A 72,089-nucleotide genomic window follows, 5' to 3' on the forward strand; every position below is an offset into this window, starting at 1 on the left:
AACTATTATTCACATTTAGCTCCAAAATGTCATAAAAATATAGTGTGAATTTTTAAAAGTCACTTTTTTAAAAAAATCACATTTAGATCAATATTTGTGATCTTTTTCATATTTAATTTTGTTGTGAAAAATGTATTGAAATTAAAGTAACTGTTAAATCCAAATGCTAAATCTAAATGTTAAATGTAAATATAAATGTTAAATATAAAGCTCAATGTTAAATCTGAATGTTGAATTTAAATCTAAATGTTAAATCTTAATGTAAAATATAAATATAAATGTCAAATATAAATCTAAATGTTAAATCTACATTTAAATGTTAAATCTAAATGTTAAATATAAATATAAATATGAAATATAAATGTTAAAGATGAATCTAAATGTTAAATGTAAATGTTGCTTAGTGATCCTTAATATTTAGCTAATATGCAAATTCACACTGCAGCCTAGTGGAAATGCCAAAATAAAAGCTTCATAAAGTGATACAGACTTAGAAACAGCAACTTAGCTTGTCTAGACTGGGTCAGTGCTCTCTCTGAGCATTATGATATCTCTTTATGTCCTCCAAAACTGTCTCTTCTAACATTTAACGGCAGGCAGTCTGATGAGCAACCCGTAGGAGTCAGCACTGACAGACTATGGTTGGGAGTCCAACTGCACTTGCATATAAATCAGCATGATCAAAACTTGCTTAAAGCTGGGGTTGGTAGTCTCGGAAAACCAGCATGAATTTGACTGTAGCTTTTCCTCATGACTCCGTCTAACCCCTCCCCTCCTCCCTCGGAGCTCCTCCAAAACGACGCCCCCCCGCTCACATGCACGAGCGCCGCTGATTCTCGACCATATGATCGTGACTGATTCAAAACCGGTCCTCACCAAAACATTCTCATAGTGAAAGTTAAAAACACAAACAAACATGGCTGCTGTTAGCACTCACAACTATCATGCTAGCATTATCCAGTTGTACTGGTGACACGATATCAGGAGAAAAGTTATAACACATATATAATACTGTAACAGCTCTACTGTTTGTTAAACGTGTTCAGTGTAGATGTTCTTAATTCCTACAGTGTTGACGGTCAGTGAAGGCCTCAGGAGAGGTGTAGAGTGTGCGAGTGGGAGAGAGGAGAGACAAGAGGATAAGTTCTTCATTCATTCAAACATTGATTGTTGCTTTGTTGGTTGGCGTGATCACGGCCGACAGTGACCGGTTATTAAAACTCAACGTGTTCACGAATCGGCTCGTCATCACTACAGCGTCCGGACGGACGCTACAATAAATATATATTTTCTGTAGGACTTACTGAACGTCATTAATTATTCTGCTTGTTGGTGAGAGCTTTTTAGACTCTGATCCGGACTACAGTCCTGAGCAAAGCACCTCATCAGGTCAGAGGGGACAGGCCCGAGGACGAGCGAGAGGGGCAGTAAATAGAGTCAGGGGAAGCAGAGGCAGGAGACGGGGACTCAGAGGAGTGCACGCCGGGGAAATGTACGCGCAGGAGGAGGGCAGAACGGCTGGATGGGATTTGATTGGTTTAAAATTTGGGGAGCCAAAAAACGGTGATTGGTTAGTGTTTTCCCAGGTTTACTCCGGCTGTAGATAGCAGTTCTTTTTCACTCTTTTTTAAGAACACATTATGTAATGATTACCATCAGGACATAAAGATCATTTTAACCAGTATGACAAAAAGTGTATCTAAATCTGATTACCAACCCCAGCTTTAAATAACATAAACCAGAAAAATGTTTTTGACATGTATTTCGATTTCATAGTTTGACCCAGGTCCCATCTGTTGACATGGAGGAGGCGGGCTTTATGACCCAACTGCAGCTAGTCAATAGAATGAGCGCCAAATAATGTTGCTTCACTTGTGGGGAGCTTTAATGCCGTCCATCATTTCACACAAGCAGTGATTTAAACTAACTGTTCAGGCTGTGATGCTACAGCAGCAAGTAAGTTTGGTTGCATTCCACTTCTGCACAGTTCTGCAGTTTTATAATTAGTGCACAGTTTGATTTATACAGGCTGCAGAGCAATCTGTCCTCCCTTGATTACATTGTAAGAAACTGGAGACAGATCCAATCCTTGGACATGCAAAAGTACATACAGTCCAATTTAGAGTGAAGCTGCTGCAGTCTGAGGTGGTTAGTTGGTAATTATGTAAATGTGATGCTAGAGCTAGTGCAGCTCAAACAATGAGAACACTGTGATTGTTATTTTAAAGTAATTATGATATATTATAATACGTAAAGTAACAAGAAATAACAATTTATTGTACTATAGAATATTTAAATATATTTATCTAAATTATTTTATTTGAAAAAAAAAAGGAAAATATTTTTTTGCACTGTTCTTATTCTTTAGATGCACTTTTCCCACTAAAATAAGGCTTAAAATAATAAAAAATAGAGTGGTGCATAGAGCAATATAATAAAAATCATGCACAACCTATGATGCTACAACCAGATATGATACATTGCATGATAAAAACATCAAAGTGAGCATGATAACTCATATGCCTTTCTATAAAGATATGTTTTTTTACAGTTTTCTGAAGCCTCAATAAAATCAGAGGAATGCAGGGAGAGAGTTTCGTGCCATTGCCTGAAAAGCTCAATCACTGTGCTTCTCATGCCGTGATTCTTGGACAGCAGCAGGTGTAGAGAGCTGGACCTTATCAGTGAGGTAGATATAGCTGTCAGATGTCTGTCAGGTTTTAGTCTTACCCACTGAGACTATCTCTGGATCTTTATTTTACAATGTTGCCTCACTAAGTGGGCCAGGAGGGGCCCTACAACCTTGTAAGTTGCATTACGTAAGCTGTCCTACCCGCAGCTACTACTATAAAGTCTGAACCCCTTTGATGAAGGTAGCAACATCTCTCCTCAAGGCTGTCTTCAGGGGAAACACTTCCTGTCAACAGTCTGGTTAGAATTTAAGAGCAATTGAGTCGTGCCGTAATTTCTCATGGATCCTCTTTTGTGGTTTCTTCTTTCGCCCATTTTTGTCTGAGAGAATATCACCTATCGTACCATCCAGGCATCAACAGAGCAGTTTCTTTAATATCTTGGAATTCTTTCCTGGTTTTCTTTCCCTCTTCCTTGTCTCCCCTCCCTCTCTCTGTATCTGACAGCCTGAACAATTCCCATCCGTCAGTCAGATCCTCAGTAGCAGACTGAGCTCTGTTCCACCCCTCTCTTACCACCTCTAATTGGAGTGTGGACAGGGCTATTAGCGTGTTGGCGCTCCCATCTGATAAAGGTCAAACCCCCTTTTTCCCGAAGCAGGCAGCCATGAGAGAGTGTGTTTGTTGATGTGTGTGTGTGTGTGTGTGTGTGTGTTCCTTCACTTATCAGGCTTCACCTTTAGGCTTCAGAGAGAGGAGAGGCGGCCTCCTTCTGATGACTGCTAAATGCCTCTTCGGCCCACTGTACTCTGGGAGTCGACCCTCTCTACTGCGAGTGCAAACCTCTCCAAACACACACCCCGCACACACGCACACACACCGACCCCGCACACACACACATACATGGACTTTTGCGCTGTGATTATGAAGGTGCTGTGCAGGTGCCTGGCTGCTGTCAGATTACAGTAATTTACTCTCCAGGATGATTTAGTGTCCGCTGTGCTCCCGCTCATTATGGCCACAGAGATGCAGAGAACGCAGAGGGGGAGGCGATTTATACAAATTTAAGGGGCCCGCAATTGAATTTAATGCAAATCAGATTTGAATTTAAACAAGGTTACGAGGGAGGAACAGAGCATAACTGCATAGTGCTGCGAAAAGTTTGTCTGGAAGCGAAAGTGAAGTGATTTATGTGTTAACACGTGGAAATAAATGAATGAAACAGCCTTTTGGGTAACGGAGTTAGCATTTCACATTTATTGAAGTATTTTTCAGATTCGTCAAAGAGGTCCTGAATATCTGAGACTACGTTTATCACACAGAATAGGATTTACTCACCACTTTATGGTAGTCAGTTGGATTATAGTTGTGTGATTTTATGATTTTTAAACTTTTTACACAGGATCATGTTAAGTTTTGTATGTCTGTTTGTGATAAGATCATCCTTGTGTTTTTAATTTTTTAGTTATATATCAGTCCCTCCAGGATTTTGCGGGATTTTTTTGTGATTGCTGCGGCCCAAAAAGCCTGATTTTGCGGCAGCTTTTTGAAAAAATTGCGGTGAAAGTTGCGATTTTTTTTTTGTGCTTTTTTCCCCCAATAACATCTCAGGGGCAAGTAAATACGCTAAATTACAGTTGTTTTTAGAAAACATTCTTGATGTGACCACTGTGACTGTATTTTCATTCTCTTGATTCACAGAAAAATGCCATGAAAGGGCTGTATTTCACATTTACGACGGTCCCTGAATGCACCTCGTAGTGGCGGGCACTTGACAGGCAGTTCAAGGCACTGAAATTAATCTACATCTTTGACTACAAGTTGATCAAAACTTACTAAATGTGTCTGATGTTTCACCAAACTAGAATAAATCAAGCTGTAGACGCAGAGCTTTTTACGGTAATGGCGGCAACAACGTCAAACATCAAATAGCAGTACCTTACCGTGGATGTGTCTGTGTCACTAACACACACCGGGGGTAAAATCATCAATGAAGATGAGACAGATGCATGGAGGTGAGGAGAGCTGGTTCATAAAGCACACCTGCTGCAGGTAGGTGACCAAGCGAACACTGAGCTCCTCAATCTATAAATAATAACGTTGTCATCATCACTTGTCCCGCCTGCTGTCCCCTCTCTTCACCCGTTCTCTGTGCGCGTTTTGCTTTTCAAAAGTGCCGATCAAGTGAGGACTTACGTTTAAGGAAGTGAAATTGATGACAAAACCGATGGCGCACAGGGGCTGAGGTTAAGGTAATTGGTCAAATTTGCGGGAAAGTTGCGGTGATTGTATAAAATTGCAAGGCCGCGAAAAAATCGCGCTGATTGGTTGAATTTGCGTTGATAGTTGCGATCGCGAAATCGCAACTTCCTGGAGGGACTGATATATATATTTTGACTAGTGATGTTACGAGATGTGCCGAGGCTTCGAAGCGTGTCGAGTAATGGAGGGGGCGTTTCCGTGAAGCGCGTATCGAGGCTTGTTTCATTGAGGGGAGGAGCCGAAAATGATGACGTCCGAAGCCTCGTTGCCCGGCTGTACCACGTGACTGCTTCGGCAAGTGGTTTGAAGATTTAGGCGTGAAGAGAGGAGGACAGGTAAGACGGAGCCAGCTAGAAAGAGGGGAATGAGGTGCGGACCTATTGTGACTCTGGTGCGGTCTTGGCCTAATGGTGAAGTGCACGCCCATGAAACATTAGGCCCAGGTTTGAGTCCAACTTGTGGCTTTTTAATTGCATTTTTTTTCCTCACTCTCTCCCAGTTTCTACACTGTCCTCTCCTCTATAAATAAAAGGTGTCAAAGCCCAAAAAATATAACTTAAAAAAGAAAAGAAAGAGGAGGATTTCCCCTGTGTGGTTACATTTTGATTTGATAACACAAGCATATAGTTCCACAATCACTTTTACTGTCCTCTGCCTGCTTATGCCAATGCCATTTTCCTAAAGTGACAGAAAAATATAATTACACAACCTGCCATATCATATGATACTAACATTTTGGGAAAATTTACACACACTGAACACATTCAAAACTATTTTAGCATACACATACAGTGCTGCTCAAAAGTTTGTGAACCTCTTGAACATTTTGGAATTTTCTATTGTTTCAACCTGATTTCCTTATTAAATCAGAGCCGTTCTTTTTATATGAAATAACAGGTATAGGTTTATCAATTCAATATACTTTTTTTTTTGTAAATCAATTGTGTTGTCAAGACTAAATTAAAGAGTTTTTGATCAACTGATGTAGGTGCAAAAGTTAGTGAACCCTGAGCTGCATTGCTTCAAACAAGCAGTTAAGTAGAACCAGGTGGGACAAATTAGTGGCTTAAATTAACCACTGAAATGGACCAATGAAGTGAGAGATGTTTAGGGAAGAAATTGCACATCACTGATTGAAACAGAGATAAAACCAGGTCTTACCAGGTGAACCCATACAGGTCAATCATGCCGAGAGGAAGAGGGATCTCTGAGGACCTAGGGAAGAGGGTAGTGACAGCACATTTGTCTAGAGAAAGCTATAAAGTCATCTCAAAAAAAGTTGGTTGAGGTTATCTCTGCGAAAGGAGGTGCAATATCCTTTAAACTGAAGGGGTTCACATACTTTTGCACCCGTGATTTCTGAGTTTTTCTTAGATCAACCACTTTTGTCAAATAAAGAATGACAGTATAACCATTTATTTTGTTTGAGTCCATTATTTGGAATGTCAGTATTGTGGATTGAGGTATTACTTAACATTTAATAAGGCTATTTCGGTATTTTTTTACAAAAAATCTGACCATCGCTGTAGGGTTCACAAACTTTTGAGCAGCACTGTATATGATCATTTATGTAAAGAAATTATTTGGTCATAGATTTTTTGTAATTCATAGTCATTCCCATAGCAGACACAAAAATTCAATGCATCACATTATGTGGATTAGATCCAGCTGCCTGTGATTATACACCTGGCCAGTGGGTGGTTTCGTGTGCACATGAAGCTTCGAGAAATGAACCCTTTCTCGAACCAAGTGGCTCAAGTGGTTCGATGCCTCATGAGGCTTCATCTCACCATCACTAATTTTGACTTTTTGCATTAATTAGATAGGACATGTCACAGTCTGCTCACCTCCTCCCCTCTGTCAGTAATTTTCCACTCTCCTTGCCTCTGCTCCACTCTGCCGGCCAGCCACGCCCCCTCATCAGGCAACCCAGTTCACCTGCACACTCACCTGCTCCTCATCTGCAATCAAGCTGGTTTATAAGCAGCAGCCACTCTCCACTCCTTGCCAGATTGTTCTTTGACCTCATGCAAGACTTTCCAGCGTTCTTCTCCCTGATCTCCCATTGCAGACCCTGCCTGCCCGTGACCATCCCTCCTCGCCGCTTCCTAGGAAAACACCTACGCCTTCTGTCCCTGACTACGAGTTCTGCCTTCGCCCTTCCGGGGTTCTGCCTGTCCGTCCTCGTGGCCGTTTGGCGTCCTGTCCTCCTGCGGAGTACGAGTGAGTCTGTTCTTCAACAAATCTGTCTGTCACCTGTGCTTGATTCGTCAGGCTGTCATCGAGCCCCGAGAGACTCGATTCCCTACCTGTGTTCGAGGTAGAGAGACTATTCACCTGTTGCTCGTGTCTATTGAACTGTTCAATAAAGGTCATTACCAACTGATCTCTTGGCTTCCGATACTGCTTGTGGGTCCTAACTCAACCCGTTACAGGACAGCTGTAGAGTGACAGGAAAGTAGAGAGTGGGGGAGGACATGCAGTAACTGATCGCGGCCGGGTGTCGAACTGGCAATCTCAGAAACGAGGACTATAGCCTGTGAACGTGGGATGCCAAGACCGCAAGGCCATCAGAGCACTGTGTTTTTTATTTAAGCTAATTTCAAGAAAACTGAAAAAAGAGACTTTTTTTGGGGTCAAAACTGAAACACTTGAAAACAAACTTTAAAAATCAGTGGAAATTTGTTTCAGTCCATTTCTTCTTTGAAATATACCGAGGCAAGGAATAGTGACGTGACACAGAAGTCAAAGTAAAAACTTTCAGTCCCTGAATATGCAACTATATCAAGCAGCAACTTGCGGTCTGGAGAAATTAAGCTAATGCCGAAGTTGCAATGCTTTGACACTTTTCAGTTGGACCCAGAAGCAGATCAACAGACAAGGGAAGCGGGTTAAAAGGGGGGTTTATTGTCAAACAAGGAGGAAGCTGGCTGGCTTGAGGTGGAAGGTGGCTGAGGCTGGTAGAAGAGGCTTTGGGAAGAGGCACTGAAGAGGGGAAGGCAAGGTGAAGGCACAGGCAGGCTGGTGGAATTGTGAGGGAAGCTTGAAGGATGGCTAAAGGCTCGGTTGGTGAGAGGCTGGGCAGAGAGGCGCTGGAGCTCAGTGGCTGGAGGCACTGGAAGCACAGGGGAAAAAAGGAGAATAAAAAACACTAGTATTTCACAAAAAAACTGCTGCTTGAGGATGACTATACCAAGATTAAAGAGGAAGTAATCTGGCAGTGTGGATGAAAGGAGTCAGGGTTGAAGCACTAGTAGGTGATTTATAGGTGAGAACCAGGTGTGCATGCAGGTAGCTCCAGTACCTAGCAGTCACACCCAGCCTCTGAAAGAAAACAGACTGTGTAATAAATGGATGTTGTATCCGTGACGTCACCCATCTGTTCCCTTAAGCTCGATTTTGAAGCAGATCATCCGTGGGTGCCATATTGGAAATGCTGAACTCAACCTAACTTCGTCAGAGTTAGTGTGAGGTAAAGAGGCAGGCCTTTAGCTTTTATTGCTAACAGCTACAGGGTGCCCGCCTGTCAATAAAGTCAGCCATGCCCTTATTTGGGCAACACTTGTAAGTTTAATATCTTCAAAAATACAGAGTTCTAAAAAAATTCACCTAAACTGTTTTTTGAACCAGGATGTAAACATGTTTATTTCTGCTGTAAAGATCGTCTTCTTTGAATGTGGCTTCTGGTGTTTCTGCAGCCAGCCTCTAGTGGACGCTCGATGAACTGCAGTTTTTAGCACTTCTGTCTGCATGGGCTTCATATCTTGAGAGCGGATGTTAGTGCTAGTTCAATCCAATTGTGCTGTCCTTTTGTGCTTGGCTCTAAATACTCTGAGGTAGGAGGTAGAGCCCCTCTAAAGGCTGATTTATACTTCTGTGTCTCCCCTACGCAGCAGGGGCTGACGCGGACATGAGCCCCACATACTTGTGCGTCGGTGTGTCCGTGTCGCGCAGCAATTCTCCGCCGAAACGCCTGAGGGCAGTGCGGTCTCTCTGATAGCCGGCCGCCTGCTTCCGGTCCCGCTACGATCTCTGTTTACTTTTCCACAGTGATTCAGAGCGTGTTATGTTAATCTACAGCTGATACATGTTGCTGTTTATCATACAGACATGATTACATGAAGAATAGAGAGGAGGAGATGAAATACACGGCCGATGTGCGGCCGATGTCCGGGATCCCGGAAGTGCTGTAAATGCGGGAAAGACAAAGCCGCCGAGCGGACCAATCACAGAGCGGCTCTACGGGGAGTTACATTTTGGAGGAGGTGCACGTCAGCTACGTGAGTAGGCCTCGGCGTAGGTACGGGAGCTACGCGGACCCCCGGCGTAGTGTACGCCGTCGATTCAACGCAGAAGTATAAATCAGCCTTTAGGTCTTACATTTTTCCCAGCAGAGAAAGCTCCTTCAGTCCTAAACATGCCCGATGAGCCCATTCCTCACCACTGAAGCAGTACTTCGTAACTCCAGGATCCTTTCAGTAGCTGTTCTGCAGCTTTCCATCCTGTATCTATCTTTATCATGGCTGATTTGCAATTAAGAGCATGAAACTGAAGATGCTTGATATATTATAGATTTTCCAGCTCCTTATGGACTGCATCCCTAACTTTTGAAGCACCAGTTAAACAGATCCAAAGTAATTTAATGGAACTTGAGGTGAGATTGTGTTGTCAACTTTTCCTTCCAAGGACGCGTGTGAACTTTTTTAAAACCATCTGTTCAGCCGAAATGAACAAACGCTCTGTTTGTGGCTTAATTTGAGGAAGGATGCCTTCGTCTACCATCCGTCTCTTGAGATTAAATTTAAGCACAGACTGTAAAAAGTCCAGATTCTTATCTGGGACACTATTGACGGTGAAGGACGCTGCTTCTGAAGTTTCACAAAACACTTCAGGTTGGTCTCTGTGTTTGTTCGCATCACTTCACAGTCCCTAAAGTAGCCTGTACTTGCACTGCCTTTAAACTGACACCTAGTTTGCTTCCAATTTGTATTATTTGACACGTTACCGCGCCGAGGAACGACTTGCACTGTGTTTGCCCCACAGGAGATGAGACAGACTGTCAGGAGGTGACAAGAGCAATGCTGTAAAGATATTTGCACTTATATGAGAGAGGCATTGTTATCTCCCCTCTAGTGGAAAAAAAAAAAGAAAAAAAACCTTTGGAGTTACATTTTCTCCAGCTATGAGTTGTTTGTGTGTATAATGAGATCGACTGGGAATCTCTGCGCAAGTCCCAGAAGCAGAAAAGAGAGGGGAGAATGAGAAGCATGAAAACCGCTGATTGCTGTACCAAGAGACGAGATGATGCCCAGGTATAACGGAGGAGTTTGACATCTCAGAGAGGCAAGGAAAAACAGGACAGAGAGAGATGTGGAATACTTTGAAGAAGGGGCCTGAGGATTTAGTGTGAAGGCAGGAGCTCTGAAGCTTGTTTTACTGCTTCAGTGCAAAGTGTGGGAGCTTGTATTGAAGATGGAGGTAGGGGTGTACGAAGCTCGGAATGTCACAGGTGCTTCATCCTGGTACACTTTTTTTCTGTTGGAGCTCTTGTCAGAAACGTTCATTATATGTCGGGTTTAGCGCCCCCATGTGGACAAAGAGGTCTTATCTCTGTGCAGATCACATCCTGAACATGCATAGGCCCTTTTTTTCTGACAGATAAGTCTCCTCCCACTCTCTTTTGATGGTTAAATGTATCACTCCTATGCAAAATGCATTCAAAGTTGCAAATTGCCTCATCTGAAACCAACCCCATAATTATGGGCATCAAACATGAATAGTCAGTCTTGTCGCTAATGCAATGTTTTGCTTTTAAATGTCATAATAATGTCTTCCTGTCAGTGTCAGAACCAGTTAAAGCTCCTCAAAGGGGGTATGAGGTTTGGAGAATTGCTTGATATCATAGTTAAGTGATGGGAATTTTAAATGAAATGTATAACTTTGTACAACCGACTCTCCTCCCCTTTGGTTCTCACATTCCTTACCTCTTATGCCCAACATTTTCCCTCCATTACTTCCTTTCCTCCCAGTTGTAGGACACTAATAAGCAAAACAACAACTGCAAGAAATTCAAAGTCAAATTCAGAATCCCTTTTGCAATTAATCAAATTATTGTTCAGTAGAGGGGAGGTAGAGCCTAGACTGGCATCTCATCTTGGCTCTACCTCCCCTATATTCTAATATCTAGCTGCAGACTCTTCTTGTTGTGTGTTGAGTGGTCGGGGCTGCAAGGGTCCTGGTGCTAGAGTAGGTAGTATCAGTGTTGTCACTACCTGGAGCTTGCATGTACAGAGCTTGAATTGGGGTGTTCTTGTGGTGGATATGATGGACGGTGGGAGCTGGCATGGAAGGGGGGTTGCTCTGGGACGCCTGAGCTAACTGTTTAGCCTCTCTGAGGTGTTGTGTGCCGAACTAAAGGAAACATCAGTGAAGGGAGGAGTTCACTTGATAAACCCAGTGATGTGCTGGCTCTCGCTGCCCATCTGTCCTTTCTATCTCAGGCTTTGGGGGACATCAGGAGCCATGGGTTAGGCTACTAAACTTATCAGTAGAGGGCATAGAGGGGTGGGTTTCAGCACAAGTACCTTGAGTATATCTCAACTTGATTGTGTGGACCTTGCTAGCTTACTGGTATCAACTGACTGCAGGCCAGTCAACACATTGAAGTCCTTATTCCTTATTTTACAGAATGAGCATTTAGAAGCTGTGTGCTACCTCATACTGCAGGTTTTGCTGTTGCTCACATACTACATACTGAATTTTGGCCAAATCAGTACATACTACTAGTGTAGACGGTTACGAGAATACTACAACAATAAAACAGGAGTAAAAGAAAAAAGGTAAGAATTACAAAATAAAACACAGGAGGTGGAGACCAAATACAGAGCAAAACAAAAGCCAATCATGACAGGAAGTATTGTAAACCATAGTGTCAAAGTATGCCATGACACAATGCTTAAATAGGTCTGACAGAGTTTTTTAGGCAGTATATGTTGCATCAGAAAATTTCCATCTTGGTTCATAGTGTTGTAACATATAGATCAATACTGATAGCAGTGATTACCAGAAGGCCTGTATGTATCTGATTTCCTGTTTTCACACATGGGCAAACTCACAGCTCTACTGTATCAGTCATGTTCACTCCTCTAAATCCCACAGGTTTGATCTCAGAGGAACCCGCTCTGATTAACACATTTTGGAACGAACCTTGACGTTGGCTATTGATTATATGAGTTTGTACAATACAAGAGAAATTATACAGCTGTCAGTAAGTGAAGGATTTAGCACTCCTGCGTTGCGTTCACAGTTCTACAAAGACTGGGAATAAATCATCTTTTGGTCCATTTGTACAAAATGATGGTGGAAGAAATATTTCCCAAGTTGGAGTCTTTAGTCCAAAAACTTGTCAGATTGGGTGATCCATTCAGAGGCCTGGAGAAGTAAAAAAAAAAAAAAAAAGAGAGAAAAGTTGGAGATCCTGGGGTCTAATTGATCATCAGTCACTGCAGGGTCCGTCCCCTGTAGTCGCTGTTCAGCTTTCACTTCATCTCTCAGTATCTCCGTGTGCCAGCAGGCCCAGGATAGAGTCATTACAGGCAGACAGAGAGGCTCGGAAATGACTGGTCTAAATCACCAACTCACCTGGAGCACTTAGTGATAAGCTGTAAAGGGGGAGACCTGTGTGTGTGTGTGAGTGTGAGTGTGTGTGGGCTTGACAGAGAGAGAGAGAGAGAGAGAGAGAGAGAGCAGTGACACATTTCCACAAATGACTTGCTTTTTTACTTCTCTCTGTAACCTCTGTCGCTTCTTTTTCCTGCCTTCAAAAACAAACCCTGCAGTTTAAAGTCGGTGCTTCATCTTCAGATTTTCTCCTCAAACAGAAAACAAATCAACAAAACTGACAAATGTACTCCAGAGCTTTTTATATTCAGCAGGTTCTTCTGCTTTTCTTTTCCTCCTATGGGAGGCCCCAGAACATAAATTCATTTTCACTCCCCATAGTGTCTTCTGCACACTCGCTGCATATATATTCAGGGGCATACAGGAACATTCATTATCTAGAAACTTCCCTATGCTACTGGTAATTTATCACAAGTATAGCTGCATAAATATTTAAACATTTTTAATCACTGTATAGCTTACTTTTGCAAAATAAATTCCCTCTTTGCTCCTGAATAGTGCACCATATTTAACGAGAAAATATAACCCTGTCGTGGCGTCTCAAAGCGTGCACACGGGCGGCTAGTGGAGGAGTTTGAAAGCATTTTGCTGCTGTTAACAAACTTCTGTCCTATATAAGAATTTCAACAAAGCATCAAATATGCATCCATAACTTTGTCAAACCTTGTTAGAGGTTGAATAATATATGGGTTTATATATTATGAAAAAAGTGGTAAAAAAGATAGCAGGCTGTAGTTATGTTTTATGCAGGACTGACACCGAAACAAAGCGATCATCTTCAATGTTGAGTTCACTCAACGCCATAAGGTGTCTCTATGAAGAAAACAACAATCCATAAAATCAGATAGAACACCTTAAAACAGTCAAATACATGAGGTTTATTTGTAAATACACAAAATCAAATCATTCAATACAAAATTCTAGTCTGAGAGAGAGAAAAAAGCTGGAACTTTTGAGAAAGGGTTGGAAAGAAAAGCTTCACATTATGCAAAATCCCAACAAATATTATCTGAAGACTCTTTCCAAACAGAGCAGGTCTAGACCGTACTCTATGTTCCATTATTAACAAAAACCCAACATCAAGACAGGATAAGATCCAGTCCCATGTTACAGACAGGACTCAGATGCTGCATTGACTGCAGTTCAAACTGCTATTAGACACGTATACAGGTTTTTTGAAGGCGGCTATTTTTGGACTTGACTGGAGGAAGTTTGAAAGGTGAACTCAAAGGCTGGGATCAGACCGGCTCTGCTGATGGGTGCTGGATTCAAAAAGGACAAGTCACAACTTCTGTAGCTTTGTCACTGATTTGCATTGTGAATATTTTGTCTAGTATTGTTGCATGGCTTAGATTTGCAAACACAAACACATTCTAACCAACCAAATGGCATCATGGAACTAGATTAACAAAGTGTATTGCAAACCTCAACCCTGCACATAATCATTCATCATTTGAGAAAACCTGGTGTACTTTCTGACGTACAGCTTCACCACGAAGGCTTGAAGTGTTCCTAGTTTCAGAGAGTTATATGATTGATTGACATTCTATCAATCAATCTTTATTTATATAGCGCCAAATCACAACAAGTGGAATCTGAAGACTCTTTCCAAACAGAGCAGGTCTAGACCGTACTCTATGTTCTATTATTAACAAAGACCCAACATCAAGACAGGATAAGATCCAGTCCCATCTTACAGACAGGACTCAGTCTGATCTCATCTTAATCCACCATGAGCAGAGCACTTTGCAGCATTTAGCAAGTTACAGTGGCAAGGACAAACTTCCTTTAACAGGCAGAAACCTCCAGCAGGACCAGACTCATGTTAGACACACATCTGCTGAGATCATGTTGGAGAGAGGGATAGAGGGAGATGAAGAGAGAGAGAGACGAATAGTAGTATTTGTAGTAGCAGGAGTCTGGCACGTCCACAGCATCAGCAACTCAAAGGAACCTATGAGACAAGGGAGTTCAGGGACTCCAGAAAGGGCAGTCTAAGCATATAACAGCATAACTAAAAGCTGGACACTGATTGTTACATATGCAGGAGTGCATGTACAAAATGTCCAGTGTTATTCTTATAAAGAAGTATACGCTGTGTTTCACAGAATTAGCACTTTGATGCTGAGTCATATTTTCAGACCACACTGGTGCAGCCGTCCAGCCTTTATGTGAATAATACATCTAAAATTCACGATCATGAGATGCATTCTTTTGCTTCTCAAATAAAAAAGTTGCTGGTAATAATGACTTTACATTGTTGTTATTTAACAGCCTTATTGAACATAATTTAATATTTACAGCTATAATAGATGATACAGTATTTACCCCCCTCCCCCTGCTGCCATAGATGGCCTGCTCCTGTGGACGTTCCTGTCTCCAGCTGCTACAGACGTTCCAGACTCCAGCGGCAACAGCTACTACTACTATCCATCTCATCACTATCACCTATAACTACAGTCTCTCTCTTCATCTCCCTCTATCCCTCTCTCCAACTCGGTCTCCTCAGATGTGTGTCTAACATGAGTCTGGTCCTGCTGGAGGTTTCTGCCTGTTAAAGGAAGTTTGTCCTTGCCACTGTAACTTGCTAAATGCTGCAAAGTGCTCTGCTCATGGTGGATTAAGATGAGATCAGACTGAGTCCTGTCTGTAAGATGGGACTGGATCTGATCCTGTCTTGATGTTGGGTCTTGGTTAATAATAGAACATAGAGTACGGTCTAGACCTGGTCTGTTTTTGAAGAGTCTTGAGATAACGTTTGTTGGGATTTGGGGCCCTGCATGCATTAAGCTATTGTTCCAAGGCATGGCAAATAACTGTAATTTAAAAAGCACACATATTAAAATATGAATGCATTAATTCTGGACCTTCAAAACATAGCTATTGGCATGTTGATACTGACATCCCTGATATTTGATAGCTTGATGCTGTATTTTCTTTTGAGTAAGACATCAGCAAACCTCTGTGGATTTAGAAGTGCTTGCAAATCATGACCTTCACAGTTTGGCAGTCTACCACATACCACTGCTAGCTGCAAACCACAAACACACACATACACACAAACCCACTTATAAGAAAGGTCAGCTTATAGGTCAATAAGAGATGTCTGTCAACTTTCACTTCTTTGACTTCCCATTGTAGGGCAAGATTTGAATACTGATGTGTGTGTCTGTGTGTCTGCTCTTTGAAATCTACTGGATTATCTGAAGAAAACTCCCTTTGTGTTGATGTGTGTGTGTGTGTGTGTGTGTGTGTGTGTGTGTGTGTGTGTTCATGCATGGTCTGTTAGCTGCTGTCTTGTCAGAAAATACTTTCAATGGTGTGTTTGTGTGTCTCTATGTGTGTGTGTGTCTGTGCCTCCTTGTTCTGCCTAATCCGCCACAGTTTTCTCCTGACAGGCTGTCAGCTCATACACCAAACTAGAAGATGTGTGGACCTCCTCGTCAGCCTCTCTGTGCTCCTCTTCTGGTGCTCCTCTGAAGTAGTTTCAAGGTTTTCAAAGCACATAGATAGTTCTTTAAAAAGAAGATTTGTTGGAGGGGTAAGACGTTGGGAAGGGACCAGAGAAAGAGCTTTAGTTCATTGCCTCCATGTGAGAAAGATTCTGCCTGATTGTGCATGAAGCATTGACAAAAGAGGAATTTAAAGGCAGGCGAGCATGACAAGAGGCCCGGAGCACCTCTGGCTGCATCACACAAAAACAAGAGCAGCTACAAATAGTGGGGGGACTAGATGATAATCATAATACAAAGTAATACAAAATAATACTACTACTACTACTACTACTACTACTACTACTACTACTACTTATAATATTAATAATATATATAATAATTATAATAATATATATAATAATATATAATAATAATAATAATAATAATAATAATAATAATAATAATAATAATAAAATATATAATAATAATAATAATAATAATAATAATAAAATATATAATAACAATAATAATTATAATTATAATAATATATAATATATATAATAATACATAATAATAATAATAATAAATGCATATTAATAATATATATAACAATAACAATGAGTATTATGAATATTGTTATTATTGTAATTCTAATTATTATTGTGATAAATGATGATGATAATGATTATAGTGATAATAATCATAATATTAATTATAATGATAATAATATGAATGATAATAACAACAATAATAATAACAGTAACAATAATAATGATAATAATAATTTTAATGTTATATTAATAAATGCATATTAATAATATCCATAATAATAACAATGATTATAATGATAATTAGGATTATAATAATTATTGTTATTATTATTACTATTCTTTAATTATTATTCTGAATATTATTGTTTATTTTATTGTAAAAAAAATGATGATAATGATTATAGTAATAATGATAATAATATTATTATTATGTTAAATATTAATGAAAATGATAACAACAATAATAGCTATATCAATAACAGTAATAATAATAATAATAATAATAATAATAATAATAATAATAATAATAATAATAATAATAATAATAATAATCTTATTCAAATAATAATAATATAAACTATGCGACCAAATTTCAAGGAGCCAGTAATATAAAACATTATATAAACAGTATTTAATAGTATTTTTTAGCTGTTCATAATATGTCCCAGTGGTCCTTCGAGCAAGGTTTTGTATTTACTGACAAAAAAAATCCCAAATTTGTGTTCAACTGAGGATCTGCAGCCTCTCAGTTTCAAATCCCATCATTGTTTTAAACCTCGGATGCTGCAGTAATGACGCACTAGGCTGATTGGCTGCCTGGATGTCAAGGTTGAGGGTGCAGAATGCTGCAGACAAATGCAGCAGACTAATGCAGAGGCGGAAAAACACCAAAACAAACACGGCGAGCGCTCCAGGAGAACCTAAATGTCATACAGAATCTGACCCCGAAGAGGACTGTTGAAGGGTTACAACAGTACAGTATGTCTCATGAGTGATATGCTAACATTCAAGTGTTATTCCTCTTTCTCTTGCCTTGTGTGTGCCCTCATTGCTGAAGCAGTCTGAGTTGAGTGAAGAATTGGAGTGAGTGGTTCCGCATGCATGCCTATGCAAATCACTCCTGTTATTATCGCACCACAGGAGCAAATTCGAATCACCTCGTAGCACCTTTGTTTTCCCAGTAGGTGGGACTGGTGTGTGTTTCTGTGTGAACCTGTGAGCTCTCAGAGATCTACTGGATTATCAGGAGAAACCTCCCTTTATATTGGTGTGTGTGCTCATGCGTGGTCTGGAAATATTTTTAATGGTGTGTTTGTGAGTCTGTGTGTGTGTGTGTGTGTGTGTTATTTTTCTGTCTAATCAGCTGCAGTTTTCCAGTCTACAGGTGGGCTACAGAAACAAAGCAGAGGCTCTTTCACATCCACAGCCTCAGGGTTGACAGGCTGGAGGATTACTTAAGTACATACAGTATGTATGAGCAGGGAAAATGTGTTTTTCATGAACCTTGAGGGACCTTTAAAGAGCAAAGACAGAGGTGATGTGAGGTTGATGCGCCACTTTTCTCAAGTGAGGGCTTTGAAACGTATAACTGAGAGGCTGTTCAGAGGAAACCCACAGTGTCGGTCACAGATTGACAGCAGCCTACCATCAGCAGGAAGTTGAAATGCTTCCGGACAATGTTAGAGGGAGATGGCAACAACTGCCGTCTGACCCAGTGGAGTCAACTTGGGTCAACACTGTTGGAATGCAAGGTTCAATACAGAGGTGTAGCTTGGCTGGACCGCAGGAAGCGAAAACAGGTGATAGATAATAACACAGGTCAGAAAGAGAAGCAGCGGTCAGACAGCGTCACCGTCCTCTCCAAGTGTCCCAGGTTGTTTGCAACTGAGCTTATTTTTCCCTAAAGTTCAGACATAGTTTTGGGTGAAATGGCATGGTAATTGACATTGAAGAACATGGATGAGTAATGATAATTGGAAGTGTGCTGCAGAAGAAAATCTCTGGATTAGAAACCAATCTAATTTCCCACACTCAGACTTCCAGTTTGAGACAAATCAAGGCAGTGTGACGAGGTTAGAAGAGGTAAAGAATGGTTTAATCCATTGTAGGAGGAGCGGTAAGATTCAGATATGTTCAAAGGAAGGCCTGTTAATGATGCTGAGGTGGGACACATGGATGGAATTATGTACAGGAGGGCTTTAAAGTTGAATGTTACAGCTGAAAATCAAGAGACCAGGTTAGAGTTCTGTAATAACATCGACCAAAGGAGTAGTAAGATGGAAGTGAATCAGTGTCAGAACTCTACTAACCAGAGGTGTGAAAGCTGAATGAGAAGGTTCAGGAGTAATGGGGTTTGATACCCATCAATAGTTGTATCTATTGATTTTCTTGAACTTGAATTGGAAGTTAGGACTTCTGCTCGTTGATGAGTATTGATTTCTTTGATTGTCTATAATTATGGTTACAGGGAGTGTTTTTACATGAAGGCCCAGTTTTAAAAGAGATCAGTTGGACTCGAGAGCTCCATTTCATAGAGACATTTATAGTAAAAGGAGCACCACAAAAACCACCAGGAGGAGAAAATGGTGTAAAACAATGGGTGACATTCAGATGAAGAAGTGTAGTTCTGGGATGCCTGAACTACACTTCAGGCACGTCTGCAGATTTGAAGATCTAGTGGATGATTTTTATTTTTCATGGAAAAGTGCTAGCGCTAGTTAGCATAGCCACATAGCTACATGTTCGTAGCTGTGTACCAAGACACACGTCAATATACTGATAAATAAAACAACAAGAAACAATAAATCTGTGACCAGTGGTTCAGAAAGGTCCTGCTGCAGGCAGCCTCTCTGTCAGGATCAGATTCTGGATCAGATTCAGAGGGTTGAAGTAACGCAGGTCTGTGAGCAGCCGTGTATATTCAGCCAACATGTAAACATTAGATCAACGTGGTGGAGAGACGAGGGCACATCCACTTCCTGAGGGGGCGTGGTCAGAGAGAAAACAGAGTGTTCTGAGGAGGACTGAAGAAGAGGGTTTTTCAGGCAGACCAAAATCTGATTTCAAAGTGTTTTTTTGAGCATCAACTTTAAAGACATGTTTTGGGGACCTCTTAGACCAATATATATTGATGAAAAAAGCGTGATATGTCACCTTTAAGCAGTGATGGCCATGGTCATAATGGAAATGCTGACTCAACCTTAGTGTCGTCAACCTAGCAAGTGGCAGAGGAGTGGGGCTGAGGCGGGCCTTTAGTCTTGTGGCTAACAACTTCAATGTGCCTGCCTGACATTCATGTTAGCTTCACCCCAAATTGTGCAAAACTCATGACCCCATTATCTTCCAAAAAATAAACATCCTTTAATGGTTAGTTCACATAAAGAAATGGGTTATTCAGGCCCAAACCATTCAACATCTGAGGTTGCTGCTTGGAAATATCATGATTAAACTAAGGAGGGAGAAAGTCTTGTGCTAAGTGATCTTTCAGAAATGAAAAGTGGGAGGGATATTGATCACTCAGGTGAAAAATGGAAAGGTTTGTGTCATGATTACACAGCTCGTCTTAAGAGAGGGTATATTGATGTTAGTTCATGGAGACAAAGTGAAGTGGAGTGCAGTCCTGGCAGAACTTTAAGTACTCGCCGGGTCCAAGGTAAAAGGGAAGCAGTTTTGATGTGTGAAAGCTCAGGCAACACTCAGAGCCGTGGTCTTCAGGGTCACTCATGAAAGCTATAAGCTCCAAGAACTTAAACCGCTACTGGACCTTTTAATACTTCAAGGCTTCACAGACATGTCAAAGACTTGCTTTGATGGAAGAGAAGACGAAACAGGTCAGAAGGTTTGACTTTGTTGGTTCCTGAAGGGCCAAATACCATCAAAGTATTCAGTTTTCTATTTCTTTATGGCGCCCTGGAGCTTCTGAACATAAGGGAGTTCATACGTGAACTTTTACTTAGTTTTTAGTCAGGAGTTTCATCCTGTGATGGGGAGAGCTGCTGGAAGGACCTGATAAACTCTGAGTTCCTCCCTGTGGAAATATACTTGGCATGTCCATTGGGAAGGAAGCCTGGCACAGACCTTCAACACAGCTTATCACATCTGGTCTGAGAACACAGAGGGATCCCCCAAGGATGAGGTTGAGCCAGGTATTGAAGAGTAGGATGTTTGGACCGCCTCACGTGCCCTAGTGTTACACGAATGCAGGAATGACATTTGAGACTGAAGGACCGATTTTGAGCTCTGGCTGAAAAATGGCATACATGATTCAAGTTGAGGTCAAATATCAGGCTTATCCTTTACTAAAGATACATCTGGTCTATCATTATTTTCACATGGTTACACATCTTTAATGTTGCCTCCATGTGGGGTCAACATAATTGGAAGAAAAGTTACAGATTTGGAAAAAAATGGGGGAAAAACTCATTAAAATTGAGTCAACTTACCAAATTCAAGCCCTTAACATCAGAGTACACAGAGCCATGGTGGCACCAAGTGAACATTGGCTTGCAGGTTGAAAACATTGGATTAAATCGAAGCATAAACAAGAAGCAACATTTGGTGTTAGAATGCAGAAGGGTAAAAAAAAACTGCAGTTCCTCGAGTGTCCACTGGAGGCTGACTCCAAAGCCAAAGAACTCCATTAGGTCCCATGTTAAAATCCAACTTTCACAGCAGAAGTAAACATGTTTACAGCTCAGTGCACAAACAACTTTGGTCTCAGTGGCTCATTTCTTAATTCAGTCAGACTGTACAGAGGAATTTATTTTTATATCTCATGCATATTGACAATATAAAGCCTAAAAGTTCTGCAAAAAGTTGCATAATTTGCAGCATGGCGAGTCAACAGTGACCGCTTGGTGTGTCTTAGCTATTTACTTAGAGTGCAGCAATAGACTGTATAATTAATAGATAGTATCCCTGACATCACCCATCTGTTCCTGAAGCCCAGTTTCAAGCCAATCGTCGGCGGGTGCCATACTGGAAAAAACTGAACACAACAAAACGTCGTCCTGAGCTAGTGTGAGGTAAAGAGGCGGGCCCCTAGCCTTTTTTGCTAACAGCTACAGGGTGCCCACCTGTCAAACAAGTCAGCCATGCCCTTATTTGGGCAAAACTTGGAAGTTTAATATCTTCAAAAATAACAAGTTATAAAAAAATTCACCCCCTGTACGGTGTGTGCTGATAGCGAAGTTAGCTATTCAGACCTAAACATGTTTATTATTGCTGTAAAGATTGTCTTCTTTGAACGAGTGTGTATGTGGTTTCCTGTGTTTCTGCAGCCAGCCTCTAGTGGACGCTTGATGAACTGCAGTTTTTAGCACTTCTGCATGGGCTTCATATTTTAAGACTGCAGGTCGCCACTTGAGTGTGCCTCAGCTCCAGACCAGGTCTTTCCAGACCAATCAGTGTTAGATAAAGACAGTGTTTGTTTTCATTGGGCTTCATGATGACACTTCAGAAACCAATGGGTGACCTCACTGAGACTATATCCATGATTTATACTGTCAGTGATTGCAAACCACTTTTAGCTTGTAATTTTTGGCTCATTTTGAACTTGCTATTTCAAGACCTACATTTTTTTAACACTGAAATATAACTGATTCAATTTGTAGTGTCCATATTGTTCCCATAGTATGACTTAAAGGTGACATATCATGCAAAATGGACTTTTTAATGGTTCTCTACCTGAAATATGTTTCCCTGGCATGTCTACAAACCCCCCGAGAATGAGAAAAATCCATTCTGCCCCTGTTCTGATTTCTCCACCTTTCTGTAAATGTGTGTGAAACGAGCCGTTTCAGACTTCTGTGTTTTTGTTACGTAACAACAATATCCGGTCTGTCACGGAGTCAGAGCTCGGAGCTTGTTCAGCCCATAGACTGTATAAAATAATACTGAATCCCCCCTCCGTTTTTCATTACCTGCACAAATATGTGCTAACAAGGAGCTTAGGAGGGAGGCATGCTAGTTGTAGGCTGTCTTAATAAACACAGAGGTCAGTTTTACTCCCCACGTCTGCAGATTTGAAGATCTAGTGGATGATTTTTATTTATCATGGATAAGTGCTAGCGCTAGTTAGCATAGCTACATAGCTACATGTCGTAGCTGTAGCTGTGTACCAAGACACGTCGACATACTGACAAATAAAACAACAAGTAACACAGAATCTGTGACCAATCCTTCAGAAAAGGTCCCGCTGCCTCTCTGGCAGAGGTCGGTTTTACTCCCCACGTCTGCAGATTTGAAGATCTAGTGGATGATTTTTATTTGTCATGGATAAGTGCTAGCGCTAATTAGCATAGCCACATAGCTACATGTTCATAGCTGTAGCTGTAGCTGTGTACCAAGACACACGTCGACATACTGACAAATAAAACAACAAGAAACACTAAATCTGTGACCAATCCTTCAGAAAGGTCCTGCTACAGGCGCCTCTCCGTCAGGATCAGATTCTGGATCAGATTCAGAGGGTTGAAGTAACGTGATCTCTGAGCAGCCTTGTATATTCAGCCAACATGTAAACATTAGATCAACGTGCTGGAGAGCCGAGGCACATCCACTTCCTGAGGGGGCGTGGTCAGAGAGAAAACAGAGTGTTCTGAGGAGGACTGAAGAAGAGGGCTTTTCAGGCAGACCAAAATCTGATTTCAAAGTGTTTTTTTGAGCATAAACTTTAAAGACATGTTTTGGGGACCTCTTAGACCAATATATATTGATGAAAAAAGCGTGATATGTCACCTTTAAAAGACAACAGGATGAGGTTTTTGTTGAAAACACTAATTTTGCATGTAAAGGACAAAAGATAAGAGGTACCACTTTGTCCACAAGGGGGCGCCAGAACCTATACAAAACAAAAGTTCCTCACAGCAGCTTTAAGATACTGTCAAGACTCCAGTTTGGATCAAAGAAGGCACACAGGAAACTTACTTTTTCTCTAACATGTAGGATTTGGGAAAAAAACTGTCATCAATAAACACAAAGGTCGGTTTTACTCCTTACGTCTGCAGATTTGAAGATCTAGTGGATGATTTTTATTTATCATGGATAAGTGCTAGCGCTAGTTAGCATAGCCACATAGCTACATGTTCGTAGCTGTGTACCAAGACAAACGTCGACATACTGATAAATAAAACAACAAGAAACACTAAATCTGTGACCAATCCTTCAGAAAGGTCCTGCTGCAGGTGCCTCTCCGTCAGGATTAGATTCTGGATCAGATTCAGAGGGTTGAAGTAACGCGATCTATGAGCAGCCGTGTATATTCAGCCAACACGTTAGGCACATCCACTTCCTGAGGGGGCGTGGTCAGAGAGAAAACAGAGTGTTCTGAGGAGGACTGAAGAAGAGGGTTTTTCAGGCATTCCAAAATCTGATTTCAAAGTGTTTTTTTGAGCATAAACTTTAAAGACATGTTTTGGGGACCTCTTAGACCAATATATATTGATGAAAAAAGCTTGATATGTCACCTTTAAAGCTAAAGAAATAATCAAAGTCAGAAGAACAACTCAGACATGGGACCACTTGGCAATCATGTCAATGCACTTTAAATATAGAGGCTCAAATGATGCACTGCAGGCCAACATAAACCGTTTCAATGGTCTGTAAAAGACCCTAAATATGGAGGAAGACACAAGACAAAAAAAGAGAAGTCCAAAAGAGATAGACTGAAATGCTTTAACAGAAAGGAATAGAGAAAATTGGGTAAAAAGACATGAGCAATTTCCTCCGCTGCTGGTGTTTGAGTGATGAAACCAGCCTCAGGGCAGACCTGCTAAAGTGTTGCTTTATCCAATAACTCTCCATGGGCTACAAACACTGTCACTTTCTGTTTCACTGCAAGCTAACAATCAGAGTTAAACACACACCTGCTCCCTGCCACACACACACACTGGTCACATGTGCACACACACACTGTAAATACAGTCGACACAGAACTGCTGGTGTCTTCCTTAAAAACAAAAAACTCTGGGAAGAAGAGGATACGATTAGTGTTTACTGAGTCACGTGACGTTTTCTTGTTTTTGAGTGTTCAACACAGGATATCACTAAATAATGTCCATATATGGTGGTGTCCTCTTTGCATGGTACAGTTTTAACCTGCAAAAGTGGATTCAGTGTTCCCAAACAATGGCTTGGGACGGGATCTTGAGCTTGTGCAGTGAATTCCACTTCAGAGCCATGTCCGTTTTCAGTGCAGTGCAGATTCTCTGAGTCTTTGAATGATATTTTATACTGTTGGTAAAGGTAAAGGTAGAGGTAAAGGTACTTTATGAACCCCCATTGGGGTAATTCAATCATGCACAAACATGATATGGACATGCACTTAGGAGTGACGTCAAAGTGTGGAGGCTGCCATCAACCAGCAACACCTGAGCAGTTGGGGGTTCAGTGCCTTGCTCAAGGGCACCTCGGCAGTGCCCAGTCCACTTGCCAAACTTTGTCCATACTGGCGACCCTCCAGTTCCCAGGCCAAGTCCCTTCTTGCTATTGCCACCCCCAAAACAATCCTCCAGCCTCAGTCTCCCGGTAGCTTGGATTACAGGTGTGCGCCACCCATAGACTGTATAAAACATGGACGTAGTATCCGTGACGTCACCCATCTGTTTCTGAAGAGCTGTTTTGAGGCTAATCGGCGGCGGCGGCGGCCATATTGCTGCTGACGTAAAGAGGCGGGCTTTGAGCCTCCTAGCCAATAGCTACAGTGTTCCCGCCTGCCAATGAAGTCAGCTGTGCCTCTCATTGGAAGACTCGTTACCTCAATATCTTTGAAAGTGCCGCGTTAGAAAATAATGCACCCCCTGTACAGTGTGTGCCGATTGAGAACTGAGCCATCCATACTACACTAGTTTTTTGCACCAGGCTGTAAACATGTTTATCTCTGCTGTGAAGATCGGCTTTTTTGAATTGGTGTGTATGTGGTCTCCGGTACTTCCCGAGCCAGCCTCAAGTGGATCCTCGATGAAATGGAGCGCCGCCTGCAAGCTAGTTCAGGCAGACAACTCGAGCTGTGCTCATTAATACCGACACATCATCATCATCCTCCCTATCAGCTGATCTCCACATCCTCTCATTTGGCGGTCTATTTAAGCTGCAAGTCTCCCTTTCTTCTGTCTCTGCTTTGCAAGCGCTCCTGCTGTCCTGCTCAGCGCTGTGTGAAAACTTCGTACCCACCTCCTTCCCGGCATCCACCTGCAAGCTCTGAGGGGGGGTTAGTCCTATCTCATTACTCCTCAATGTCTGCATTTAAATAATCTAGGAGGAGTAATGAGGTTTGGAGCCCATACGCCAAACACAATACTGTATGCTGCAATAAACTTTATCTCAAGTAAACGTGAGTTGTCTGACTGAACTGCAGTTTTTGGCACTTCCACATTGGACTCGTATTTTTAGACCGGAGGTTGCTGCTTGGCGCCACTGCACCTGGCTAACCCGGCTGTTGCTGATGGAATCCCTAAATTCTTTGCAAGTTCACACTGAGGAACATTACTCTGAAATTGCTGAACCATTTGCTCACACAGTCTCTCACAAAGTGGTGAACCTCTTCCCATCTTTACCTCTGAGACACTCCGCTTCTCTGAAATTCCCTTTTCATACCCTGTCATGGTACTAATCTGTTGCAGATTAACCTCATTAGCTTGGAAATGTTCCTCCAGGTATTTCTTTTTAGCATTCCACATTTTTGTCCAAAGTTTTTATTTTCCTTGTCCCAACTTCTTTGAAATGTGGTGCCAGTATCAAATTTAAAAATGAGCACATACAGTATTTTTCATCAAACAATAAAATATTCCAGTTTCAACCAACATTTGAAATGTTGCCTTTGCTCTATCTTATATTAAAGATCAGCTTCGAATGACTTCCAACCCGTCAAAATCTGTTTTTATTGCCTTAAATGAGTTCTGTTGCCTGTTTACATTTTTGCAGGAGAAGATGAGAGAAGCTGGTTTTATCTGCATATGTTTGAAGTCCATAGTATCAGATCCCTTTGATCATGTCAGTTTTTTGATTTTGGGCTGTTTCTGCAGTTTTTTAAAGCCTCAGATAAAGCCGTCCTCATGTCAGTTCCTCTGCGTTTAAAGGACTTTGAGGTGGAAACCCTGACAGGCCGTGTATTGAAAAATCTGTAACGTCAGTCTCTGAGATTATGTGTTTGACACAGTTACCTCTCTTACACCCTTTTCCCATTGGGGGCTTCTAACAAGGGGGAGTTCGGATGGACCTTTAAATTCAGCTTGACAGTTTTTTTTCCCAAATCCTACATGTTAGAGAAAAAGTAAGTTTCCTGTGTGCCTTCTTTGATCCAAACTGGAGTCTTGACAGTATCTTAAAGCTGCTGTGAGGAACTTTTGTTTTGTATAGGTTCTGGCGCCCCCTTGTGGACAAAGTGGTACCTCTTATCTTTTGTCCTTTACATGCAAAATTAGTGTTTTCAACAAAAACCTCATCCTGTTGTCTTTTAACAGTCAACATTATCAGGGAATGTGATTATTTTCCATGAAAACAGTCAAATTAAAGCTGGGGTTGGTAATCAGATTTAGATACACTTTTTGTCATACTGGTTAAAATGATCTTTATGTCCTGATGGCAATCATTACATGATGTGTTCCTAAAAAAGAGTGAAAAAAAAATGCTATCTACAGCCGGAGTAAACCTGGGAAAACACCAACCAATCAGCGTGTTTTGGCTCCCCAAATTTTAAACCAATCAAATCCCGTCCAGCCGTTCTGCCCGCCTCCTGCGCGTACATTTCCCTGGCGTGCACTCCTCCGAGTCCCCGTCTCCTGCCTCTACTTCCCCTGACTCTACTGACTGCCCCTCACGCTCGTCCTCGGGCCTGTCCCCTCTGACCTGATGAGGTGCTTTGCTCAGGACTGTAGTCCGGATCAGAGTCTAAAAAGCTCTCACCAACAAGCAGAATAATTAATGACGTTCAGTAAGTCCTACAGAAAATATATATTTATTGTAGCGTCCGTCTGGACGCTGTAGTGACGACGAGCCGATTCATGAACACGTTGATCTTTAATAACCGGTCACTGTCGGCCGTGATCACGACAACCAACAAAACAACAATCAATGTTTGAATGAATGAAGAACTTCTCCTCTTGTCTCTCCTCTCTCCCGCTCACACACTCTACACCTCTCCTGATGCCTTCACTGACTGTCAACACTGTAGGAATTAAGAACACCTACACTGAACATGTTTAACAAACAGTAGAGCTGTTACAGTATTATATATGTGTTATAACTTTTCTCCTGATATCGTGTCACTGGTACAACTGGATAATGCTAGCATGACAGTTGTGAGTGCTAACAGCAGCCATGTTTGTTTGTGTTTTTAACTTTCACTATGAGAATGTTTTGGTGAGGACCGGTTTTGAATCAGTCACGATCATATGGTCGAGAATCAGCGGCGCTCGTGCATGTGAGCGGGGGGGCGTCGTTTTGGAGGAGCTCCGAGGGAGGAGGGGAGGGGTTAGACGGAGTCATGAGGAAAAGCTACATTCAAATTCATGCAGGTTTTCCGAGACTACCAACCCCAGCTTTAAGGCTGTTTCTGAAGCGAGATGTCCATCATCTGGTCTGGCACCTACCCCCTCAAGGCGGCTTCAGGCACTCAAAATGACAACAGAGAAGGTGTCAGTGTTGTTGCTGATGGTCTTGTTTGCTATTGAAGGTCATAAAGAGGCATCAGTATCATTTTGAGTCTGTTTCTCAGCCAGTTCAAAACTCCTCACAGGGCCTTTAAATGAACTTTTTGTGAAGCACTGGAGGCGGCTGGTTTTATTTTGATTAGAGCAACTTATTTTGTCTGCAGAAATTAATAGAGGCAGTATCACTTTCTTTAGCAGGGACTTACTTTATTACCCTGAGATAATGCTCTTTAGGATATGCCAAGGTTTTTAAAGACTCTGTTATTCGTAGAGATTATAGTTTTGCCATCACTGAAGAAAAAATGCGCACAGGGATTTAGTTTTTGCTAATGAGTGCTGCTGTTCTGTTAATATCAAGGACAAAGATGTGAACTTAGAGGTAAGCCTATTACATCCTCTGTTGCACCCTCCTTATTATCTCTAAATAGAGTTTGGACAGCTGATTATTACAACAATTTATATTCCACCCTTCAGTGATGGCAGTAATCCCTCCAAGATTACCCAGGCAACCCGTGTTTGAAATGCAGTCCAGGATCCAGGAGCTCTTCAGCTTAAGTGTTCTGTGTTGCCGGGAGATATTTTAATATACTGTGTTTATGTGATCACAATAAAATCACATGGCTAAACATGACACTTATTACAATTCATCATGAACACTGTACGAGCTTATTAAATGAGTTGTATTAATTCACAGCGACCAAAGAGAATACTCAAGCCCTAAAGCTTTTACATATTATAGACTCTATACCATCTTGTGTTCTAATTATTGCTATCATCTGTTAATGAGGTGCGTAGGAGGAGAGTAATGAGATGCTGTTTTCACTTGACCACCCTCAGCATGTCGAAGATGTTATGGTTGGAAGGGAAACAGATAGATGGATGCATACCCACATCACACCAATTTTAAAGTCTCTGCATTGGCTTCCAGTATCTTTTAGAATAGATTTTAAGATTATTTTATTGGTTTTTAAATCTCTTAATGGTCTTGGCCCTTCTTATTTATCAGATTTGCTTTTATCATATGAGCCAGTGAGAGCCCTCAGGTCTTCAGGTAGTGGACTTTTAATGTTACCAAAAGTAAAAACTAAGACCCACGGTGAGGCAGCTTTTTATTATTACGGCCCACGTCTGTGGAACACCCTGCCTGAGGATCTGAGGGCTGCCCAGAGCATAAATATTTTTAAAGGCAAACTCAAGACCTACCTTTTTAGTCTAGCTTTTAACTAAGTTTTATTTTTATTCTTAACAGTTTTATCTATTTATTTATTTATTATCTATTTCAAATTTAGTCACTTTTATTCTACTTATTTATTTATTTTAAGTCTCACATCTGATTTTCTTTTAATGGTTTAATATTTTAGTCTTTTATTATCTTAGAAATGTATTTTACTTTGGTGATTTTAATTTCCTGTTTTGAGTTTTAACATCTTATTTTACCTCCAGTGTTTCCTCATTAAGATGACATGAGAGCGTTTCCTCAGTTCGTTCAGCAAATTTTTATTTTTATTTTTATTTATTTATTTATTTATTTATTTTTATTTTATTTATTTTAGTGTTTTTATTACTATTGTTGCATATTGTGTTGTTAGCCTTAGGATTATGGGGTGGGTTCGGGGTCGGGGCTGGGGCTGGGATCTTAATTTATTCTATTTTAAGCTGTTTTTCTTGTACAGCACTTTGTGTTACAATGTCATTGTATGAAAAGCGCTTTATAAATAAAGTCTGATTGATTGATTGATTGATACTTATTTATCCCTGTGGAAAATGTATGTGTTGTAGCAGCACATAGAACCAACAGTTAACAACACGGCTACTGAATGTTGTTAATGGTAGAAGAGGATGAAAATGCACAAAAAAGACCCTTTAATAATTCTATTTATTGACTTTATTTCTAATGCAGCTTTAAGAACGAAAGTAACAAGGTGCAAAAGAAGCAGACATTAAAATACAAGGGATAAAAAAACAGCTGCATTAAAAAGTTCCAATAAATAAGAGAAGATCCTGCAAATAAAGAAAGCTTTCAGCATTGATTTGAAGGAGGACATAGACTGAACTAGTCTGAGATCCTCTGGAAAGGAACTCCCAAGCTTACCCCCAATTTTAACAGGGAGACTTTGTATCGTGTTTAATCAGCGCCACGAATTTGCCCCGTGTGATGGCCTACGCCCTGCTACACAGGACGCGTGTTTGAAGCATAGCTCACAGTAGCAGGCAGGATCAGCTGGGTCCAGCATAGAGAGAACAACATACAAACAACAGGTAACAGAGCCTTCCTGTGGTTGAATCATTTGGAAAGGATTCTGCTACTTTTGTGCTTCTCATCATCACTGAGTGTGCTGCATAACACTCGTTTTTTGTACCAGGCTGTAAACATGTTTATTTCTGCTGTAAAGATCGGCTTCTTTGAATGGGTGTGTATGTGGTTTCCTGTTTTTCTGCAGCCAGCCTCAAGTGGATCCTCAATGACCTGCAGTTTTTAGCACTTCTGCATTGGACTCATATTTTTAGACCGGAGGTTGCCGCTTGGTAGATAAGATAAGATAAGATATTACTTTATTGATCCCCTTGGGGGGAAATTCAGTTGTTACAGCAACCCAGACATAAGTACAATCAAGAAAGAAGTTTCAATAAGTACAAAATAAAAATAAAACAAAATAAAAAATGGTCAGTGGTCAGCATGGTGCAGTCTGTGTCCTCCGTTACTGTTTAACAGTCTGATGGCGTTGGGCACAAAGGAGCGCCTGAAGCGTTCAGTCTTGCACCGTGGTGGAATGATGCGCTGACTGAACGAGCTCCCCATCAGCCACAGCTCATCATGGAGAGGGTGAGAGGGGTTGTCTAGGATGGCTCGCAGTTTGTCCATCAACCTCCTCTCAGCCACTGACTCCAGACTGTCCAGTTCTAGGCCAACCACAGAGCGGGCCTTCTTTACCAGCATGTTGAGCTTGCTGGCCTCACCCGTCTTGATACCTCCACCCCAGCACGCCACAGCAAAGAAGAGAGCACTGGCCACCACAGACTGATAGGAAGGTCTTCAGAAGCCTGCTGCAGACACTGAAGGACCTGAGTCTCCTCAGGAAGAACAGTCTGCTCTGTCCCTTCCTGTAGATGGCATCAGTGTTGGTGGACCAGTCCAGTTTATTGTTTATTTGGACCCCGAGGTACTTGTATGAGTCCACCCTCTCCACTTCCTCCCCCTGGATGAGGACTGGGAGTGGGGGCCTCCTGTTCCTCCGGTAGCTCACCACCAGCTCCTTAGTCTTGCTGATGTTGAGCTTCAGATGATTGCTGTCGCACCACGCGATGAAGCTCTCTATCAGTCCTCTGTACTCCTCCTCGTCATCTTCACTGATGCGTCCAACGATGGAGGAGTCGTCGGAAAACTTCTGGAGGTGGCAGGAAGCGGAGTTGAAGCGGAAGTCGGAGGTGTAGAGGGTGAAGAGGAATGGCGCCAGAACAGTCCCCTTGGGGGGCGCCAGTGCTGCTCATGACCACCTCAGAGGTACAGCCATACAGCCATAGGAACACAAGACCTAGTTTTGAAAATGTCCTATAGGGATGACCCCGCAAAAGCGACACCAGAGACAACCTGTTCACCTATGTCATAACAAATCAATCCACTGACATTTCCCTTCTGTCGCCTGTTGACACTGTGGCAAAAGCGTTTGTTTCCATCTCAGGCTGGTCTTAAGAGTCAAGACGCCTGAGGAGCTACTGGACCCCAACCATCTCTGAATCCCTCCAGGGTGAGACACAAAGTCCCTCTAATTTGCATAACCAACTGTTTGCTATACATCATCCCCTACCTTTAAAAAAAACCTCTGCAAGCATTAACCTTGTTTAGCCCATTATTATCAATTAGGTGACTTCAGCCATAACAACACAGAACATTAACCTTGTCTTAATTATCCTGCAGAACAGAACCGACAGGTATTTTTGTTATTGTTGCAAAGAGTCCACGTGCACCATTGTCAGTCTAACCAACTCCCCAATAAATGCAGCATAGAGCCTGGATGAATTGTGCAGATGGCCAGCTGTTAAACCATCTGTCTGCTCTGTTTACTGTGAGAAAATGGAAATTATCCGAATACTGCATATGTTTTATGTTTGGAAATGATGGAGATTGTTCTCTTTGATAGTCTGCATGGATTACAAGGACGTGCAGGACCCTGGATGTTGACCTTTCTCTGTTTCTGGGTTTGACTGATTTTGTTTGTATTTGTTGCCAAGCGGAGCATGAAACACAACAAATGCAAGGCAGAATAAAGTCTTTGTTTTCCTGGCTCTATAGTGCGGATGGTAACTCTTTTTTTCATCATGACAAAAGCAGCAGAAGTTGGATAAGCTTGAGAAGTGGAGGACAATATTTTTTATATTCACAACACAAGTAAACATATTTTATTGCAGTGATTAGTATTCCTGGCAGTACATTGTTGATAATTCACACAGCCTGTAATAAAGCACAGAAACATGAGATTTCCTGCAGAGCTCCTTCTGCTCACTGGAGATACTGTAACGGCTTCAAACATACAGTGAAGAGTGGAAATGTGTCTCTGAGTGAAGATGAGACGTCTGCCAGCTCTTAATCAGCAGATTCCCTCTCTCCACTGCTCATCCAGCCGTTATTTTCAGCACTGTGATCATCGAGCGGTCCACTCTGCGTCTGTTCCATATCTTTCAAACCAACGTGACATGAAAAATGAGAATTTCTCTGAGCTCGGGATAACGAGCAGATGCTGCATTGACTGCAGTTCAAACTGCTATAAGACACGTTTACAGGTTTTTTGAAGGCGGCTATTTTTGGACTTGGACTGGAGGAAGTTTGAGAAATGAACTCAAAGGCTGGGATCAGACCGGCTCTGCTGATGGGTGCTGGATTCAAAAGGGACAAGTCACAACTTCTGTAGCTTTGTCACTGATTTCTTGACTTGACTTAAACCCTTTGGCTCTTGGGGGAGCATAGGTCATTTATGAACTTCTTCCAGCTGGTTCGGCGTTGAGCGATCTTCTCTGCTTCCTTCCAAGATGTTCCTTTCCCCTTGAGTTCTGCCTCGACAGACCTTTTCCAGCTGTTTTTGGGTCTTCCCGGCTTTCTTTTCCCCTGGGGGTTCCAGGTTAAGGCTTGCCTGGTTGTGTTGGAGGATGGTTTTCTCAAGGTGTGCCCGATCCAGCCCCATTTCCTGCGTCTTATTTGTGTTTCTATTTGTTCTTGTTGTGTGGTTTGCCAGAGCTCTTCGTTTGTGATGGTGTTAGGCCAGTAGATTCCTAGGATGTGTCGTAAGCATCTATTTATGAATGTTTGCAGTTTGCTTGCTGTTGCTTTTGTGGTTCTCCATGTTTCCGCCCCATACAATAGAACTGACTTGACGTTGGAGTTGAAGATGCAGAGTTTAATTTGCGTGGAGATGTGTTTGGAGTTCCATACTTGCCGTAATATTAAAAAAGCTGTTCTAGCTTTCCCTATTCTAGCTTGTGTGTCTTTGTCGCTGCCTCCATCCCTCCCAACAATGCTTCCCAGGTATATGTATGTGTCCACCTCTTCTTGTGCCTCTCCATCCAGATTTATGGTGTTGTTTGTTTTGTGGTCTATATTTATCACCTTTGTTTTGCTTTTGTTGATGTGAAGTCCTGTAGTGGCTGCTGTTTTGGCAAGTTTTGTGAATTTGGTTTGCATTTGTGCTTGGGTGGTAGACAGGAGGACTATGTCATCTGCAAAATCTAGGTCTTCTAATTGAGACCACATTGTCCACTGAATGCCCAGGTTTTGCTCAGCTGTTGTAGTCCTCATAATCTAGTCGACTGCCAAGAGGAAGAGAAAAGGAGACAGTAAAAAATATTCACAATGCAAATCAGTGACAGTTTACTTTATTTACTGTCACTGATTTGCATTGTGAATATTTTGTCTAGTATTGTTGCATGGCTTAGATTTGCAAACACATTTAAACCAACCAAATGGTATGATGGAACTAGATTAAGAAAATGTATTGCAAACCCAAACCCTGCACATAATTATTCATCATTTGAGAAAACCTGGTGTACTTCCCGACGTACAGCTTCACAACGAAGGCTTGAAGTGTTCCTAGTGTTCCCAACATCAAGACAGGATAAGATCCAGTCCCATCTTACAGACAGGACTCAGTCTGATCTCATCTTAATCCACCATGAGCAGAGCACTTTGCAGCATTTAGCAAGTTACAGTGGCAAGGACAAACTTCCTTTAACAGGCAGAAACCTCCAGCAGGACCAGACTCATGTGAAACAGCCATCTGCCTCGTCCTAGTGAGGAGCCATGAGGGAAGCTTGTCTCTGAAATGATCTGATAACATGATGAGGTATACTGGACCTCTTAATGCTTAATTTCCTTATCTTTGAGTTTAAAAGATTGAGGCAAAAGTGTAACTTTTCCTGCTTGAGCATCCCTTGAACTACTTTACTTTGGACTAAAGAGCTGAGCACATCAAATGTAAGCCAGGGATGAAAATTCAAAGTATTCTCCATGATCAATCTTTGGAAATCAATTATCGGTTTCCCGTATAAAAATTCATGGGGCGCTGGTGGTCTAGCGGTCTAAGCGCTCCACATATAGAGGCTACAGTCCTCGTTGCAGGCGTCCCCGGTTCCCGGGCCGGTCGACCATTTCCTGCATGTCTTCCCCTACTCTCTATCCCCCACATTTCCTGTCTCTCTTCAGCTGTCCTATAAAACAAAGACAAAAAGGCCAAAAATATAACTTAAAAAAAAAATCATATATTTTTCCCATTCCAAAAACAATGCTAAATGCATTTTTTCCCCAAGATTCAGCATTTACAAACACTCAGAGTGTGGCATTAGGCCTCATATCTTAAAGGGGACATATCACGCCTTTTCATCAATATATATTGGTCTAAGAGGTCCCCAAAACATGTCTTTAAAGTTTATGCTCAAAAAAACACTTTGAAATCAGATTTTGGCATGCCTGAAAAGTCCTCTTCTTCATTCCTCCTCAGAACACTCTGTTTTCTCTCTGACCACGCCCCCTCAGGAAGTGGATGTACCTCGGCTCTCCAGCACGTTGATCTAATGTTTACATGTTGGCTGAATATACACGGCTGCTCAGAGATCACGTTACTTCAACCCCCTGAATCTGATCCAGAATCTGATCCTGACGGAGAGGCGCCTGCAGCAGGACCTTTCTGAAGGATTGGTCACAGATTTAGTGTTTCTTGTTGTTTTATTTATCAGTATGTAGACGTGTGTCTTGGTACACAGCTACGAACATGTAGCTATGTGGCTATGCTAACTAGCGCTAGCACTTATCCATGATAAATAAAAATCATCCACTAGATCTTCAAATCTGCAGACGTGGGGAGTAAAACCGACCTCTGCCAGAAAGGCAGCAGGACCTTTTCTGAAGGATTGGTCACAGATTTAGTGTTTCTTGTTGTTTTATTTGTCAGTATGTCGACGTGTGTCTTGGTACACAGCTACAGCTACAGCTGCAGCTATGAACATATAGCTATGTGGCTATGCTAATTAGCGCTAGCACTTATCCATGACAAATAAAAATCATCCACTAGATCTTCAAATCTGCAGACGTGGGGAGTAAAACCGACCTTTGTGTTTATTAAGACAGTCTACAACTAGCATGCCTCCCTCCTAAGCTCCTTGTTAGCACACATTTGTGCAGGTAATGAAAAACAGAGGAGGGATTCAGTATTATTTTATACAGTCTATGGGCTGAACAAGCTCCGAGCTCTGACTCCGTGACAGACCGGATATTGTTGTTACGTAACAAAAACACTGAAGTCTGAAACGGCTCGTTTCACACACATTTACAGAAAGGTGTAGAAATCAAAACAGGGGCAGAATGGATTTTTTTCATTCTCGGGGGGTTTGTAGACATGCCAGGGACACATATTTCAGGTAAAGCACCATTAAAAAGTCAATTTTGCATGATATGTCACCTTTAAGAAACCAATGGTGGAAGTCAAGGAGACTGCTTCAATGTATATGCAGTCTATGGTGAGAGCAGGGTTTGGATCCTTCTTCTTGCTCTGGTAAACGGCCTCAGCGTGGATGCTGTCTGCTGCGTTCCTGCAGTGAAGTCAGGTATGAAAATGATCAAGTTAAACAAACTGAATTTCACAGTAGTTAAAGTTTTTGATGATTGTTTTTCAAATTAACATCCACATTAAAAGTTAATTAATAATGTCATGCAAATAATTAACGATTAACGAACCTGTGCCTCGCTCTGCACATCAATACAAACTCAAACGGCTGTCAGCCTGCTGGGCTCAGAAGTCTGAGCACATTTTTAATATTTCTGGTGACATACAATTCCACAGACAGGATCTGGAGTTGATATCACCTCATTCGTGCTCCTAGTTCCTGACAGAAGTTCTCATAAAGAGAAATGCAGGTTGAGGCTGGACTGTCTGCTCCCTCCTGCAAAAAGGAAATATGGTGCATCTCCAGGTAGAGATGAAGGTAGCCTGCTCAACCCTCCACAGAGCCGCAGCCATGTGGGGGAATGTAATTTCAGCAGTGAATTATGATTGACAGGTTAGAAAGGAATGATAGGCATGTCTTATCTTTATTTTTACGGGGACTTGAGAGAAAGAGGAGGAGGAGCGAGAGAGTGAAAGAAACAGAAGACCCGGTGAGTCATTAAACACAGTAAATGGAGCTCTGATACATTCAGAATCATTCCAGACTCACTCCCCGCCACGAGGAGTCGACAGGCACGCATGGCACCAGAGATAATACCGAATTGCATACATTTTAATGGGCTCGACAGTGAGGGATCAGAGAGTATTAATCCATAGCTTTGTCGCGCCACATCCTGCTAATGTGCCTCTTAACCAAGCTATTATAACCTCACTTACACACTGACAAATGGAAAATAAATGGGATGGAGATAGCTTCCATATTCACTTTAGGAGAAGGGCAGCATGTGTCTTTAGTGTTTGAAGGGAAACTTTGTGTCCTCTTCAGTACAGATCCTTGTTCTTTTTGTTGTGAGATAAAAAAAATACATGTCCCAAAGCAGGGTCTGCTTCAGGGCTAAAGTGACCTATGAACCAGGGTAGAGGTTAGCGGGCTAAGTTGACTTAATGACCTCACTAGCTGGCACTAAATCACAAGTGGGTGTAGTTGTTTTCATTATTGTAGGCCCTTAATGCCGGTCATATGCTGTGGCTAAGCTGCAGCACAGCCGCCCGCCACTAGTTGGAGCTGCAGCTGTGATTAATGGCTACTACAGCAATGCTGTAGTGCTCTACTACCTGGATTTAAACAAACACAGGTGACACATGAAACCTCATAATACAGTGTGGTTTGTCAGTATTTTAATTGGCTGTGTCTGATGAAACTGACATATAACCACATAGAACCAGCATAGTGATGTTGACGTTAACCCGCCAGGAGGACTGAAGGCTGGTGGTGCTAGCTCTGCTATTGGTTGCTGTACCAAGCAACCAATTTGAAAAAACTAACCGTAGGCTCTCTTTGGCCTTGTTTCTGTACCCTTCTTTTTACAGATAGTATTTTTATTTTGTATTCTTATTTAAAATTTTTAAGGTTAGTTTTTTGGTTTCTATATTTTATTGTCCTGACTGTCTTGTTGTTAAGTACCAGTGTTCCATTCACCACGTCAAATTCCTTGTGTGTGCAAGCTCACTTTGCAATAAGGATTTCTTGATTCTTGATTCTTGATTGATTCTTGGTTAAATAGATTGTGCTCAATCAATTTTTTAATTTAATAAATTAAAGGGACATGGGGCATTGGTGGCCTAGCAGTCTAAGCGCCCCACATACAGAGGCTATAGTCCTCGTTGCAGAGGTCACCGGTTTGACTCCCAGCCGCAACCATTTCCTGTATGTCTTCCCCCACTCTCTGCTCCCCATGTGTCCTGTCTCTCTTCAGCGGTCCTATCTAATAAAGGCATAAAAGCCCCACAATATAACTTAAAATAATAACATTAATAATAATTAAAGGGACAGTGTAAATTAAAAAACATTTCAGCGTAGCCTCCATGTTAATATAGCAGAGTAAGCCATAAGGCACATATTCATCTGTAGTCCCCGGCAGGTCAAACATTAAGATAAATAACAACAGATCAAAACAATACATCATGAGAGCATGACAGTGGAAACAAAGTACATGACAACAGCATTAAATATACAAATAGTGCCATTCAAGGCAAGGCAAGGCAAGGCAAGGCAAGGCAAGGCAAGGCAAGGCAAGGCAAGGCAAGGCAAGGCAAGGCAAGGCAAGGCAAGGCAAGGCAAGGCAAGGCAAGGCAAGGCAAGGCAAGGCAAGGCAAGGCAAGGCAAGGCAAGGCAAGGCAAGGCAAGGCAAGGCAAGGCAGCTTTATTTGTATAGCGCATTTCATATAACTCAATGTGCTTTACATTAAAACATTAAAAGCATTGGAGACATTCAGACAGGCATAAAAGAACACAATTAAAATGACAAATATGATAATGCAGAAAAGAAAAGGAAAATTAGAAATATATTAAAAATTACATTAAAATTTTAATTTAAAGTGAGTTGAAATAATCTAAGATAGGAAGGCAGTGGCAAATAAAAAAGTCTTAATCTTTGATTTAAAAGAGGTGAGAGTTGGAGCAGACCTACAGCTTTCAGGGAGTGTGTTGCAGATATGTGGTGCATAATGACTAAACGCTGCTTCACCATGTTTCCTTCTGACTCTAGGGACTGAAAGCAGACCAGTACCTGATGACCTCAGAGGTCGAGGTGGTTCATATAGTAGTAGCAGATCAGCAATGTATTTTGGGCCTAAACCATTCAGTGCTTTATAAACCATCAGCAGGATTTTAAAGTCTATTCTCTGACCGACAGGAAGCCAGTGTAGGGGTCTAAGAACTGGAGTGATGTGGTCTGCTTTCTTGGTCCTTGTTAGGACTCGAGCAGCAGCATTCTGTATGAGCTGCAGCCGTCTGATGGACTTTTTAGGGAGTCCTGTAAAGACCCCGTTACAGTAGTACAGTTTTTCTGAATCCTGCTGAGACATAAGTCCTTTATATTATATACTCCATTCAGTATAATAGAGTGATATAATTCTGACTGCCTTTTGAGTGATTTCTTAATTTTGAACTAGTCTGTTAGTCTGACGGGGAAATTAGCCACTTTAGACCTTCTCTAGTTGTAATGCATAGTTTATTTTTAATCAAAATATAGCCATTTCGGATCCATAACAACTTCTGATGCCTTAGTTTAATGATGTAACACTGACAAACCCTGTTTTCCATTTTGCTGTAATGTTGTTATTTCCCTTTAGATTTTTTTGAGGCATGTACTCGTCCATTTTCTCCCAGCAGGTGATGAAATAATCTTTTAATCAATGTTTTTTACCAACATGTTTGTATCTTTAAGTTAGTAGCCAAGTACTAAGTGGGATAATGTATGGTTAGCAGCAACCTCAACTTCCTGTCAGGTTCTTGTCTCACCTTGCTGGGATTCTATTTCCCATAAGTACCTGCTAACCAACAGTATCAAAACCACCTCCTTTCGTTGCAGCTAGAAATGTATCTAATGCTACACACAAATGTGGCTTACCTTAAAAAATACCAAGGTATGATAACCAAACAAAGCAGGGAGTGCAGTCAACAGTGAAGTGATCAAACTAAACTCAGCTGCATGATTTAAAACAGGATGGTGAAGCCTCCAAAACATAAAGAAGGAAAGAAATCCTGTTTCTAAAATCGGTCCTCTGCAGTCAAACTCCAAACTTCTTCTGTGCAGCAGTGAGTCACTCTGTGTTGCATGCTGGTTGCATGCTGCCAATCAGCTGTTTGATAAAGATATCATTTAAATATGTATAACTTGATGAATAATGTCTTATAAATATTTCCTTTCAATAACAACTCTGAAGCTGATTTGGGCTTAAGGCTAATTCTCAAGACTTACACTGAAGAAGGATTTTTATACAGAGTGTTGACAGCTCTGCCTCTCTTATTTATACTTTGATCAATTCACTTAGCACATTATTAATGCATCTCATCCCAGATCGCGTGGTTTCAAAAACTACACAGAACCGAAAGAAGCGAAAGATGAAAATATCAGATGACTAATACAAAGAATGGAGGTTAATGATGCACGGAACTGCCTCTGCAGCCGTCTGCCTCCATGCTGGCAAAAACAAAAAGATGAAAATCTCTCGCTTGATGTCTGTATTCAAAAACATTTTCCCAAAAGCGAGTGAGACATGGAGTGAAAGAGCGGAGAGCGAGGCAGAGGAGAGAGAGAGAGAGAGACAAACTTCCATAAACACATGAAAGAAAAGCTGGGCTCCCCGTGTTGCAGCACAGAGAGTAATCATAGATTATTAACATTTATATTGAAAGATGAAGCCCCATTAGAAAGCAGCTGGTAAATTACATTTGGTTAAGCCTTTCTTTGTGTGTGTGTGTGTGTGTGTGTGGAAGTGTGTGTTTGTGTACGAAAACTTCTGGTTTATTGCAACATAGCAGACCCTAGCTCATTCTGGCAAGTCAATATGAGCACCCGAGGGTAATTTACATGCAACTATTTATGAGGCCGACTCCACCAGCTCGGTGCGTTTGTTGGGGGCCGACTGTGAAAAGTGCAGCTGACATGAATCTGGTAGAACAAAGACATCTTGTTGTGTCTCTGTGTGTACAGCTAATGATGTGTTTATGTGTATAGTTTATTATGTCAGCTCAGTAGCAGATTCCCTGTAGTGATGCTCGTGCGTCTCACAGGGTCAGGCAGGCTTTTTGAAGCAGCTGTGCAGCTCCTCTGTGTGTGTGCGAGCACGTTTGTTATCAGAGATGCTGGTTCTCAGGTGACTGAGTAAATTGATTTAATGCAGAGCTGCTGTAACTGCAGAAAAAAAACTGCAGGTGCTTTACAGGAAAACAATCGATCCAGTTGTATCACTTTAGTCTTCCTTGTAGTTGCAGAATGTGGACTTCTTCCAGCTGATAACACATCGCTACCTGCCTTTCAGGGCTGATGATAACAAAACCTCTAGCTTGTTGTTTTTGCACGACTGAGAGTAAGGAAAGTTAAAGAGTGTAGCCAGTGGGCTTCTGTGATTTGTTGTAAAAGAATAAATGATGCACTGGGATTGTCTCTGAACTGTGGACCCCCATTTGATCTGTCAAAACACAAGAAATGTAGTAAGAATGCAATGCAGTCACTGACAGTACCAAGAGTTGTGTATCATTGCTCAAGGTCCAATTCACAAAGCATGTTGCGCTTATTATATCCAGGTGCATATATATGCAGATAGAGTTTTGCAGCTCCTTGCAGTGTGCTCTTGTTTTGCGTCTGATTGTGGAGATGAGCTGTCAGCGTCTCCCCTCTTGTCTGCCTGGAGCTGCCCTGTGTACTTAACTAACCCTAACACGGGACTTCCACCAGATCCATGTCTGGTCCATCTCTGATCCGCTGTGGTCCAGCTCCGTGCTCTCTCATCTGTAAATACCTACTGGTTGCATTTTCGGAACGCAGGACAGCTGGAGTCATGTGACCGAGGTTTTCCCACTGCAATTACTGAATCAAGGATTCTCCTCCTCCTCCTCTCCTCATCCATGTTGTCTTTCTGGTCCTCTGAAAACCTCTGACCTGTTGACTCCAGGCCTGGCTCCACTCATCATGACTTTGGTTTGTTGTTGTAGTTAAGTGAAATATGATCTGGTGATAACAGAGTGTTTTATTCTGAAAATTAACCGGATGTTTTCATTTTGTTTTGGCGCCTGACTTCCTGTCCCGCTCCATCTGCCCTGTTGAGATTGATGCGTCATGCTCTGGCATCCTGCAAAAATAGAAGTCTTGTGTATCTGATCCGTTGCATTCCGGTGTGCCTGCCAGAACACAACTGAGCGGATCCAGTGGGAGTTAACACATTGACTAGAATAGAAACCATCAGATCCGGTGCTGTGATGGATTGGAGACGGACGGACACGTTTCTGTTGCAGTACAGTTTGTTCTGGAGTTCTGCATGTGTCTTTGAAGTTGCATCATTCCTGCGTTTGCATTAAATTTCTTCTAATAAGGATTGATTGGGCTTTTGCATATCGTCTGCCCTTAGGGGCCACCGTAGTTCAGAGGTTGAATAAGCTGTTGCAGCTCAAAAAGGTTGGAGCACAGTAAACAGACGTTACCTGTTACTAACATGCTGTATTCATGCTGCACTGATGACTTTGTTTTTTGTGAATGGGAAACAAACAAACAAACATCTTTTACTTTACACTCAGGCTGGGCTTGAGTAAATAGTTGCTACATGAAAGGACTCTGGCTTTTTAATGTTCAGCATTAAAAAAATGTGTGCCAAACAGGAAGATGAAAAAGAACAAAGTTGTGTTTTGATAATGGTGCAGGGTTACACTCTGTTGCAGCATGAGTTTGTGTCTTTGATTATTAAAAAAAACCAAAACGAAAGAAACTGTGAAATTGTCTTGAAATCCCCATGAAATCTGAAATTTGTCTGCTCTGCCGTCACGACCGTTTAAACTCCAACAGATGTGCTGCTGCCTCTGCTGTCAGATGCACTCACATAGAGATCTCACAATCACTGTCGTGTGGTCTGTGGCAGAAACAACATTTCACTTAAGCAGGATGAGCTAAACATAAAAACACAGAGAGTACGCCGTCTCTCTAGGTCTGCACTGAGAGAGCAGAGTTGCTGACAGTCCTCGTCACCTCTGCTTCTAAATGCCTATTAACCTCTCCAGCAGACAGCATGGTGAGCTTTTATCAGAATTCAATAATTATTCCAGACCGCCTGGGTTGGTGTGTCCCCTGCCCCGGTCTGGCTGTCAGTCGCTTTAATTACTCTTGTTGTAAAACCAATCAAGCTCCAACCAAGTCTGCACACCAGGGTTCAGAGATATTCAATACATTTCTAACAGGAGCAGAGACTGTGCAAGAGACATTTCTCCAGCTCCTCCAACTATGAAACATCGATGGGTCCTTTTATTTTTTTAGAGTTAGCATGCAATACCTCCTACAAAACTTAATTCTTGTCTTAAAAGTTTTCCAAACAATAGATCTCGCCACATTTTCTCATTTCCAATGGGTAGCTGTAGCATCAATCAGCTCCACACAGAACCTAGATCAGATAATGGGCTCCCACTTTATCTACTAAGCTGTTCAGTTCCAGCACAAAGGACAGTTAGCTAACATCGGTGGGTCATTAGCTTATCTCACGCACCTTGAACCCCAGTTAAACGGTCCTGAGAGCATCTGTACGGATTATCTCTTGGAATACTTCAATTGTAACGTCTTTAAAAGGAAGTGACTCTTACTCGTGCAGAGGTTGGACGCTGTTGGAGAAAAGGGATGTTGGCTTGGTTTAAAGCTGGAGTTGGCAGTCTCGGAAAACTAGCATGAATTTGAATGTGGCATGTCCTCATGACTCCGTCTAACCCCTCCCCTCCTCCCTCAGAACTCCTCCAGAACGACGGCCCCCCCTGCTCACATGCACGAGCGCCGCTGACTTGCGACCATATGATGGTGACTGATTCAAAACCGGACCTCACCAAAACATTCTCATAGTGAAAGTTAAAAACACAAACAAACATGGCTGCTGTTAGTACTCACAACTGTCATGCTAGCATTATCCAGTTGTACTGGTGACACGATATCAGGAGAAAAGTTATAACACATATATAACACTGTAACAGCTCTACTGTTTGTTAAACGTGTTCAGTGTAGATGTTCTTAATTCCTACAGTGTTGACAGTCAGTGAAGGCATCAGGAGAGGTGTAGAGTGTGTGAGCGGGAGAGAGGAGAGACAAGAGGAGAAGTTCTTCATTCATTCAAACATTGATTGTTGTTTTGTTGGTTGGCGTGATCACGGCCGACAGTGACCGGTAAGTAAAGCTCAACGTGTTCACGAATCGGCTCGCCATCCCTACAGCGTCCGGACGGACACTACAGTACATCTACATTTCTGTAGGACTTCCTGAATGTCATTCATTCTTCTGCTTGTCAGAGGCCCCTGGTGAGAGCTTTTTAGACTCTGATCCGGACTACAGTCCTGAGCAAAGCACCTCATCGGGTCAGAGGGGACAGGCCCGAGGTCGAGCGAGAGGGGCAGTCAGGGGAAGCAGCGGCAGGAGACGGAGACGAGGAGTGCACGCCGGGGAAATGCACGCGCAGGAGGCGGGCAGAACAGCAGGACGGGATTTGAATGGTTTAAAATTTTGGCACCCAAAAAACGGTGATTGGTTGGTGTTTTCCCAGGTTTACTCCGGCTGTAGATAGCAGCTTTTCTTCGCTCTTTTTTAAGAACACATTATGTATTGATTACCATCAGGACATAAAGATCATTTTAACCAGTATGACAAAAAGTGTATCTAAATCTGATTACCAACCCCAGCTTTAACTGTGAAAAAATATGACCATGGAGCTTTTGTGTGTGGGAGGAAACTCCTTTACTCAACGAGGAATACATTTCAGGAGCTTAACTTTGCCTCAGCAGGAAATAACTGAACATACAGACATTTACAGCAGTGATGGTTGTCATGCAACATTTGGGCCCTAAGTTGCGTACAGAACAGTTCTCTAGTGCTGTCAATGCAATGAGCCGTGAGCATCGTTCAACCTAGACTAAACACAGCTTGTGGAATCTTGCAATATTTCTCCCTGTGCTCCCACATCACATCACTGGCCAACTGGCAGACTGTGTTTAGCAACAGGCAAAGATTAACTTTATTTATATAGCACATTTAAAAAAAACATCAAGTTCAGCAAAGTGCTGCACAGTGAGGTAAAATAAGGTAAAACACACAGAACATGAAACACTGTCAGAAAATAAAATAAAAGAATCATAATGAAACACATAAACACTTTAAAAAATAGTTAAAAAACACACAAAAAAGTAAAATAAAAACACAGTAAGAGCAAATAAAAATCCAATAAAAGAACAGACAGAGACAGAGACCACTTAACTCTAATGCTGGGTTAAAAGCCAAGGAGTAAAAATATGTTTTAAGGTGGGATTTAAAAGTTGTTTATGTTGTGGACAATCTAACATGAGGGGGCAGCTCAATCCACAGTTGGGGGGCCACTGCCGAGAAGGCACTGCCACCCCTGGTTTTCAGCCTGGTCTTTGGGACCACAAGAAGCTGCTGACCAGTAGACCTCAAATACCTTTTGGGAGTGTAGCTTTGCAGGTGGTCGGAAATATACTGTGCAGCTACTCCATTTAAAGCTTTACAAACAAACAATAAAAAATGAATCCTGAAATGAACAGGCAGCAAGTGAAGGGAGGCAAGGATGGGGGTAATGTGCTCTCATTTACGGGCGCCAGTTAAAAGTCGAGCAGCAGCATTTTGGACTAACTGTAGTCGTGACAGGGAGGCCTGGAGCAAGGAAAAAGTCACCCAAGAAGTCATCATTGGGATGAAGATGTATTGGAGAAATATGGAGCAGCAGTAACCGGAGCATTAACAACATAGACTGTATAATAAATGGACGTATCTGTGACATCACCTATCTGTTCCTGAAGCGCTGTTTTGGAGCCATTCGTCAGCGGGGGCCATGTTGGAAATGCTGAACACAACCTAACTCTATTGAGCTAATGTGAGGTAAAGAGGTGGGCCTTTAGCCTTTTTGCTAACAGCTACATGGTGCCTGCCTGTCAATCAAGTCAGCCATGCCCTTATTTGGGCAAAACTTGTAAGTTTAATATCATATGAAATAACAAGTTATAAAAAATTCACCCTTCATACAGTGTGTGCCGATAGAGAAATGAGCTATTCAGGCCTAAACAGTTTTTTGAACCAGGCTGTAAACATGTTTATGTCTGCTGTAAAGATCATCTTCTTTGAATGGGTGTGTATGTGGTTTCCTGTGTTTCTGCAGCCAGCCTCTAGTGGACGCTTGATGAACTGCAGTTTTTAGCACTTCCGCATGGCCTTAATGTTTTAAGACTGGAGGATAGTGCTAGTTCAATACAGACCTGAGGTTGCTGCTTGATTAGTTTTGTAGTGCACATACACCACCTTTATCCCACATACTATCAGCACACACTGTACGGGGGTGAATTTTTTTTATAACTTCTTATTTTTTCAGATATTAAACTTGGGAGTTTTGCCCATATAAGGGCATGGCTGACAGGCGGGCACCCTGTAGCTTTTAGCAAAAAGGCCCGCCTGTTTACCTCACACTAGCTCAGACAAAGTTAGGTTGAGTTCAGCATTTCCAATATGGCACCCGCCAATGACCGGGTGTCTATGGTGTCCATGCATCTCACCTCTTATTAGCTGAATGGTGGCTTTGAGGGAAGCAAATGAAGCCAGCAAGACTCATCCTCTTAGGAACATGAATATCTATCATCCCTCTCTCTTATTCTCCTCTATCCCTCTTTCCAGACCCAACTCGGTCAAGGCATGATGGCTGTCTAACATGAGTCTGGTCCTGCTCGAGGTTTCTGCCTGTTAAAAGGAAGTTTGTCCTCGCCACTGTAACTTGCTAAATATTGCAATGTGCAATGCTCATGGTGGATTAAGGTGGGGTCAGACTGAGTCTTACCCTGTTTTGAAGTTGGGTCTCTGTTCATAATTTGACATAGAGTGGTCTAGACCTCCTGTGTTTGTAAAAGCGTCTTGAGATAACGTTTGTTGTGATTTGGCGCTATACAAATAAAGATTGATTGATGACATACAGTGACAAATAGAGAGCACACTGTTATCATATGCATTTTTTACTGATATAGAAACAGAGGCAGACCCATCAGGTGTGTTTGTGTTTGTGTATGCATGGATATGTGGTCTCTCTTCCCATTTGAGATTTAATTTCATCTCTCTGTCTCATTCTCCACATTGTAATTGAACTCCTCATGGTTTCCACAGCCTTGCATGCTACACATGAGCGCGACACATCGTTCTGAGTTTCTCTGTGTGAATGATTGTGTGTGTCGAGGAATGGCTGCATCTTTTTCCTTTCTGCATCCTCTTCACGCATAAATTGCTGATCTCCGAGGGCAGCGAAGTGGTTATTCAGCGTGTCCTAAACAGAAAGGAGGCGGGAACCCTTCTGTGTGTTTGCATGTTCTAGTGTGTGCATCTAATCATTGTTTTAATGTGTGTCCTGCATGCGGAGCAGGACGAATGGGGAATATATTTGAAGTACCTTTGTGTGATTTGATGTTTTTTTATGAATACATTACTCCGGTTGAAGGATAGCTCTGACTGATTTTTTGCCACAGTACCTGCGATAGAGTCAAGTCTCAATCTGCATACATGAATGTTAACAGCTGCATTTTACTGAAGTATTCTCAGGGGCCAGAGAGCGTGGGAGATGTTATAAATATAAGATGTTCCTCACACTGAAGGGAATTTCCAGTTTGAATCAAAACATTGAATAAAAAATAAAAGTTGGGGCGGATGCTTGAAATAATGTACATCTCACCTCGGATATTACGTTTTCTCAAAATGCTCGTGAATCATCGGTTTGTTATACTCAGCAGGTGAGAGTGAAGGAAGGTTGTTTCCGCCACAGTGTGTGGCAGGTTGAATTAGCTCTGTCACAGGATTTCCTTTAAATGCATGGTAATAAAAAGTGACAGCATGTGTGCTGCCAGGTGTGATATGGAAAACTGAGGGAGAGGGGACACAGTGTGCTTCAATGGAAATGTACGCTTGCATCTAATCTCTACTGACAGGGTCTGCATAAAAATGTAAAATCTGTACTTGTGGACTGGATCTAAGTATGGAGAGTGTTCTGGTTTCTGTTTGTTGTACTGTAGTCTGAGTAGTATTGACCAATCAGGTATCAACAGGCTTTTTTTGTATACAGAAAAAACAGCCCTGTGGAGAGCAAAAACAGGTCACATCAACAGTCATTACATTCTGACTCCTAGCGATGATGATGACAGGAGATCATCATTCTGATTAAAATAATTCTGATTGGAGATATTGCATGTGATGTCATCAGAACAGCTGTGTGACATGCACTAAAGAGATGTTATCCTGCTTCACGCCCCTCTCCTCTTCTGGTTAGTGGCCCCCAGAATGCACTGGATTGAAGACGATAAAAAATGAAGTAGAGAGTGGTTGTTTTTGTGCACCAAAGAATTTTTATTGGTAGCCATTTTTGATAGTAAAGACTTGACAAATACAAGGAGCTTCTTGTCCTTGAAGGCCACCAGAGCCTCTGGAATTTCAGCAACAGGATGGGTGAGAAAAGGAATGTTTCAATCTAGAATCTGACTGCTAGTTTTCACTAAATATGCCTGTCTCTACACACTGTACCTTTAAAACTTTAACTGATGGCAACACCAGAATTACTGAAAAGTCAGCTTCAATTCCCATATGCAGATTTTGCATAGCAGTGACGATGACAGATGATTGCTCATGTACCCCTTTTTGACTGAGGCAGTTTCAGGGCCAGTTCAGAGCCGACGCTCAATTGAGAACCGGTTTTGCGTTGTGTACCTGAGCTCACCCATCATGAATTGGTTATGAATTATCATGTACCCCCCTCCCAGTGTCATGTCCAGTGTTGTGGTGTCTCCTATTATATTGTATCTTTTCTTTCCTATGTCTGTTATTGTTTTGTCTTGTGTCTCTCTGTACTTGCATTTTGGAAAAATCAAAATTAAAAAAAGCAAAAAAGAGAACCGGTTTTTCGTGTTTCCACAGAGCGGCTCCAACTCTTTGCTGGTCTAGAACCACGAACCGCTTACGTCAGGGGCGAGGGGCGGGGTTGCCGTGATCAAAAACACAAACCAAACGTATTTTCAGCCATTCCCATAGGAAAAGAAATTTAGAGAGGAGATCTCAAAAGTGTTTCATTTATGTCTCCTAGACAACAAGGAGATCTGTTTGAAAGCAAAATCAGACTATAGTTTATGTCTCCTGTTTCTCATTCTTGCCTCCAGAAAAAAGTTGCACAAAGTCTCAGCTTAGTCTCCCTTTCAGTTCAAAAGGAGATCTGGTCCAAATCTGAAATGATTCTCAGGTATTTCTCAAGTGTTGTGACTCCTTTTGAGCTCAGGTGGAGAAATCAGGGAGCTCTCTCAATTGTCTCAATCTAACATCCATCCATTTGTTTTTGTCAGACTCAGTTTTTGTGTCTCAAGTTGAGCTCAGATGGAGCAAAGAAAGAGCCTGAGCTCATCTTTTCAGGAACATTTATAGTGCCCTGCAAAATTAAGATTTCAATGTAACTGTCCACAAACTTACAATTTTCATTAAAACATTTGAACCACTTCAAGATCAGCTATTTAGATGTGAAATGATCTCTTCTTTGACTTCACAGTATGGTCCTTCCTTTACAAGTCTGTTTGGAACAAAACAACTTCACAAAGATTTAGTGGATTTGAGAGAAACTGCAAAAGATAGAGATTTGTTAGCAGGTATGACAGAACATTTATTTATAATATGGGCCGCAAAAGGGCTGACCAGATTTAGCCAGATTATTATAATTAAAGGGGCGGATTCTTTTGGGCGCTGGTGGCCTAGCGGTCTAAGCGCCCCACATACAGAGGCTATAGTCCTCGTCGCAGGGGTCACCGGCTTGATTCCCGGCCGGTTGACCATTTCCTGCATGTCTTCCCCCGCTCACTACTCCCCACATTTCCTGTCTCTCATCAGCTGTCCTGTCAAATAAAGGCAAAAAGGCCCAAAAATATATATTTAAAAAAGAGAAGAAAATTAGCCATTGATGAGATCTCTCATTTATAAGACTCATGTCATGGTCTCAACTATTTCTCTTAGTGAATTTTAGGAGAAACTAATGAGAAACCAATGAGAGCAATTTGAAACTTGACTGAGGCTGAAGTGAGAATCTCAATTTTGTCTCTGGAGACTTAGAAGGGAAAGCCTTGAGCATTAAAATTTTCCTCTCCTGCAGCGGAGAAATAAAAGAGACCGTGAATATAAATTATCTGAATATCTGTACAGTGTCAGAGATACAAAACAAAGATGTATCCTGATCAAATACAGGCTGAGTGACCACCAGCTGGCTATAGAGACAGGGAGACACAGACAGACATGGCTGCCCAGAGAGGAGCGTCTACGTGCTCACTGCTCTACAGGGGACATAGAGACAGAGATGCACTTCCTCCTCCACTGCAGCAAGTTCTCTTTTCTAAGAGATTCCCACTACATGGACATTACTAAAATGGTACCAAACTTCCCAACATTAACCCCAGAAGAGAAACTGTCAGTTCTCCTGGGGGAAGGGTCAGCAGCTCCTCTGGCTGCTAAATATGTGTCTGCCTGTCACAGCCTGAGGGACGCACCATCCCATGGTGTTTGATTTTGGGTGGAGGTTTTGTGAGCGCACCGCATCGGGTGAGGACATTGAGATATGCTGAATGGGTGACACCATCGTTCATTAATGCATATAAAATATGTAATATATGGTTGATATGTATGTGATGAATATACTATGTAATGAATATGGTGTGTGATTAATGTATATATGGTGAGTGGAGTGTGTTGTGAATATATATAATGTACTGTATGAATTTATGTGCTTTGGCAATAACATCTCATTGTTCATGCCAATAAAGCAAATTTGAATAAAAAAAAACTGACTGATGGATTTCAAGGCAAAGCAGCGGTCAGCCAAGGAGACAAGCTGCTAATGTCCGCCATCGTTGTTGTTGTTGTGAGGGAATGTTCGTGCTAGCGCTGCGGGGAAAAGCGGTCACTTAGAAGTGATGTCATGACTTGGCTCCTCCACAGGCTTGAGCGGGTGGAAAAACAAACGGGTGCCGTGTTGGTTTGCAAGTTCAACCAGCTCCAGAAATGCAACCCGGTTCGCATTGGTCGAAATGAGGTAATGGGTTCCAAAATTGATGTGCACCTAAAGAATGACAAAAAAACAACTACTTCTTAAGCTATAGCCTAGACCGGCATCTCATCTACGTACATGTCTTCTAATATCTAGCTGCAGACTCTTATAGTTGTGTGTTGGGGGCTGCTAGAGGCCAGGTGCTAGAGTAGGTGGTATCAGTGATGTCACTACCTGGAGCCTGCAGGTATGGAGCCTGGGTCCGTTGAACATGGCAGTACTGTATGTGTTAAATGTGTAAATTGGGGTGTTCTGCTGGTGGATATGATGGACAGTGGGTGCTGGCATGGAGGGGGTTTCTCTGGGAAGCCAGAGTTAACTGTTTAGCCTCTCTGAGGTGTCGTGGGCCGAACTAAAGGAAACATCAGTGAAGGGAGGAGCCCACTTGATAAACCCAGTGATGTGCTGGCTCTCGCTGCCCAGCTGTCCTTTCGATCTCAGGCTTTGGGGGACATCAGGAGCCATGGGGTAGGCTACTAAACTTTTCAGTAAAGGGTATAGTGGTATGGGTTTCTTCACTTAGCGCTCATCCTTTCTTTCAGGCTTGTGTTTATCTCAATTTCCTCTCTTCAGTTCTGTGACTCCTGAATTTAAAAAAAGCCTCCTAAATTGGCTCCATAGGAATAAGAAAGAACATCACTCCAGTCGTTTTTACTTTAAATGCAACAGATTATCTTAAAGAGAAATATCCTTTCGGATTCAGGTGGGATTGAAACTAAAATAGCTCAGGAGACAAACCACATTAAAGTTAAAAAAGACCTCTCCATGGAGACGTCAGATTGATAGACGCTTGTCACCAGCAGTGCTCACATCTTCATCCTGATCCTTTCTGGAGACGCTCCCCCCCTCGAGATTCTCTCCTCGCTCGCTATTTAAGTCAGTTTCATTTATTCATGTCATACACAGCATGTGGAACGTCAGCTGTCATGGCCGTCATAGTCGGTTATGTTACCCTTCAACTCGACGTTCTGTTTTTATATCATTTCTGATCATTTGGAGCATGCTTCAGTTTGCTGAAAGGAAACTGTCATATTCCTGAAGATGTCATATTAACATGTGTATGACACAGATTCAGGAACATAACTACAGATATGGCTTTTTAGAAGTAAACAGTGCAAAATGTCAGATATTTAATATGTTTTAACCAAACATTCAAAGTATTGATCATAGGTTTTGATACCAGCTGACTGAGTAAACCCAGAGGTCTTAGTATTTCAACCTTCAGTGTATAGGTGCCTATCTGGCTTGCTATAAGGTTAGACCCTTTCATGAGAATGCAGCATTTTCAGCAGAGATTAAGTAAGGCATTGTGTATGGTTAGCGCAACTATGGTGCTGGTTTTAAGATAATGGTTATCAAGGGAGTAGTGGTTTAAGCCAAAGTCCCATGTACTGAGGCTGTAGTCATGTCTTCCCCCACTCTCTACTCCCCCACATTTCCAGTCATTCTTCAACTGTCCTGTAAAGGCAAAAAAGTAACTTGGACATAAAATGGTAATGTTATCAATGCAGCAGAGACACTAAACAATAGTGATGGGAAGTTCGGCTCTTTTCAGAGAGCTGGCTCTTTTAACTGGGCTCCCAAACAAGAGCCGGCTCTTTTAACTGGGCTCCCAAACAAGAGCCGGCTCTTTTAACTGGGCTCCCAAACAAGAGCCGGCTCTTTCGACTTCCGAACGGCTCTTAATTTAGGATCCTTTGTAGCCGTATATTTTACCTTAACTTTGCAAAAAATAATGGTTTGTGTTGAAAACCCTTTAACATACAATGTTTTTATGAGAAGCCTTATATTGCCCAATTTTGTGAATTTATTCTGTTACAAAACCATTCTCCCCTAATCCTAGGGTTAGGATTAGGGTTAGGGTTAGGGTTAGGGTTAGGGTTAGGGTTATGATTAGGATTAGGATTAGGGTTAGGATTAGGGTTAGGGTTAGGGTTAGGGTTATGATTAGGGTTAGGGTTAGGATTATGATTAGGGTTAGGGTTAGGGTTAGGATTAGGGTTAGGGTTAGGATTAGGATTAGGGTTAGGGTTAGGATTAGGGTTAGGATTAGGGTTAGGGTTAGGGTTAGGGTTAAGATTAGGGTTAGGGTTAGGGTTAGGATTAGGGTTAGGGTTAGGGTTAAGATTAGGGTTAGGGTTAGGGTTAGGATTAGGATTAGGGTTAGGGTTAGGATTAGGGTTAGGGTTAGGGTTAGGATTAGGGTTAGGGTTAGGGTTAGGGTTAGGATTAGGATTAGGGTTAGGGTTATGATTAGGGTTAGGATTAGGGTTAGGGTTAGGGTTAAGATTAGGGTTAGGGTTAGGGTTAGGATTAGGGTTAGGGTTAGGGTTAGGGTTAGGGTTAGGGTTATGATTAGGGTTAGGGTTAGGATTATGATTAGGGTTAGGGTTAGGGTTAAGATTAGGGTTAGGGTTAGGGTTAGGATTAGGGTTAGGGTTAGGATTAGGGTTAGGGTTAGGGTTAGGGTTAAGATTAGGGTTAGGGTTAGGGTTATGATTAGGGTTAGGGTTAGGGTTAGGGTTATGATTAGGGTTAGGGTTAGGATTATGATTAGGGTTAGGGTAAGGAACTAAATTTAAGCAAACAGAACCAGAACCAAACTCAAGCAAACAGAACCAGAACCAAACTCAAGCAAACCAAACCAGAACCGAACCAGACCCGAACCGGAACCGAACCAGAACCATACCAGAACCAAACCAGAACCGAACCAGAACCGAAGCAGAACCGAACCAGAACCGAACCAGAACCGTACCAGAACCGAACCAGAACTGAACCAGAACCGTACTAGAACTCAAGCAGAACCGAACCGGGGGAGAACCGAACCAGAACCTAACCAGAACCGAACCAGAACCGAACCGGAACCGAACCAGAACCATACCAGAACCAAACCAGAACCGAACCAGAACCGAACCAGAATCGAACCAGAACCGAACCAGAACCGTACCAGAACCGAACCAGAACCGAAGCAGAACCGAACCAGAATCGAACCAGAACCAAACCGTACCAGGACCGAACCAGAACCGAACCAGAACCGAACCAGAACCGAACCAGAACCGAACCAGAACCGAACCAGAACCGGAACAGAACTGGAACAGAACCATACCAGAACCGAACCAGAACCAAACCAGAACCGAACTCAAGCAAATAGATCCAGATCCAAACTCAAGCAAAAAGAACCAGAACCAACTCACGCAAACAGAACCAGAACCAAACTCAAGCAAACTGAACCAGAACAAAACTCAAGCAAACAAAACCAGAACCCAACTCAAGCAAACAGAACAAGAACCAAACTTGAGCAAACAGAACCAGAACCAAACTCAAGCAACAGAACCAGAACCAAACTGGAGCAAACATTATTTATGTCTTCAGGTTGGCATTGAGAAAAATCAGATTCCTCAGCTTGGATGGGTTGATCTGATTTCTCCTCTGTGAGTATTTGCCTGGTCTTCAAGAAGACTCTCTCTGAAGGAACAGATGAAGCCATGATACACAGCCTCCCCTCCATCACCTGTATCCTATATCCTCACATGTGATTGGCTGCATGGCCGCCATGCTGACCAATCAAAACAAAGTTCTGCTTTGAGCAGAGCTGGGGCTGAGCACTGTGAGAGCTAAGCAGCGAGAGGAAAATACTGGGAGCCGGCTCTCTCTTGATGCGAGCCGGCTCTTCTGATTCACTATAAAGCATCGACTCTCAGAGCCGCAGCTTTTGATCATGACACATCACTACTAAACAACTGTCACTGACTGAGAAAAATAGCATCAAAGATTGTAAGTCTGAAGATGGCGAGCCTTAAAAGACGGTCTTAAAAATTCTCGTATTCGTGACGTCACCCATCTGTTTCTGAAGCGCTGTTTTCAGCTGTCCGAGCTAGTCTGAGGTTAAGAGCAGCAGCTCTATTCAACTAGCGGCCCGAAAGCAACCCTTGAGTCGCCTGAAAGCAACTGCCGAGTGATTGTGACTTGGGTCCAGCAAGAAAAACATCTTTTACTAACACTGAGAAATACTGCTCTTTTATTGTGTTTATGCCCTTTTGGATGTGGGAATAAGTTAATAAACATCCAGTGTGTTTGTTATCTTATCTATTTGTTATTCTTTTAAATGGTTATCTTTGCTCACTGTCTGCTAAAAATGTCCAGCCCAGCTCATGTCCTTAGTCTGAAAATCTGGCCTGACCAAATATTTAATTGAATAGCCCTGAGCTACAGGGTCAATCAAGACAGGTACGTCCTTATTTGGGCAAAACTCATAGTTTAATATCTTAAAAAAGACTTAGTTATAATATAATTCACACCCGTTCAGTGGGTGCTGTTAGAGAAATTAGCTACTCAGATTTTTAATGGGTGTGTATGTGGTTTCCTGTGTTTCTGCAGCCAGCCTCAAGTGGACGCTCCATGAACTGCAGTTTATAACACTTCAACATGGGCTTCATATTTTAAGACTGCGGGTTGCCGCTTGCTTCCAAGAGATTGTCACTATCAAAGCTGTTATTCATCTGAAAGCATCAGAAATCTCTTAGGCCTGATAGTTAATTAAGGATAATTAGGATGTTTCCATTTTCATGGTGTTAATGGTAAATCATTTGCACACATTTTATTTTGAATGTAACACTTTCATTTAAAGCTCAGATTTCTACAGACAGTCAACATGTCTCTGTTTGAGGAGTATGACTCGGCATGCAGCACATTCAGTCAAATTAATGAGATTATCATTAGTAAGCTTGTTCATTTTCCATCCACTCATCTGGAAAAGCATTGCCCATAAAGCAGAAACTAAAAACCATGATGAAACTAAGAGAAAGAGCTGAAAGCGGCACTCAAACAGAAACAAAGTAAATGGATCCAGTCATTGTTAAAGGATAGAGTAGCGTTCAGAGTCCATTATAGATTCCCTCTGGCTCTGTTACAAACACGAGACATATATTAAAAGAGAGCGCCATACATTTCAGTAATAAGGGAAGTGATCATGAAGATATACAGCTTCGTGTGAATCATGGTTCAATTTGTGCTCAATAATTTACAAGCGGCTCCCTCACCAGATGGAGAGTTTGTCTGCTGGAGAAGAAAGAATAAAGAGGTAGCGAGGTCAGCGTGTTGGCTGGGGAAGAAAATTCTGTCTGCGTCTGGTTCATGCCAAACAATTTGGTGCCGGCTGTAGTGCACAGGAAACCCCACCATTAGTCAAGCATGGAATGACTTAGATTAAAGACCAATTATTTTGCATGTGCATAAAATCAAAGATTAAGACATTAAGATTGTATCCGTGCTTATTCTAGTGCAACAAATGTGCTATTTGAGGCAGAGATGCAGTTTTCTGATTTACTGTAAATGACCACCTTTGTCCTCAGCGGCAACATTTCCACACTGCACTGCACCTTTTGCAGGAAGTGTTTGGTTTCCATTTGCAGTCCAAGTGTGTCATACTCTAGTGTTTCAACAGTAATTGGCTGTGCACAGGAGAACAGAGTCGAGAGCAAAAGCAGGAAGCTCAGGAGAATCTAGATAGGTGGAAACTACATTGCTCAGTGCCACAGGTTGCACACGGGTGCTGACATGCAGTTTCACTCACCAAAGCTGGCTACAAGACAGGAACTAGCTCCAATTAATCTCTATTAACGGATATCTGCAGATCTCTTCTTTACCGCCAACTCCAGTCTTGATTCAGAAGTGTTTAGTTGAACTGTAAACAAAGGCAGAACACTGATAATGAAGTATTGGCTAGGAAGAACTTTCTCTCTAAGCTCTGGCTGCACAGAAAGACTCAAAAAGTTTGCCTTTGCTCTTTGGCTGTGTTCTAAAAACCAGAGAGCCTCAGTGGTCTCAGATTGGTTTCTAGTCAATGAGCAATTAGTGGACAACGGGGAAACCTCTGAAGCAGAGAGAGTAGAATATATGCACGCAGATCTTTAAGGAAAAGGCGACAGAAGGATACACCTTGATAACATTGTAAAAGGAATGTGTGAGGGATAATGTATGGTGAGCAGGTGGTTATAGTGGATTGGAATACAGACAGGGTGAGCAGGACTCCAACATAAGGTGAAGATGTCTCACCCTGAAGGAGTTCTAACTAGGGATGCTCTGATCGATCGGCCACCGATCATAATCGGCCGATTTCTGTGAAAAAGTACGTGATCGGCGTTTGCCGATCAATGCCTTTCATTGCCGATCACAAAAAAACATCACCTGTGGCTCATACTTTGCAGCCTGCAGCCTGAAGAGGACCTGTGTGTAATGTGCCCCCTTCCCCTTTCCTTCACACTGCGCAGGCGCGCAGCGGCAAACCACAACAAACATTTCTGGTGTGGAACTTTTACACAGTCTGTGAAAGTGATGTAAAGTTTGCATCCTGCAACACATGCGACGAAAAAATACCTCGCAGGGGAAGCACGTTAAAAAGCCTCAACACAACCAATTTAATAAGACATTTAAAAAGCAAACACTTGGCGGAGTATGGTGAGTTTTTGAGATTCACGGCAGTGAATGAAAAGAAGACAGCCGGGGAGCATCAGTCAGACGGCGGCTAACACAGCCCACGGTGGCAACACTCGCCCGTATGAGCGTGACGGTCAGAAGGCTAAGAAAATAACCCGAAAAATAATTGAATCGGGCTAGATGAGCCTTTCTCAGAGGTGGAAGACACCGGGTTCTGCCGACTGCTCTCTCACTTGGAGTCCCGCTACGTGCCACCGGGACGTAAATAATTCACAGACGTAGCGCTGTCAGAGCTCCACCAGACTGTGTACTCTCACATCGAACGTCTCCCTAAAGAAGGAATCCCATTCTCTGTAAGTTTCAAACATGGCATATTCAGAAAGACAAACTTGTGAGATATATTGTATTTTATTTATTTGACTTTCTGCACTATTTAGCCTTAATGTTTCCAATCTGTTAAAGATGAGTTACTGATAGCAGGTACATTTAAGTGTCTCTCAGTTGTCCTTTTGACTGATTAGTTGCTGCATTGTGCTTGCAAGTTTTTTTGTATTTTTTCTCTTGAAGAAGTTAGTAAAAAGACCTTTTTTTTCTAAATTAAGGTGATTTTATGGTTCCTTTTTGTCCCAGATGATGTAGCACTCAACATAACTAAATTGAAAAATGTACAGAAAATCTGTGTGATCGGTATCGGTGATCGGCAGCATAAAATCTGATCAGAGCATCCCTAGTTCTAACCCACTCACAATACATTATCACAGTTATTATCCAACTAAAGAATGAACAAGCTAGCACAAATTATTGATTTGATGATGATTTATTTAAACAGCTAAAAAAAAGTAGTCCCTTGGATTTCATGGTTGGTAGCTCTCCCATGTCAAAGGTCAATTCTAGAGTTGTGACGTTCACAAATGAACCAAACATATTGACCGGATCTTTATAGTGTCAAACGGTAGATAAATGATGTGCTCCCACACCTTGCAGAGCTCTCTGTCTCACTCACCATTCACTGCATGTGCCATGTGACCTCACTCGTTAACTTCACATGGAGCTACCCAATTAACGTTAACCCCTCGTGCACTGGATGTTTTTTCTCTTCCACAATCCAGGCATTAATCATACATTATACGAGGATCAAAAATGTACAAAGCATGAATTTAAAACCATATTTTAAGTGAACTTAAACTATCACATTATGGCTCTTACACCACCAATAGAATATATATTGGTGGGATGTCTAAAATGAGCCCGCCCAGGCTGGTGTCTTAAAAATGAATAAATATAAAAAGGAGCCAGTCTTTTAAATGGCTCTTTGAAATAAACACAAATTTACATTAAAGGAAACAAAATGAAAATGAAAATGAAAACAATATAAACTGACAAAGTGATAAGAAAACAGAAACAATAAAAAGCGACAGTGCAATTGGCGTCAGACGGAGTAGGCGGTTTTAAACAGATGTGTTTTGAGTTGTGATTTGAAAGGGGGGAAAGGAACGGATCCACAAGATCCAGCTCCAGGTAACAATCCAGGGACGTAAATCCCATCTCTAGTAAATTCTAATCAGCCTTCTGGCCTGAATTGAGTTCAACTAAACATCTTTAAACACAGTGAAGTCCAAACAAAGGGTTTCCACTTTAAATTGGTGCATAAAATGACCACAGCATCTTATTGTGGTTGTTTCTCTGTAACTTTGAAGGTCTGTTGACATTTCTTTTTACCCCTGTAACTCTGGCAAAGACCTCCATGTTCCGCTTTGTGTTCGCTTCATGTGTGTTTTCTTCAATTTGGTAGACGTCGCTTTCATTTAGCTCCTTGAATCAATGTTTTTGTGCCCCTCTCTTTTTCCTGTCATTGCTGGTATATGGTCAGCTATTCACCATAAATCTGAGCTTTCATGCTTTCCTAATAAGTTTAATATGACGTAAAAAATATCCTCTAGTTTATGCTGTAATATGCTAGATTCCTTTGTTGCAGATAACTTTCAATTCGAACTTCGTAATTTAAGGCCGGGTCTCCCCTGTAAGACTTTGCTGTTGAAGAATAAGAGACAGTTCAAGTGCCATGGAGTTCTGACCAATCAGAATTAAGTATTTGAAACAGTTTGGTAGTGCTGTGTTTAATTTATTCTTTTTGAACTCCAGTGCTTACAATCAGTGAACAAATTTAATTCCTTCTCATGATGATGTGAGTAAAAACTTGTCATTCCTTGAAGATTAGGTCTAGATGTGAAATGTTATAATTTTTTCCTTGTAAATCTTAAAACAGACTTTTTTCTCTCCTGATGCCACACAGTTGGCCCTTGGCAGTCCCATGATCCTTCAGTGCTAAAGTACTCAATAAGAGGTTAGACTACAGAGAGAGAGAGAGAGAGAGAGAGAGAGAGAGAGAGAGAGAGAGAGAGAGAGAGAGAGAGAGAGAGAGAGAGTTACTGGTGGGCGAATTAAACTGGCCAAAGCACTCTGAATTGAAATACATGACTGTTCTGTGAGGGCTGTTGTTCTCCCACCAGTGGAGTGTGACTGGATTTAAAGCAAGGCTTTAACAGCACAGGACTTGTTCATTGTATTCCTCGGCCCCAGCACCCCGGTACCCATTAAACCATACTTTGATACCGAATAAGGTCTAAGTGTTTCAGATTTTTTACTTTGTTTGCTTGAAGTAATCTCGCAGCCTTTAATTAAAGTTGCCCGGTGATTAAATGCCCGCACACGTGCACTCCCACATGCATGCAAACACACATTCACACTCATTCCCTGGTTGCTGTTCCTTGACAGAGGCCATTTGCTAAATCCTAATGGAATTCATTAGTTTCTTCATTTGTGTCCGCGGAGGCTGACGATGCACCGTTAATCACCTCTGAGGATGACCCACAGCCAGCCTTGGGTCTCTGCAGGGAGATCTAAAAATCATTGCTTATAAGTAATTGAGCTGGATCTATTTTAAAGACAAACTCAAACAAAACTATCACTTCAATTTCTAAAGGAGTATTTTTTATTTCTATTCTTCAAGAAGCAACATCTGATCCTTCAATACAGTACGTTTTGTAAGTTAATTTTTGCCTTTATTGAGAGGATAGGACAATAGATAGAGCAGGGACAGGGGGAGAGGGTGAGGACGGACATGCAGTAAAGGGCCATGGATTCGAAATAAAGCCAGGTCATGTGCTTTAAGGACTCTAGCCTTGAACATGGGGCAATTTAATCAGATGGAAAACCGGTGCCCCTCAATCTCAATTCATATAGCGCCCAAACACAACGGACATTATCTCAAGACTCTTCAAAAACAGAGCCGGTCTAGACCGTACTCCATGTTCTATTATTAACAAAGACCCAACATCAAGACAGGATAAGATCCAGTCCCATCTTACGGACAGGACTCAGTCTGATCTCATCTTAATCCACCATGAGCAGAGCACTTTGCAGCATTTAGCAAGTTACAGTGGCAAGGACAAACTTCCTTTAACAGGCAGAAACCTCCAGCAGGAGCAGACTCATGTTAGACACACATCTGCTGAGACCGTGTTGGAGAGAGGGATAGAGGGAGATGAAGAGAGAGAGAGATGACAGTGGTGAGATGGATAGTAGTAGTTGTAGCAGCTGGAGTCTGGAACATCTAAGGCAGAGATCCAGAGGAACCTACGAGACAAGAGAGCTCAGGGACTCCAGAAAGGTCTATGGTTAGTAACTTTAATGGGTCAAACTTCCTTTAACAGGCAGAAACCTCCAGCAGGACCATACTCACGTTAGACACACATCTGCTGAGACCGTGTTGGGGTTAGAAAGAGGGATAGAGGAGATAAAGAGAGAGAGATGATAGTGTTGACACGGATAGTAGTAGTTGTTGCCGCTTGAGTCTGGCACCTTCACAGCAGCAGGCCGTCTATGGAGGAACCTACGAGACAAGGGAGCACAGGGACTCAAGAAAGGTCTATGGTTAGTAACAGTAGTATCTTTCAGACAGAACTAAGATGTCAAGTAATAATTAGTAGAATCTGCCATGCCCTGCCCTGCAAGGCTGTTATTAGACCTTACTCTATGTTCTATTATTAATAGAGACCACACATCAAGACAGGATAAGATCCAGTCCCATCTTACATACAGGACTCAGTCTGATCTCATCTTAATCCACCATGAGCAGAGCACTTTGCAGCATTTAGCAAGTTACAGTGGCAAGGACAAACTTCCTTTAACAGGCAGAAACCTCCAGCAGGACCAGACTCATGTTAGACACACATCTGCTGAGACTGTGTTGGGGTAGGAAAGAGGGAGATGAAGAGAGAGAGATGAGGGAGATGAGACGGATAGTAGTAGCTGTTATGCTGGGGTCTGGCACGTCCACAGCAGCAGGAAGTCTACGGCAGCGACTCAGAGGAACCTACGAGACAAGGGAGCTCAGGGACTCCAGAAAAGGTCTATGCTTAGAAACTTTAATGGGACAGGAAGAGTTAAAGTAAGTGATGGGGGGGGGGATGAGATAGGATCCCAGTGTGTCAGTGTACCAGTTCCCCCGGCAGTCTAAGCCTTTAGCAGCATAACTAAGATACAGACCTTTACCCAAAACTAAAAACAGCGTTTCCAGCACTCTGCACAAAAATACCCTCAGTGTCAGCAGTTTTTCATCGCAGCACTCTCAGTTGAAATCTCAAATCAACTTTTGGAACACTGAGACACTCATCAATGTCACTTCTTGATCACCAGCCAATCACAATCAAGAAGGGGCGGGGCTTTTTATGTCAACTTTGGCAACAGCATTGGCGGAGTTCTGCTGAATTGTATCTCCATTCATAAACAGTCTGTCATACTTTATTCCCCTGAATGGAGTAAAACCAGTCTCTCCAGAAAGTACAGGATGTTTCCTCATTTAACTTTAAATCCTTATTTAAAGAGGAAATAATCTGAAGAAAAGTAGACCTGACATTCCCATTCTTACAACGGATCAGACTTTATAAGGGAAACACTGCATCAGGAGACATCTGTTTCAAATTTCCTCTGAGAAATATTCATCCAGATTTTATAGAAGGATCTGGTTTGGATTAGTTTGATCTGCTTTGTTTGTTTTTTGTCATGTTTATTTGCTGTTGCAGTGGTTGTGTAAAGTCGAAACTTAATAAAACGCTCCTTCTGTTCCACAATCATGTTAAAGTGAGTCTGTTAGGGAGGAAGATGTCTTTCCTGGAAGGCCTTCAATGTGCAACATCTGGAAGAAGTGATGGGGGTAAAACAAAAAGAGAGTTAATTGGTTTATTAAAGCTGGGGTTGGTAATCAGATTTAGATACACTTTTTGTCATACTGGTTAAAATGATCTTTATGTCCTGATGGTAATCAATACATGATGTGTTCCTAAAAAAGAGTGAAAAAAAACTGCTATCTACAGCCGAGTAAACCTGGGAAAACATCAACCAATCACCGTTTTTTGGCTCCCCAAATTTTAAACCAACCAAATCCCGTCCAGCCGTTCTGCCCTCCTCCTGCGCGTACATTTCCCCGGCGTGCACTCCTTTGAGTCCCCGTCTCCTGCCTCTACTTCCCCTGACTCTATTTACTGCCCCTCTCGCTCGTCCTCGGGCCTGTCCCCTCTGACCTGATGAGGTGCTTTGCTCAGGACTGTAGTCCGGATCAGAGTCTAAAAAGCTCTCACCAACAAGCAGAATAATTAATGACGTTCAGTAAGTCCTACAGAAAATATATATTTATTGTAGCGTCCGTCCGGACGCTGTAGTGATGACGAGCCGATTGGTGAACACGTTGATCTTTAATAACCGGTCACTGTCGGCCGTGATCACGCCAACCAACAAAACAACAATCAATGTTTGAATGAATGAAGAACTTCTCCTCTTGTCTCTCCTCTCTCCCACTCACACACTCTACACCTCTCCTGATGCCTTCACTGACCGTCAACACTGTAGGAATTAAGAACATCTACAGTGAACACGTTTAACAAACAGTAGAGCTGTTACAGTATTATATATGTGTTATAACTTTTCTCCTGATATCGTGTCACCAGTACAACTGGATAATGCTAGCATGATAGTTGTGAGTACTAACAGCAGCCATGTTTGTTTGTGTTTTTAACTTTCACTATGATAATGTTTTGGTGAGGACTGGTTTTGAATCAGTCACCATCATATGGTCGAGAATCAGCGGCGCTCGTGCATGTGAGCGGGGGGGGGGGGGGGGGGGGGGGGGCGTCGTTTTGGAGGAGCTCCGAGGGAGGAGGGGAGGGGTTAGACGGAGTCATGAGGAAAAGCTACATTCAAATTCATGCTGGTTTTCCAAGACTACCAACCCTAGCTTTAAAGAGCAGTTCGACTTTATAGCTTTAGTGTGCCATGTATGGCATTGGTGTCTCGTTGAATTAATTTGTATTGTGAGGGCTTGTCTTTATTACTTTTTTACCAGCTGCATCATTTGAGATTTGCATCCTCTTTTTGAACACCTGGTTTTATTTTAGAATCTACACTCAAAGTTCATAAACTCTTATAGAATAAACATGTAATGATCAGTTAAATGTCACTTAACGCCTACAGTAAGATGCAGGCGTGCATGTGTGGCGAGTAAAATACTGACTGGGTGACAACCATAGACTCCATCTCCGATTTGTCACAGCACTGGATCTGACAAGTTTCCATTCTAGTCGATGTGTTAACTTCCACTGGATCCACTCCGTTGCGTTTCAACTGCGTATCTGATCTGGCAGGTCGGAGCCCTCCGGATCAGATACGCAAGACTTCTATTTCTGCCGGATGCCGGAGCACGACGCATCAATCTCAGCAGAGCAGATGGAGCGGGACAGGAAGTCAGGCACCAAAACAATATGAAAACATCCGGTTAATTTTCAGAATAAAACACTCTGGGGTCAACAGGTCAGAGGTTTTCAGAGGACCAGAAAGACAGCATGGATGAGGAGAGGAGGAGGAGAATCCTTGATTCAGTAATTACAGCAGGAAAACCTCGGTCACATGACTCCAGCTGTTTGGCGGTCCTGCTCTGTAGCGGATCAGAGAAAGACCGGACACAGATCTGGTGGAAATCTAATGTTAAGGTCTGCCTTTTCTTTGTATACTGATTCAAATTTATATGAATCAGCTTTTCCAATATGGCAGCCACCATCATTAGCCTTCATACGCCTCTTCAGACAACAATGTGTGATGTCACAGATTGCTCATTATCGCGGCCGGCCAGAAGGTGGGGCTTCAACTGTTTAGGGTTTTACTTTTGGGGAGCTGTCATGTCTTCCATCTTGTTACAGTCTCTCCACTGTTTGAGCAGTGAAGCAGAGACACAGCTCTCTTGAAACTCAACTCCTGAGCTTTGTGACCAACCTGAAGACTCCAGTTAACACACACACACACACACACACACACACACACACACACACACACACACACACACACACACACACACACACACACACACACACACATCTTCCTGTTGATGTGCCTGAGTATATTTCCCCACGCTCTCCATCTCTGGTACTTTGCAGTGAGACCGTCTGGCTGGGTTTGATCTGCTTTATTGCTTTAACTGGATAAGACTGGACTTCCCATTTAGACTGCAGCGTCTTCCTGCTGCCTTATTTCTCTGTGGGACGAGAGGGCAGGAGTTACAGCAGACCTCCATATTGATAATGATAAATAATATTGTAGTGAACTTGTCAAAAGAGTTCTTTCAGAGCAAATAAAGGGAGAACAAAATGAGAGTGGAAAACAGGCAAGAATATGGCAGAAGCTGTTTAAATATTAATGCTGCTGCACAGTGCAGTCTTCTAACAACTTAATTGGTTTAATTCTGATCTCATCTGTCACATAGTTTTTCTTTAGGTTCCTACATTATTAATGTAATGGTTTCACTAACTCACAGTTAATTCTGTAGGTCACAAGGAAGGTATCGCTATAATATAAGATGACTTTTCATTAATATTAAACTCAGCTATTCTAACCCAGAAGAAAAATACACTATAAAACTTATTCTCTAGTTATTTATTTAAGTTGTTGGCTGCTTTATGTGTCTAATGAGTTGAATTAAAGTCTGTTTACCAAGCAATTTTATGAACTTTTCTTAATCTAATCCATTTAAATGTGACTGTGCTTGTTGAATCTGAGAGCTCGCTCAAGAGTCCTTCAAGCCAAGATATGACAGGTTCAAGATTTAAGGTAAACTTTATTATGGTGAGGTTTCACTGATATCAAGGAATGAGCAACTTACTGTCTTCAGAAGGCAACAGGTATTTCAAAATTAAGCAATAAACACCATATTGTGCCAAATCACCACAAGCATTATCTGAAGACTCTTTCCAAACAGAGCAGGTCTAGACCCTACTCTATGTTCTATTATTATCAAAGACCCAACATCAAGACAGGATAAGATCCAGTCCCATCTTACAGACAGGACTCAGTCTGATCTCATCTTAATCCACCATGAGCAGAGCACTTTGCAGCATTTAGCAAGTTACAGTGGCAAGGACAAACTTCCTTTAACAGGCACAAACCTCCAGCAGGACCAGACTCATGTTAGACACACATCTGTTGAGACCGAGTTGGGGTTGGAAAGAGGGATAGAGGGAGATGAAGAGAGAGATGACAGTGGTGAGACGGGTATTAGTTGTTGTAGCAGCTGGAGTCTGACATGTCAACAGCAGCAGGTGATCAACAATGTACAATTTAAATAATTTTAAATCAACATTTTGTGTCAACCTGTTTATTTCTTTCTTTGGGTTAGAATGGGTGGTTTTAGCTAGTTGGAACTCCTTCATGATGAGACCCCTTCACCTTATGTCAGAGTCCTGCTCACCCTGTCAGTATTCCAATCCACTGTAACCACCTGCTCACTATACATTATCCCTCAAACTTCTTTTAACAGGCAGAAACCTCCAGCAGGACCAGACTCATGTTAAACACACATCTGCTGAGACTGAGTTGGGGCTGGAAAGAAGGATAGAGGAGATGAAAGTGGTGAGATGGATAGTAGTAGTTGTAGCAGCTGGAGTCTGGAACGTCCACAGCAACTACTCAGAGGAACCTACGAGACAAGGGAGCTCAGGGACTCCAGGAAGGTCTATGGTTAGTAACTTTAATGGGACAGGAAGAGTTAAATCTCATCTTAATCCCTTAATGAGCAGAGCACTTTGCAGCATTTAGCAAGTTACAGTGGCAAGGACAAACTTCCTTTAACAGGCACAAACCTCCAGCAGGACCAGACTCATGTTAGACACACATCTGCTGAGACCGTGTTGGGGTTGGAAGGAGGGATAGAGGGAGATGAAAAAAGAGAGAGATGATAGAGGTGAGATGGATAGTAGTAGTTGTAGTAGCAGCTGGAGTCTGGCCGTCCACAGCAGCAGGTGATCAAAGATGTACAATTTAAATCATTTTAAATCAATGAAATGATCATGAAATTCAAATTTTGTGTCAACCTGTTTATTTCTTTTGTTGGGTTAAAGTGGGATAATGTATAGAGAATGGATGGTTATAGCTAGTTGGAACTCTTTCAGGATGACCTTGTATCAGAGTCCTGCTCACCCTGTCAGTATTCTAATCCACTGTAACCACCTGCTCACACTACATTATCCCTCAAACTTCCTTTAACAGGCAGAAACCTCCAGCAGGACCAGACTCATATTAGACACACATCTGCTGAGACTGAGTTGGGGTTAGAAAGAAGGATAGAGGAGATGAAAGTGGTGAGATGGATAGTAGTAGTTGTAGCCGCTGGAGTCTGGAACATGCAACGACTCAGAGGAACCTACGAGACAAGGGAGCTCAGGGACTCCAGGAAGGTCGATGGTTAGTAACTTTAATGGGACAGGTAGAGTTAAAGTAAGTGACAGGCAGAGAGAGGTCACTTAGTTGTGATTACAAAAATGAACAACTTGGTTATGTGTCAGAAAAGTTGCAGGTTTGGGTTTGTAGTTTCACTTTAAAGCTCTGGAGCACTGTATTTGATCTCTGTAGAAATGTGCTGATCCCCTTAAAATAAAAGCCTGTTGTTTCATCCCGCCACAAATTAATCCCATATCAAAGAAACAGTGTATGGCTACTTAATCATTCTCTTTATGTCTCTGTGTTACATTAAATCATTTATTAAATCAGTGGAACTGTTAACAGGATGTTTGTCTAAAGTAAACCGGGAAGCTGTAAGCACTTTGTAAAATCATGGGTTTGAAAGTGAAGTTAAAAACATCACAAAGATTAGAGTGGTTTGATCATCGTATCACTCAGACACTTAAAAAATTAAATTGCAGTGAATTATGAAGAGTGTGTCGGTTGTTTCTACCCAAAGGAATAAAAACATGGCATGACTTCAGGTTATCCTCACTTGTTCTGCCAGGTAGCTAATGAAGACACTGTCAATGTTTCAACTCCAGACTGAGTCTGAGTCTAAAGGCAGTTGAACAGTGTCATATTTCTCCTGTTGAGATGGAACTGAGGACGCACAGTGAGAATACACAAGATGATTCCTGAGTCTATGATGATGACAACAGCAGAGAGTGCGCCTCGGAAACAAGCAAAGCTCCTCATAGATAGTTAAAACATGGGTAATACTTCACAGTGAGGGTTCATGAATTTTTATGAATTCATGGATGAAAAAGCACGACTTCATTCATGAATAACTTGATGAAGCATCAGTAAGTCCCATGTGTTAATGGTGTCTCATTGAGGAAGGATGAGGACCAAGCTGCAGATGAAAATATAAAGGTTTATGAAACAAAAGACAAAGGGGTAAACAAAAACAGCTTTTTCTGAAAATCTGAAAATCCAATAAATTCCATCAGAAAAAAGTAACTTAAATATTCATGAAATAAAATATATTTAGGTATGAATAATTAAGTGACCGACAAAGTCTGAAAAACATTAAATGAACCACAGGAAGTAGACACTGAGAAACCAACTACACGCTGGGTAATTAACACAGGTGTGACAGAAGACACAGGTGAAACCAATCAGGGTAATCAAACAGGAGGGACAAACTCAAGAGCAGGAAGTAAAACTAAACCAAACACACAGGGCAGGAAGTACAAAATATAACAGGAAACACTTGAGAGACGTGAAAATACTCACATGAGTCACATGAGGAGTACAACAACAGAAAGGGAAAAATGAACAGGAAATAGCAACTGTAATATACAACAAGATCAATACAAAAACCAGAGTAAGGATGAACAAGACTATGGGCATGATCAAGCGGCAACCTCTGGTCTTAAAAAATGAATCCCATGCAGAAGTGTTAAAAACTGCAGTTCATCAAGTGTCCACTAGAGGCTGGGTGCAGAAACACAGGAAACCACATACACACCCATTCAAAGAAGACGATCTTTACAGCAGAAATAAACATGTTCACAGCCTGGTTCAAAAAAGTGTAGTGTAGTCTGGATAGCTCATTTCTTGTACGGGGGGTGAATTTTTTCATAACGCGGCCATCTGTCCTGGGCTGTCCTCTGGACTCCATAGAGGAGGTGGGTGAGAGGAGGATGTTAGCCAAGCTGACATCCATCATGGACAATCCCTCTCACCCCCTGCATGAGACTGTGGGGTCCCTGAGCAGCTCCTTCAGCAGCAGACTGAGACTCCCACCCTGCAGGACGGAGCGCTACCGCAAGTCCTTCATCCCATCTGCAATCAGACTGTTTAACACCAGCACTGCTGTGTCCCGTTAATCAGCTGTTCTCATCGTTCATTCCTCTGCATGGAAGTTACTATGTGACTTGGCACATTCACAAATAACTACTGTATCCATCTGAATCGCACTGTTCTTCATACTGTGTATGTTTGTTTTTAAATAACCTGGTGCATTTTGTATCGTGCAATAACTTACCTTATCTATTATCAGATAGAAGTGTACATAGTGTGTATATATCTGTAATAGTTGCCATATTTTATTTTATTTTTACTTTATTTTATCCTATTTTATTCTATTTTATTTTATTTTTACTGTTATTATATTTTTTTACTTTGTTAGTACATTGTTGTATTCCCCTGTCCCGTGTTGTAAGCTGTTGTAACAAAATAAATTTGACAAATAAAGTATATCTTATCTTATCTTATCTTATCATTTCAAAGATATTAAGATTACAAGTTTTACAATGAGAGGCACAGCTGACTTGATTGACAGGTGGGAACACTGTAGCTGTTTAATAGGCGGCTCAAAGCCCGCCTCTTTACATCATAATCACTCACCAGCAGCAATATGGCTCCCGCCGATGATTGGCCTCTAAACAGCGCTTCAGAAACAGATGGGTGACGTCACGGATACTACGTCCATATTTTATGGGTCTATGGGCATGATCAAGGGGCAACCTCTGGTCTTAAAATATGAAGCATGGCTGACTTGATTGACGGGCAGGCACCTTGTAGCTGTTAGTGAAAAGGCTAAAGGCCCGCCTCTTTACCTCATACTAACTCGAACAAAGTTAGGTTGAGTTCAGCATTTCCAATATGGCACCCGCGGACGATTGGCCTCTAAACAGCGCTTCAGAAACAGATGGGTGACATCATGGATACTACGTCCATTTATTATACAGTCTATGGTTATAACTCATGAGTCATGCTGATTCAAAAACCTTACTAATTCATTAATACATGTATATAACTCTTTCATGTACCATCAAAGTGTTGCTAAAACTTGCAACACTGAACGTACAGGAAGAGCATTTTACACTTTATGAAAACAGGGAGACTTTCTCGAAAGAATGCAATCCCCAGAGGTAATAACCTGGATCTGGCTGCATTCTCTTCATCCTCAACATTTCTATCAGAGAAACTGTAATGTGCTCTTCCAATATGGCATTGTGGTTTGCTTCAGTACAGCTTGTTATCATCACTTTCCCTCTCCGGACTCATCTTGGCAGCCGTGGCGCCCACCCTGCACCCCGGCTACATTTAGTCTGTGGACAAACTTCCTAAAGGGTTTGTAATGGGTTTGTGGTGGTTCACAAATATTAGATCAGTCCTCTCGGCGGCCAGCTATCCTCACCCACACACACATACACACACACACACATGGACACACTTATGAGTGTCCAGCAGGCACACCTCTGCTGCAGCATAATGAGAAGCGTCTCATCGTGCATCAAAGCTGAAAGCTGTGCAGATGGCCCCAAATCATACATAATGCAAGGCCCATTGGTGGAGCGCCTGTGTCAGGTAGTCCATTACTGTAATGTTGAGATCTGAGGTGCTGCGTGGAGCTCCTCGCCACTTACCGGACACTTTTTACAAAGAAAAAGTCACGGTTTAATGGGAGGAGGTTTTGCCTTGATGTCAAGTGCAATTTCCAAGTCGGTGCCTTCGCATTACGTCCCATCATTTCTGGAATATAGGGAGGGCCACAGATGGGTGCGCAGTAAGAGGAACAGGGTGGTGGTCATGGATTAGCCTGTCTTTGTGGTGAACATCAAAAGGAAATACTAATATGTGCATGTGTGGAGACTACATGTAGGGACTGAGGAGAGAGGGAATAATAGTTTGACTAAATGCTTTTAAAGAACGTGTGAATCATGCATGTGACTTCATGTTATTTATTCATGTGTATGATGAGCTGCAGCAGCAACCTCAGTGCAGTCTTAAAGGTGATTTTACACTAATTTGCACATACTTATGAATACTTCCATTTCTATTCTGCTACATTTTTTTGCAGGAGGCTCAACGGCCAAATTCCACCATATCCATGTCCAGTCCGTCTCCGATCCATTACAGCACCAGATCTGAGAGGTTTCTATTCTAGTCAATGTGTTAACTTCCACTGGATCTGCTCCGTTGCATTCCGGCTCCGGCTCTGATCCAGCAGGTCGGAGCCCTCCAGATCAGATACACAAGACTTCTATTTTTGCCGGATGCCAGAGCACGACCAAGGGAGAGGTTCCGGTGGCTGGTGGTGAGGCTTTCAGCAGTGTGACTGCCCCCTGGTGGCGTTAAAGTAAGTTACGCTCCCAACATGCAGGCTTGCTAGTTGTACCTAAAATCTCTAAAAGTAGTATGGGAGGTAGAACCTTCAGTTATCAGGCCCCTCTCCTTTGGAATCATCTACCAGTCAGGGTCCAGGAGGCAGACACCCTCTCCACTTTTAAGAGTAGGCTTAAAACTTTCCTTTTTGATAAAGCTTATAGTTAGAGCTGGATCAGGCTTGGACCAGCTTTTGTCATGCTGCTATAGGCCTAAACTGCCGGGGGAACTGGCACACTGACACACTGGGATCCTAGCTCACCCCCTTCCCCCCAAACCCCTCATCACTTACTTTAACTCTGCCTGTCCCATTAAAGTTACTAACCATAGACCTTTCTGGAGTCCCTGAGCTCCATTGTCTCGTAGATTCCTCTGAGCTGCCGTAGACGTCCTCCTGCTGCGGACGATCTGGACTCCAGCTGATACGGACGTGCTGGACTCCAGCGGCAACAGCTTCTACGACTCGTCTCATCACTATCACCTCTCGCTCTTACTCCCCTCTATCTGTCTTTCCAGACCCAACTCGGTCGAGGCATGATGGCTGTCTAACATGAGTCTGGTTCTGCCTGAGGTTTCTGCCTGTTAAAAGGAAGTTTTTCCTCACCACTGTAACTAGCTAAATACTGCGATGTGCAATGCTCATGATGGATTAAGGTGGGGTCAGACTGAGTCTTACCCTGTCTTGAAGTTGGGTCTCTGTTCATAATTTGACATAGAGTGGTCTAGACCT

This window comes from Notolabrus celidotus, chromosome 13 (assembly GCF_009762535.1).
Source record: "Notolabrus celidotus isolate fNotCel1 chromosome 13, fNotCel1.pri, whole genome shotgun sequence".
Lineage (NCBI taxonomy): Eukaryota > Metazoa > Chordata > Actinopteri > Labriformes > Labridae > Notolabrus > Notolabrus celidotus.